We start from the raw sequence: 72089 nt of genomic DNA on the forward strand, positions 1-72089 counted from the left end.
GTCTTATGAGACGGACCTCAACTCTGCATGCGTGTGTACAGAGGTGAGAGGGAGGATGACATCACTGGGAGCACAACTCTGCAAGCATGAAGGGAGGTGGGAGGGGGGTTGGTATTACTCGGGGTACAACTCTGCAGGCATGAAGGGAGGTGGGAGGTGAAAGGGGGGTTCGTATTACTGGGGGCAAAACTGTGCGTACGTGCAGGGAGGTAGGCAGGGGGTTAGTATTACCAGGGGCACAACTCTGCCGGCATGAAGGGAGGTTGAGGGATGGTATTACCGGGACACAACACTGCAAATGTGTAGGGAGGTGGGAGGGGAGCTGGTATTAACAGGGGCACAACTCTGCAGGCATGAAGGGACGTGGGAGGGGAGCTGGTATTAATAGGGGCACAACTCTACAGGCATGAAGGGATCAACTGTGAAACCCGCCCTCTGTAAAGGGGGACACCCTGTGCCATTGAATGTTTATATGAGCGTAGGAGAAATGGTACTCTGGGAACCCTGTGCGTGGGGAGGGTGCCATAACTGGTAGAGGTGTAAAGGATGTGGCTGCTGGTCCAATCGATGCAGCTGCTTTTATCTGAATGTGGTCAGCTAAGATGGGTGATGCTATGAAACGTCACATAATTGATGCAAAAAAGCACCTGATCTATCTGTCAACATCAATCTCTGCACTGTTAGGTACCTTTGAAGAAGTGAAGGGACGGAGTTGAATTGCAACTTAAAGATGGGGATGGTACACCCTAAATTCATTGATTCGTTTGTCGTGAGGAGCCAAATATGCCACAGGCAAAACCAAGAGGCAGGTGCAGCGAACATAGAAGCCTCCAGCTGTGAGCAGCAGCCTCCCCTAATGTCAACTCAGCACTATAGGGCATCGCTCATCTACAGATCCCACATGACAGACCTTCAGATGTCAGAGCGCCAGTGTCAGAGGCAACTGCGGATGTCGAGAGAGGCAAGGTCACATCTCTGTGCCCTGCTCAATGATGACCTGCAGCCGATGGGCTTCGACGGACATCCTCTGCCTGTGGCCCTCAAAGTGACAGTGAGTCTTAACTTTTACGCTTCTGCATCATTTCAGGGACCCACCAGAGACCCTTGTGGGGTGACACAGTCAGCAGTGAACCACTGAATCATGGAGGTCACCGATGCCCTCTACCGGAGGGTTGGTGACTATGTCCACTTCAGGATGGACCCTGAGAGCCAGGCCCAGAAGGTCATCAGAAACGGCTCTATCGCATGATTCCCACGGGTGTGAAGGGTCATAAACTGCACCCATGTGGCCATCAAGGCTCACACCAAGCCACCAGATGCATAGGTAAACCAAAAGGGCTTCCACTCCCTCAGTGTGCAGCTAGTACATCATCACTGTAAGCGCTTTATAAATTGGTTCACCTGTTGTGCAGTAGTCCGCATCTGCAACATTTTGTCTCCATTACTGGCGGCAGCAGACTGAGCCATTGTCAATGTTACTGCATCTGTGGAGACACACGTGAGTAATACTGACATGGCAATGATGTTATTCCATACATTGGCAGTGCTGAAAGGTCAATGTTGTAAAGGGAGGAGACATGATCGATACATACTGGCACACTTCATTCACACAGTAAAAACAACACACTTTTTAGTGAATAACATTTAGAGATAACGTTTTACTGTGTAGTGGCACTCGTGCATGCCCGTTTGTGTCACGGTGTTTTTTTTCAATGTTTGCGAGTGCTCCTTCGTGGTGCCACCTCAGCGTTAGCAGCCTGACTGGAGGAAGGCTGCTGATCTGATTTCCCTTTGGCTGTGGATGACTTTGGCGATCGTCCTCTGTGTGCACGAGGCCTGGAGGACCCAGGTTGTCTGGGGAAATCCTGCGACAGTGCAGAACTTCCCTCAGACATCGTGGCTGCTGGAGCTTGACTCACCGGCGGAGAGGCAAGCGCCCACATTGGAATCACCTGGAGGGACAACTCCAGATATGACGCGCTATCTCCATCTCAGGGTTCCTTTGAATCCCTCTGTTCTCCTGAGAAGGACCAGGGGCAGGGACAGTCTCCATGTCACTGGTCCCTCTCTCGTCTTGCCACTGATTTGAGGATCTGATGTCCTCGGTAAGGGATTGCAGGTCAGCCTGAATTAATGAAATCTGGCTCTCCAAGGTGGCCACTGTCCTCACCATGGATGACCCCATGCACTCAAAAGCCTAGTACATGGCAGCTGTCATGGCCTGGATGGACTCCCCATCATCTGTTCAAGACTGTGCACGGCCTGTGGCATCTCCACCAGATGTTGCCAGGACTGCTGCTGCAGCTCCAGCATGCCCTGCACTGTCGACCAATAGAAGGTCATCAGTAGCCTGGGGCTCAGTATTGGCCTGGCCACCCACAGGCCTCCGACTGTCAGGGGCCTCGGCTTTCTCAGTCTCAATCAGCTGATTGGGTGAGTGGGCAGTGCTCTGACCAGCTTGTGACCCAGACTCTAAGGCCAAGCAGATACCCACTGAGGTGCCAGTATCTGCACTGGCGGAAGGTGTGTTAGTGTCATGGGACGCTGCTTCCTCTGAGGATGTCCCTTCCTGCGAGGTGGAGGAGATGTCGTGGGCCGCAGGGGTCAATTCAAAGTGTTGACCTGGCAAATACAATGAGAAGAACACACTGTCAGTCTTGATGTTGCACAGGTCACGATTATGACAGCATTGTCTCAAACAATAACATCTTTACAGTGATCATTGTGAATATCAAATGTCTGCAGTTGACCTAGGACCCCGAGCTGTACATCACCGAATGAACGGTCGACATGGATCAAAGATGTCTCCTGGGCCTCCTCCTCAGCGTCGGTGAGCCTTCTGATATCTGGCACTCCTCCACCGGCGCGGCTCACCTCCCTTACATTGTGGGCCCTCTTAGTCAGGAGGAGCAAGGAGGCAGATATTAAACATGGCAGATCAACAACACGACACATGTCACAAGAGGGATCCTGGGCCCAAAGGTGGGGAATGGTAGGTCTGCACTACTGAGTGAGACACTCATGTCGGTGCCATGCTCTGAGCAGCAGACAAGGGTGAGTGCTTTCTTACATTCATTCGTTTATGTCACATCATTCCTCCATGTCTTTGGCATGGCAGTGGCACACATGTGCCACTCTGTGTGGGGACACCCAGTTCAGTGGAGCCCTGATATAAAGTGTCACTTAATTTAGTGGAGTGGAAAAGATCATTCATCGTCTTTTGACACTGAACCCAGTCACGCCAGATGGCCCCCTGGCTACTGACCTCCTCTGCAGTCTCCAGCCAGGCTGCCTTGGTCAGGTGGGAGGGCCTCTTCTTGCCATCACTGGGGAAGGGGACCTCCTGCCTTGCCCGGATAGCCTGGCAGAGACTGAGCAAGGAGGCATCACTGAATTATGGCGCCACCATGGAGCGCCCCTCTGAGATCTTCTGAATTTGGGGTTGTCAAAGTTTAGCAGAATCTTCTGCAGCACAAAACCTCAGTGCCTTGTCTCTCCTTTTGAAACATTAATGCTGTACTGGCTGCCCTTTAAATAGGGCCCCAGCACCTGATGCGCACCTGACCCGGCGACGATACCAGCACCGGAAATCCCGCCACTTCCATATCATTTGGGGGCGGGGTGTTGCGTAAATTATAATGAGCCGCCACGTTAAATATTTCGGTGGTTCCACGATGGGCAGTGCCCACAGGCAGACCCCTAGTTTTAAAGCACGCCACCGTCAGCCCATTATTATCATGCCCAAAATAACAATTAAGTGTAAGTTTTTGTGCTGTGCATTGTTTATCATATCAAATTTAACTAATAGTTATTTCCTTCACTTTTTGCTGATTCATATGCCCATTTTTATAATTTACTGCAATGATTTTTACCTGTGTACTAATTATCATATCCAATTTAAACATTGGGCATCAAATGAACTTGTTATGACCATTTAAAAAGTAACAAACTTTATTATCTAGTGTTCTTGTTAGATGCAATTGAACTGAAATTTTTTTCTGAGGCATGTAGTTTATCTGGTCAAATTTAAAAATATCTGTTAATTTATAGTCCTGTGCAAGAGTTCTCAGGCTCAATTTCACAATTAACTGTAACCTTATTCCCCTGCATGTTGTTATCAAATCCAATATAACAATTTACTGTAACCATATTCCTTGTGCAATAGTTATCAAGCACAATTAACAACTAATTGTAAATGTATCCCTTGTCCATGAGTTATGAAGCTCAATTTATAACTAAAGGTAACATTATTCTCGTGTGTATTGTCATCAAACCCAATATTACAATTAACTGTAACTTTACTCCCCAGTCTATTGGATCTTATGCCCAATTAAACAATTAACAGTATTTTTATTTCCCTGTGAATTGGTTCATAAGGTCAATTATCAATTGACTCTATTTTTGTACCTTTGTGCATTTATCAGGAAAAAATTAATAACTCATTTTATTCACAAATGTATTCATTATACTCAAATAAACATTAATTAACTGTGAATTTATTTCCTATGGATTATTTATCATCGTTCAATATAACTATTAACTGTAATTTTGTGTGGGGTATTATTCATCAGATCACTCCTTACTAACATCTGGGGGCTTGTGCCAAAATTGGGAGTAATGTCCCAGAGAGTAATCAAGCAAAAGTCCGACATCGTCATACTCATGAAATCATACTTTACATCCACTGTCCCGGACACCACACTCACCATTCCTGGGTATGTCCTGTCCCACAAACAGGACAGACTCACCAGTGTTAGCGACACAGTGGTATACAGTTGTGAGAGAGTTACCCTGGGAGTCCTCAACTTTGACTCTGGACCCCAGGAAGTCTCATAGCATCAGGTCAAGCACGTGCAAGCAAACCTCCTGATGATTACCACCTATGCCCTCTCTCAGCTGTTGAACACCACTTGGAAAAGGCATAAGGGTGGCAAGGACACAGAACAAACTATGGGTGAGGGACTTCAATGTCCATCACCAAGAGTAGCTCAGTAGCACTACTACTGACCAAGCTGGCTGAAGCCTGAAGGACATATCTGTCAGGCTAGCACTGCAGCACGTGGTGAGGCAACCAACAAGAGGGAAAAACTAGCAGACTTTGTCCTCACCAATCTACCTGTTGCAGATGCATCTGTCCATTGGTGGAAGTGATCACTGCACAGTACTTGTGGGGAAGAAGTCCCATCTTCACATTGAGGGTACCCACCATTCTGTTATGTGGCACTAAAATCATGCTAAATGGGATAGATTCAGAATGGATCTGGCAGTTCAAAACTGGGTATCCGTGGGGTGCTGTGGACCATCGGCATCAACAGAATTGTATTCAACTACAATCTGTAATCTCATGACACGACATACTCCCACTCTACCATTATTATTGTTAGCGGGAATGAATCTAGAAGAATCACTCGACACTCAGGTCTGCTCCAATGTCAAGCAGTTTATTTACGCCAGCGGGGAACAGGTCATTGGGCTGTCCAGATGCCTCTCCACTGAACAAAGGAAAATCATCCATACTTATACATTTTCAAACAGTTACTCAGCCCATCCCAGCTGGACATGGTCCAATCACAATGATTATCGATTATATACATTGATTATTAGAGCCAATAGAAGCGGTTACTAGGCATAGAGGGGCTGCATGACCGGCCTATACACAGATAGGGGATTACTCATGATGTTTTCCATACCCCCTTATCTTCACCTCATGACCGGCCCATACGCAGATAGAGGATTACTCATGATGTTTTCACCTCATTACAGGCTAGCACCTTTGTCAGCATTTCACAAGGGTGTCTGCTTTTCATTTTAATTAGCCTTTTGTTTGAGATTGGATTACTCAGCTCCTGTGGAATGTGGTCAAGTTAACTGAGCCCCATGGTGCTTTGCAACCTCCTCACTGTTCACTAATATTATATGTCACAGGTTACTCAAATAATATTTAAACATTATGATATTTATGGCAGGTGCCTCTGCGCTTGGGAATACCCTACAACAATCCCCCCTTTCGGTAGGAGAATAACCCTAGTTTTCCCAACCGACACTATTTTTTTTAACCCTTTAAACTCGCCCGGTATTCCCTGCCTCGGACGTGCTGGCCAGTCACGTGATTTCAGGAATTCCGGTCGTACTATATCACATTAATGTGATCCAAATGACTTATTCCCCTGGATAGACAAATTGTCTCCCTTGCCTTTGCTCTAGTATTCACCCTCCTTCGCTGCCCATATCGCCTGCATGATCGGTAGGCCAGCATGCCCCATGTTATGGCCAGTATCAACTGTACTCCGACTAGCGCATGAGAAACTACCCGAATCCAGGGGTGGATATTCACATTCGTCCCCCAATTCCAAATCTTCTCCTACCAACTCCGGTCCTGCAATTCTGTGTCCGTATCTTTCTCTAGCTTTTTGATTTTTGTCTGCAGTTGGTGGTAGAGTTTTACGGATTGGCCCACCCGAGCCTTAATTCCCTTAGTACTTCGGCCAGGTGTGGGATGGGGACTGGTTCTGGTTCCTTGTAATCCTGTAGGTGGTCATGGAGATAATCAGTGACGTTATGATCTTGGTACCTCTACGCCGAACCTGGATAATTCGGGCTTGCCCTGTAGTGACTGGTCGTAAGGGCGTAAAGGAAAAATTAGAAAATGGGATAGGGCATTGTAGATTATTGTAGCGGTAGGAACTTTCTGTGGTGGAAGCGCAGTATTTCCCTTTACCTCCGTAGCCTGTTCTTGCAAAATGCTTTGGGGCAGGTATGATCTCTACGACACAACCGTCGGTTCGATTGAACCCACATTCATCCAGTTCTCCCTGTCCCACTGGGTGAGGACATACTGTAAGTCCCCCCTTTGCTTGCATCCCATGAGGGAGGTTTCATATAGTGTATTGTTTCTGAGTATGGCAGAGGTTTCAGTTAAATAGTAGCGGAGGGAGGTACTACCCCGTACGACCCCAATATTTTCCAACTGGAAATGGGGAAATGGCTCTGAGTCCCTACAGTGACTATTGGGATCATCAGGACTATTGCCGCTCCTGTAGCTTTGCCCATTTCACAATCTGGGATCACTGGGTACACTCTGGTGAGTCCTTTCGGAGTACAATTGTCCAGTATCCCTTTTCTCTTGGCCAGCCGAGCCAGATGTGGGCTGTCTGTCCAATCGGGCACCTCCCCCCTTTGGATCTGATCGAGGTTGTGTCGTGTCTGTCCCACCATCCACAAGCCATAAGCGTGACCGAGTTGTCCCTGCCTTAGCTTTGCGGCATCTTACCGTTCTCTATCTATGAGGTGGTTGACGGTTCTGGCATGTGCCTCTAATATCGTAATTCCGTCTAATTGTATCTCTGTGCCCTCTTCTCCCAGATTGGTCGGATCCTCCTGATTTTTCTCTGCTCTCTTTAAGAGTCCCTTCATTACTCCTTTAAGGTGTTCCATCTTTTCATTCAGACCTTGTATATCTAATGAGGTTACTATGGAGGCACCGGTATTGAATCTGGTAGCAACATTAACTATCCCCCTCTTTGTTCTATAAAGCTGATCCTGGCCTCTAAATCTAGTGGCACCCATGGCATTGGCAGCCTGCTGCATTACAATCTTACTAAATACACTATACATATTTCTTGCCTGTTCCGTACAATATCCTGGCATTTGCATCCCTGAGATATTGACCAGGACAGGCACAATCTCATGTTTAACATTATCATACAACGCTTCCCCTGGGCTCGATGTACCCACACACATCCATGTTCCTTTCAACTTTCCTTATCATCTGTTGCCCAATGGGAGGGGCACAAACAATTCTAAAGACACAGCTCTCAGTTACCCCTTCCCCTTTCTGTCTGGTCACGCAGTTAGCACGGTCATCTGTGGAACACCGTACACATACTGCATCTTTGCCCGGATTCACCGTAAGCCATGCAGTCAAGTAGGTTTACTCGCCGTTATACACTTCCCATCCAACATGTTGTCCAATGCCCCGTAGTTCATATAGTCCATATTAATACTCCTTTCATTAATCCGTTGTGCATCCATTACCGGGTCTTTGTTCTTCCTCTCCGGATATTAGCATCAGGCCCCACAGCCACTGCAGTCCAGTTCTTTCCCATTCACCACTAGTGGTTATATCTGTAATATAAACACACTGCCCCGGTGGTCACCAGGTGTTAGTACTTGTCCATGTTGTGAGTATCCCCTGACGAGGGATACATGTCTACCTGTGGGGACCGAACATGTCCTGGGGAATCCAGGAGCTAATTTATATTCTTATCATCTCTACTCTTTCGAAATTATCTATATGGTCCCATCACGCTCGGGCTTCGTTCCCCACAATCCTTGCCCAGTTAGTAGCCCATCTAATAATAATCCAAATGCCTATCAACACTACCATTATTCCCAGCCCCCCGAGTAGTCCATTCTCAAGTGTATTCTACCATTCCCGGTATCTCTTTGCGTACCAGGTGGTGTTTATTTCGGAGTCTATCATTTGCTGTTGTCTTTATATACCTTCAGTTGGGACCAATGTTTCCATCGGCCCTTCCCTTTACCATTACTTTGTCTCCCACAACAGGCACCTTTGTCTGTTCCTCTATCATGTTTCTATAGAACCTCCTGCCTCACCTTGTGCAGTTGTCTGCACAACTCCTTCAAAAATCTTTCAACCCTTTCTCTTCCGGGTCCTATTTCCTCACTACCTGCTCTGACATCTCCTGGCAACCTCATTGTCCCTCCTGTCATTATTAAAGTGTTTAATTTATCCTAATTATTATAAAGTCATTTTCTCTATGTGAGTTGTCTCACTGCACTGGCTGCATTGAACATTACATGCCATGCTGTTTCTCAAGTCAGTAAACATGTTTGAGACCCGTTCGTCAGGTGATCTTATCAAAAGATCAAAAATGGCCAGACTTTCAAATGTAGCTCTCCTAAAAACTCATATCTCCAAGAGAAAACTAACAATTGCCAGTCTTATCTACACTTTCCTGACTTTCATTGGAAAATTCTAGACTTCTTGGAAATTTCACACGATATTATTTTAGCTGTTTGAATTCTAATTTCACCATTTGTTTATACCCAGAATTCCTTTATTAGCTCTTGCATCAGCCAGATCTAATTGCCAATTCCTATTAATTATAATTCTATTTCATTTTGAGCCCTGGAGAGCCTTTACATCAATATTCATAATTCCTTAAAACAGAAATCAAACATTTCCATTTGATTCCAGGCATTACTATATATTGTTTTTTTTTTTACCTTAGATGACATTTTAATTCTTTGAGTAACTTGCCAAATTAAACTGGATTTTCGACATCTCAGATTATTCCAAATTCAAATAACAGGAAATTTCCCTTTGAATGCTTTAAATAACCACTCATAACAATTTAATTTTGTTTATTGATTCCAATTTCTTATGCCCAGACTTGGTGATATTGCATTTTTTTTCGTAAAGACAGAAGTGCTTGCAACTATTTCTCCTTCTCAAGCACTTTGTCTCATTGATAAAGATAGTTGCAGCAAGGTTAATTTCTTGCTTGTCTCCAAATGGGCGGAGCAAAGCATTCTCCGCTGCGACGCTTTACGTAACCTTTTTTTAAATGGAAAAGAACTAAACTCCATTTTAAATGTTTTTTGGTATCCTTAGGATTTTCAAACAACAAAATCTTTAGTAACATTATCAACTTCAAAGGAAACCATCTCCATCAGGAAAGACAACATTTTAGATTAAATTCCAATTGTTTCCAAACTTTTAGCATCTTTTGTAAGAGGTTTCTAATCCAAGGATTTTTTTTATAACAAAGATGATTCCAAATTCCAATTCACTGCAATAAATATTTAAAAATCAAAACTGCCGATGTTATATGAGTGAGTCCTCTGTCCGGAACTTAAGACTCCCCCAAAACTCGACATGCTAAACTTGAAAGTTCATTGTGGTTGCAAATGACATTTCCAGTTTTTTTTTCAACTAAACAGGTCAATTAACCTTAACAGTATTAATTTAATTCAGACTTATTAACTTATAATACTTATTAACTACACGCAGAACAGAATAGCACGTGCTTTTTTTTCAAAGATAGGTAAGTTAACATCTTCAGACCTTCAAGGCTGAAGCTTATCTCTTAGAAAATTGTTCATTGCCTTTTCACAGTTGCAAAACCAACCTTTAAAATAATAAAACTTTAACTTAAAATATAATTCAAGTTTATATCCCATTCCTGGGTACACAATCTTAAATCGAAATGAACACGCTCAACAATCACTTTTCACACTCATTCAATTCCAAACAACTTAATAGACTCATGCTTTCAACATTAAAGCCAGACAACAAAGAGTTAACGACAGTCAGTTCTCCAGAACACAAGTTCCACAGAACACAAGCTGTACATCCCAGCAATTCAATTCATTCGTGGACGCTTCCAACATTCTCACAGTCGAATCAAAGACATTAACTTGTTTTTACTCTAAAACATAGTCTTTTATGTCGCTCTGCCATAAACTTAGTGAATGCTTTTCTTCTTTTTGTCACCACTCCCTTTGTTTTGCGGCGGGATCGTGGGGATTCCAATTAGATTTAATCATCTTATCGATCAACTTTTTATGTTTCTCTGCCAGGTGGCAGGTAAGGGACCCCTCTGGTCCCCGCTCGAGCTCTATCTTTTCACTGGCCAGGCTTGGGTAGGATTAGAACCGTTAGAATCTACTCTCAGAGGTCTGCTTTTAACCTAGCGCAACTTGTAGTAGACCGTCTCCTGGCTAACTGTCGGGTCACAAGTCTGTCCGTATTTCATACAACAAGCTTATGATATATATATGCATACATATATTCCAAACCCTCCTTGACAATGCCTAAGTCTCTTAACGAACTGCCTACCACCGTTTGACCATTATTCAGATCCTGTTAACAAACTTGGCATTCGTCGGTCGCGAAACACCACCCGGCCCCGGGATAAGCTTTAAAGATACTCACCCGGTATTCCTGATGGCATTAACGACCGCCGAATCCTGTTCTCAAGTTCGGGATCAGGCTTCAGCCAACTTCCCCTTGCCCCTTCATGTTCCCTTCGCCCACTTAATTCCCCGCCTTCATGTGGGACTCAGTCCTCTTAATTTCCGGCTCAGGCTGGGTGATTGGGATATCAGGGTCGCAGAAGAGTTGACTTACACCTGATCCTGCCGACTACGCCAATTGTTAGCGGGAATGAATCCAGAAGAATCACTCGACACTCAGGTCTGCTCCAATGTCAAACAGTTTATTTAGTTCCGCCAGCGGGGAGCAGGTCACTGGGCTGTCCAGATGCCTCTCCACTGAACAAAGGAAAATCATCCATACTTATACATTTTCAAACAGTTACTCAGCCCATCCCGGCCGGACATGGTCCAATCACAATGATTATCGATGATATACATTGATTATTAGAGCCAATAGAAGAGGTTACTAGGTATAGAGGGGCTGCATGACCGACCCATACACAGATAGGGGATTACTCATGATGTTTTCACCTTGTTACAGGCTCGCACCTTTGTCAGCATTCCACAAGGGTGTCTGCTTTTCATTTTAATTAGCCTTTTGTTTGAGATTGGATTACTCAGCTCCTGGGGAATGTGGTCAAGTTAACTGAGCCCCATGGTGTTTTGCAACCTCCTCACTGTTCACAAATATTAATATGTTACTGGTTACTCAAATAATATTTAAACATTATGATATTTACGACAGGGGCGGCACAGTGGCGCAGTGGTTAGCACTGCAGCCTCACAGCTCCAGGGACCCAGGTTCGATTCCGGGTACTGCCTGTGTGGAGTTTGCAAGTTCTCCCTGTGTCTGCGTGAGTTTTCTCCGGGTGCTCCGGTTTCCTCCCACAAGCCAAAAGACTTGCAGGTTGATAGGTAAATTGGCCATTATAAATTGTCACTAGTATAGGTAGGTGGTAGGGAAATATAGGGGCAGGTGGGGATGTTTGGTAGGAATATGGGATTAGTGTAGGATTAGTATAAATGGGTGGTTGATGTTCGGCACAGACTCGGTGGGCCGAAGGGCCTGTTTCAGTGCTGTATCTCTAATCTAAAAAAAAGTGCCTCTGTGCTTGGGAATACCCTACAACACAGCCATCAAGCTCCTATCTATTCTAATACCATTTTCCAGCACTTGGCCCGTCACCTTGTATGCCATGGCATTTCAAGTGCTCAACTAAATACTTCTTAAATGTTGTGAGGGTTCCTGCTTCCACCACCCCTTCATGCAGTGTGTTCCAGATTCCAGCCACCCTCTGGGTGAAAACATTTTTCCTCAAATCCCCTCTCAACCTCCTGCCCCTTACCTTAAATCTATGCCCTCTGATTATTGATACCTTCACTAAGGGAAAATGTTTCTTCCTATCTACCCGATCTAAGACCCTCATAATTTTGTATACCTCAATCAGGTCACCCCTCAGCTTTCCCTGCTATAAGGAAAACAACCCTAGCCTATCTAGTCTCTCTTTATAGCTGAAATGCTCCAGCCCAGGCAACATCCAGGTGAATCTCCTCTGCACCCTCTCCAGTGCAATCACGTCCTTCCTATCGTGTGGTAACCAGAACTGTACACAGTACTCCGGATGTGGCCTAACTCGTGATTTATACAGCTCCATCATAACCTCCCTGCTCTTATATTCTATGCCTCGGGCTGATAAAGGCACGTATGCCTTCCTAACCACCTTATCTCCCTGTGCTGCTGCCTTCAGTGATCGATGGACAAGTACACTAAAGTCCCTCTGACCCTCTGTACTTCCTAGGGTCCTACCACCCTAGGGGCTGCTTTGCTGCCAGAGGTGCTGTCCTCACCCAGCGGTGCGAAGCCAAGGCCCCTCTCCCCTCATTCTCCCCACTCCAGTAATTAAAATCACACTGTTCCCCCCTGAAGTGAAGCTAAACCTTTATAAAATACTAGTCTGGTCCCAGCTGGAGAATTGTGTCCAATTCTGGGCCCCACATTTCAGAAAGGACAGAAAGGATTTGGTGAATGTACAGAAGAGATTTACTAGAATGGTTCCAGACAGACTGGAGAAGCTGGGTTGTTCTCCTTAGAGAAGCCTAAAAACAGATTTGATCCGGGTGTTTAAAATCCTGAAAAAAGTAAATCAGGAGAAACTATTTCCAACGGATGAAGGATCAATAACAGATGCCACAGATTTAAAGGTGATTGGCAAAAGAACTACAGATGACAGGAGAAAATAAAAACTTTTTACACGAGAGCTCAGGATTTGAAATGCACTGCCTGATAGGACGGTCGTTATAGATTCAACAGTCGCCTTCAAAAGGGAATTGGATAAGTAATTGATGGAGGGAAAATTGCAGGAATGGGGGAAGGAGCAGGGGAGCAGGACCAACTGGATTGCTCTTCGAAAGAGCTAGCACAGACTCGATGGGCAGAAAAGTCTCCTATTGTGCTGGACGGTGTTATAATTCTCAACCAAAAGCAATCAGTCCTCATTCATCTCATTGCTGGTCACAAAATGCTGCCATGTTCAGCACACTGGATGCAGCTGGTCTCCCAGAGTGCTGCGCGGCCCGAGCGATGGGGCCTTTTCTCGGGCGCGCTGCATTGTGGGAAGGCGGAGCCGCCATCGCCGCTTCCGGGAATTGAGTGAATGACAGAGCTGAGGGACAGTCGGCAGCTCCGCATTCTGGCAGAACGAGTTACCCGACCACCGGAGGCGGGAAGGACAGCAGGAGGAGCCAAGCTGGACCAGCAGCTCTGTTACCTGCTCCTGTTCCCCTTTTTAAACCCTTCAAAAAAAAATCAGTAAAGGCGAGACGGAAGAAGGAAACTACTGGTGACTGTTGAGGCTCGGAAGGAGGGAACAGGTTAGAGGAGAGAAGTTCGTGATATAGTGGATGGCATTTAGAGATGGATCAGAATTTATTCAAGGTAAATTATGACAGACAAAGGGACACAGGTTAAACCGGTTGAAGTTAAATTTCGGATGGTCAGGAAGTTTTTCACTCAAAGAGTGAAAATCCATTCCATCCATGGAATGGATTTCCAGACAGACAGATGGGTGAAGGGAACAGCCAGGAACTATTAAACAGACAAAAATCAGAGCATTGTGAATAACTGTAGATTCTGCAGCTGGGATGGTTCAAATGACTTCCCCTCCCTCACCCATCAGCTCAGAGAGTTCAGATGGATTTACTCTTCTATTATCGGTTTAAAAAAAGATGCAGGTTTAGGATATCTTGATAAAGTACCAGATAACTGACTGGCTAAGAAATGTAAAGCCCATTGGATTAATCGGGACAGTGGGTGCATGGATATAAAATTGGCTCAGAGACAGAAAGCAGATTGGTGACTGGTTGTTTTTCAGTCTGGAGCGAGGTTATACAGTGGTGTCCCCTAGGGGTCAATAGTAGGAACTTGTTCTTTCTGATTTAGTTGAGTCGACAGGACATTGTTTCAAAGTTTACAAATGGCATGAAATTCAAATTTATCAGACAGTGAGGGGGATAGTAACAGGGCATGGACTGGTAAAATGGGTGGGCACATGGCTGATTAAATTTAACACAAAGGTAAAACAATGCATTTTCAGAGGAAGAGTGAGGTGTGATAATATGAACTAAGTGAAACCAATGGATGTCTGCTACAGAAACCCTGGCTTTGGCTTCCCTTTGTTGTCAAGCAACTTGGAAGCCAAGTTACAGATGTCAACCAGCGCCATGGCAGAGGAAAAGAGCGCAGTGTGTACATTCAGAGAGGTCAATTCACTTTGATTCTGTTTGGCCTCAATGTTAGTGATGTCCAGCTCAGTGGAGAAGAGTATTGTGTGCATTTTTGTCAGGTTGCTTTCCATTCCTGTCAAGTTACTTTCCACTAGCTTTTACATTAATTGTTGTTCTTGGTCATTGAGGAACTGGTGCAGGTCAGCAAACTGCTGTGCAACATGGCAGATCACATTACACCCCATTTTCTTAAGGAAAGAGGATCAAATATACACATGAACTTTAGTTTCTCTTAGTGTTTCTGGCACAGACACCTCTCCTCCTCAGTCACCTCCTGCGGACCGGTCAGCCTACAATTCTTGTCTGCCACATTCCTCAACACATGGTTGGGCTGCAGGGTCAGCTGTACAGCATCCTCACCACACTGGGGGGCAACAAACAGACCCTCCCTGCACCTTCCTGTAGGAAACAATACAGGAGCAGCAGAAATTACACTCACAGTCCACTAGGACAGCATCAACAAATAACCTGAAGCAAAGGGACAGATGAGGACTTCTCCATAACTCCCATTCTCTGCACTGCAAGCCATGAAACAATCAATCCAGAGACTGGACAGTTACTAATATTAATCCAACAGCTCTTCTGCTTTAAACAAACTGTGCACTTACAGCAGAGGAATGAAGCAAGTACTTTCCTTCCATCTAAATGTGTTTTACTGTCTCCCTTTCCATCTAATTGAGTTTAATTCATTTCCCAAATGCTGAAAAGTTGGGTTACCTGGTAAAGTGGATCTAGGAACTCAGCTCCAAAGATGATTGACAGATATAGCAACTTCCCCATTAACCCTGTCAGTACCTGTGACTGGAACCCTTTTGAAGGGGCCCATCGTCCCAATCTCTCCAGCACAGAAGCAATACATTCTACAAGTGCCCTTCCTGAGATACAATTGGACCTGACAAACTAAAATGATATTGTGATATGAAATGAGGATTTCATTCGCACAATGACACCGCCTGTATCCAGAAGAGTTATTGGTTATGGAGTATCTTGGATTGGGGAATGAAGTTGCTGACATTGGTATCAACAAGCTGGATCTCTGGCAGTTACAAAATGGTGAGGTTTCTGTGTTCCCAGTTAACAGCCTGCAGGACTGTAATAACAGAGTGGCATTCACTGTAGAGGAAGTTTAAATCCTCTCCTCAGCTGTAGGTGCATCTCAATCTGAAATGTGATGCCCTGATACCTATTACATATAATGTATTGAATTTGCTCCAAATGAATATGCCTCCTGTAGGATTTCATACTGATGTGACCCCGAATGATTGTGTCCTGTATATATGCATGGCCTTTACTTGAGCTATCCAATTCATCCCACTCCCCTGCTCTTTCCCTGTCGCTCTGTATTTTTTCCCGTCAAGAATTTATCCAATTCTCTTTTGAATGTTGCCACCGAACCTGTTTCCACTGCTCTTTTTGGGCAGTGCATTCCAGATCATAACAACTCACTGTAAAAAATATTTCCTCATATCACCTCTTTCTTTTACCAATCACCTTCAATCTGTGTCCTCTGGTTACCAGAGCTTTTGCCAATAGAAATAGTTTCTCTTCTGTGCTGTGGTGACTCTGTGACTGGAGCAGAGCTTGGTCATGTGACCCTGTAGCACCATGAGTGGGAGGGACTCGGGCTGCTTTGTGACATCATCTGACTACAGTGTGATTGGCTCCTGGCTCCTTTGTGATGTCAGTTGGAGGCGGGTTTACAGCCCTGATTCCACATCAGTGGAGTAACTGAGGGAGGGGCTGGAGTCGGCAGCTGACACTATGAGTGACTTTAGACCATATCAATTGGGAAATGGAAAGAAAAGAACAATTTCATATTAAAGGAAGTAATTCAAACAAATGTCAATAATTACAAATGTATTCAAATTAAATATAATCATAGTCAGACACATAGTCTCACTGTATTGAAGTTACAGATTCTAGAAGTAATATTCATCACTTTAATATTGAAAGATTCTTGGAGTGAACAGTATCTCAGGAAGCTGGAGAGAGAAGTTGAGTCATCACCACACTAACTGGGACTGGAGAAAGGTCTCTGGGTTCACAGAGCAGATCTGGTGGCTCCAAGACCCTCAGTATTGAGGATGGGATGAAACAGCAGCTTCAATGATTGTAAAGGTGAGGAACTTTACTGAGATTCCCATCAGTCCAGGATTCTGCCGAGGTGACAGTCTAACCATGCGGCTTTGACTTTGATACAACAAGTTGACTGTATCTTAACCAGTGTGTAAAGTGAGTCTATAGGTCACCTGGGAGGACCTGACAATGACATGTAGAGGGATTTTTAATCTGTCTGTTTACCATGCTGTACCTGAGCTGGTGTGTGTTGTTGGTTAGTGTCAGAGAGTTTGTACGCTGTGTTTAACACAGGCTGTTACTGAGTCGGCTGTGCTTTGTGAACCAATTTAGAGAGGGTTTTACACTGTATCTAACTGGGCTGTACCCGCCCTGGGAGTGTTTGCTGCAACAGTGTAGAGGGAGATTTACTCTATCTAACTCATTCACATACCAGTGTAAGATGATTCCTGGACAGTCAGCTCCCGAGGGACCTCCTCACTCGGCACGTCCATCTGTGGCCGTCTGTTGTTCTTTTTCCCTCCTAAACCCTCTCTCGTGCTGTTTAAGGTCCCCTGATTCTAACAGCTCTCTACCTCTCCACCTCGCTTTCCTCCTTTACGACACTCCTTAAAATCGACTTCTTTGACCAGGCTTTTGGTCATCTGACCTAATATCTCCTTTTGTGGCTCGGTATCATGCTTTGTTTTAAAATGCTCCTGTGAAGCACGTTGGGACATTTTATAAAGTTGAAGGTGCTGTACAGATATAAGTTGTTGTTGTATCCAGCACTGACCTGAAATCAGACACATTCTGCACACTCACAGAGATCGGCACAAGACCACGAAACATTCCATTCACAGGAGCTGCCCCTGGGATGGTGCAGCACTCACTCTACAGGTACATTGGAAACCTTTGGAGATGAGCCCTTGTCCACTCCCATTCTACTTTATCCTTTTCTTCTGCTTACAGTTGGAATATTGTGTGTGTGTGACATTCAGTCTGAGAAAGTTCCCACTTTGATCTCTTCAGTTCTTTGAGTTTAGCTCATCATTGAAGACCAGGACTGTCCTTCAGATGCCCTGCATTTCCTGACATTGCATTTCCAGGACTGTCCAAGGGACAAGAGAGTGAAATCAAAGAGGTAGGAAATGTGCAGTCACACTCAGCAACATCCATCCTGCCCACACCTGTTGCTGTGTTGTGGCAGATGGAGAAATGCTGGAATTCCCCTGCGGAGGGAGATAACGGCAGCTCTGCTGTAAAAGACAGTCAGTCACTCGACCCAAGAGATGGTGAAGGAAAGACTCAGAAAATGTAAAGCTTTGAGGAACTGGATTCTGAACAAAGTAAAGATCCTCAGATCATGGTATGTTCATACCAGATACATGTGTTTGAAATGTTTATTTGCAATTAATCCAGATTGGCTGCAGATCAAGAGGAGTAACAGTCAATACCAGGTTAACACATATGAGGCCTGTTACAAAGGGATTAGAAACCAAACCGGACACAGATAAATAACATTGAAGTATTGATCATTGGGAAGATCGGAATTGGATGAAATTTGACCCAGCAGGAAGGAAGGAGGAAAAGAAGGAAGGAAGGTGCTAATCTGGAATAACCAGGACACTGAAGCACTAATGTGCTGGGCCATGGACTGAGCAGGTGAATCAACATTTCCCACTTACATTTCCTTTCCCACTGCTGCTTCTGGTGTGGGTTTGGCCCCATTCCATGGGATGACAGTGAATTTCACTCTTTGTTTCTAACATCCAATTTGTTTCAGTTCTGTTTATTGTGATGTTTCCTTTCCAGAGGCTGATGGTACAGAGCTGACCAATGTACAGACACTGGCCAACACTGGATCAAAGGTGAAATTTATACAGATCATTTTCTCCTCTTTTACATCACCGATAACTCTTCGGAGACACAAGTGGTAAACTCCAGCTCCCTTAGTCACCATTCCTGTTAATGCTGGGTCAGATTGGGGACACAAGGCCCAGTCCATCTGAAGTACTGAGATGACATCTCCTTATCCATGGAAAGCTTCATCTGACTGATAGAGAATCCAGTCTCTGGCACTTCATGAGTGGGAGGAGGATTCTCTCTAATGGCACCAACACTGCCCTTGGGTCTGTTTCATCCATCAGCAGCAGAACATCCCTTTACCAGCTCCTGTATCAAAAAACCAGCTTGACCTTACTGGTCTTCCTTTGATTCCTTTTCTTAGACTGCAGGGAATCCTGAAAACTATTTTTTTTCTAATTATGATTCCAGGTGCACGGCCCAGACTCAGGAGAAGCAGAATTTAATTGAAGGTGATGTTGGACCAATCTCTGGGGCCGAGGAATAGAATGACTATGGGTAATTTTGGGAGATTGGTTCATGAAGAAATTTACAAGAGTATCTTTGGTTCTGGAGGAAATGCCCACCTGAGAGGTAGTGATATTAGTCCCACTGCATGAGGGGGAATTTTTTTTAAAATTCATTCACGGGATGTGGGCGTCGCTGGCCAGGCCAGCATTTATTGCCCATCCCTAATTACCCTTGAGAAGGTGGTGGTGAGCTGCCTTCTTGTTCCGCTGCAGTCCATGTGGGGTAGGTATACCCACAGTGCTGTTAGGAAGGGCGTTCCAGGATTTTGACCCAGCGACGGTGAAGGAACAGCGATATAGTTCCAAGTCAGGGTGGTGTATGACTTGGAGGGGAACTTGCAGGTGGTAGTGTTCCCATGCATTTGCTGCCCTTGTCCTTCTAGTTGGTAGAGGTCGCGGGTTTGGAAGCTGCTGTCGAAGGAGACTTGGTGCATTGCGGCAGTGCATCTTGTAGATGGTGCACACTGCTGCCACTGTGCGTCAGTGATGGAGGGAGTGAATGTTTGTAGATGGGGTGCCAATCAAGTGGGCCGCTTTGTCCTGGATGGTGTCGAGCTTCTTGAGTGTTGTTGGAGCTGCACCCATCCAGGCAAGTGGAGAGTATTCCATCACACTCCTGACTTGTGCCTTGTGGATGGTGGACAGGCTTTGGGGAGTCAGGAGGTGAGTTACTCGCCTCAGGATTCCTAGCCTCTGACCTGCTTGTGTAGCCACGGTATTTACATGGCTGCTCCAGTTCAGTTTTCGGTCAATGGTATCCCCTAGGATGTTGATAGTGGGGGATTCAGCGATGGTAATGCCGTTGAATGTCAAGGGGAGATGGTTAGATTCTGTTTTGTTGGAGATGGTCATTGCCTGGCACTTGTGTGGCGCGAATGTTACTCGCCACTTATCAGCCCAAGCCTGGATATTGTCCAGGTCTTGCTGCATTTCTACACAGACTGCTTCAGTATCTGAGGAGTTGCGAATGGGGCTGAACATTGTGCAATCATCAGCGAACATCCCCACTTCTGACTTTATGATTGAAGGAAGGTCATTGATGAAGCAGCTGCAGATGGTTGGGCCTAGGACACTACCCTGAGGTACTCCTGCAGCGATGTCCTGGAGCTCAGATGATTGACCTCCAACAACCACAGCCATCTTCCTTTGCGCTAGGTATGACTGCAGCCAGCGGAGAGTTTTCCCCCTGATTCCCATTGACCTCAGTTTTGCTAGGGCTCCTTGATGCCATACTCGGTCAAGTGCTGCCTTGATGTCAAGGGCAGTCACTCTCACCTCACCTCTTGAGTTCAGCTCTTTTGTCCATGGTTGAGCCAAGGCTGGAATGAGGTCAGGAGCTGAGTGGCCCTGGCGGAACCCAAACTGAGCATCACTGAGCAGGTTGTTGCTAAGCTAGTGCCGCTTGATGGCACTGTTGATGACACCTTCCATCACTTTACTGATGATTGAGAGTAGGCTAATGGGGCGGTAATTGACCGGGTTGGATTTGTCCTGCTTTTTGTGTACAGGACATACCTGGGCAATTTTCCACATTGCAGGGTAGATGCCAGTGTTGTAGCTGTACTGGAACAGCTTGGCTAGGGGCGCGGCAAGTTCTGGAGCACAGGTCTTCAGTACTATTACCGGATTATTGTCAGGGCCCATAGCTTTTGCAGTATCCAGTGCCTTCAGTCGTTTCTTGATATCACGTGGAGTGAATCGAATTGGCTGAAGTTTGGCATCTGTGATGCTGGGGACTTCAGGAGGAGGCCGAGATGGATCATCAACTCGGCACTTCTGGCTGAAGATTGTTGCAAATGCTTCAGCCTCATCTTTCGCACTGATTTGCTGGGCTTCCCCATCATTGAGGATGGGGATAGTTGTGGAGCCACCTCCTCCAGTTAGTTGTTTAATTGTCCACCACCATTCACGGCTGGATGTGGCAGGACTGCAGAGCTTAGATCTGATCCGTTAGTTATGGGATCGCTTAGCTCTGTCTATCGCATGCTGCTTACGCAGTTTGGCATGCAAGTAGTTCTGGGCTGTAGCTTCACCAGGTTGACACCTCATTTTGAGGAATGCCTGGTGCTGCTCCTGGCATGCCCTCCTACACACTTCATTGAACCAGGGTTGGTCTCCTGGCTTGATGGTAATGGTAGAGTGGGGGATATGCCGGGCCATGAGGTTACAGATTGTGGTTGTGTACAATTCTGCTGCTGCTGATGGCCCACAGCTCCTCATGGATGCCCAGTTTTGCATTGCTAAATCTGTTCAAAATCTATCCCATTTAGCATGGTGGTAGTGCCACATACCACGAAGGAGGGTATCCTCAATGTGAAGGCGGGACTTCGTCTCCACAATGACTCTGCGCTGGTCACTCCTACCAAAACTGTCATGGACAGATGCATCTGCGGCAGGCAGATTGATGAGGATGAGGTCAAGTATGTTTTCCCCTCTTGTTGGTTCCCACACAACCTGCCACATACCCAGTCTAGCAGATATGTCTTTTAGGACTCGGCCAGCTCGGTCAGTAGTGGTGCTACCAAGCAACTCATGGTAATGGACATTGAAGTCCCCCACTCAGAGTACATTCTGTGCCCTTTCCACCCTCAGTGCTTCCTCCAAGTGATGTTCAACATGGAGGAGCACTGACTCATCAGCTGACGGAAGGCGGTTGGTGGTAATCATTGGGAGATTACCTTGTCCATACTGGACCTGATGCCATGAGACTTCATGGGGTCCAGAGTCGATGCTAAGGACTCCCAGGGCAACTCCCTCCCTACTATATACCACTGTGCCGCCACCTCTGCTGGGTCTGTCCTGCCAGTGGGACAGGACATACCCGGGGATGGTGATGGCAGAGTGTGGGACGTTGTCTGTCAGGTATGATTCCATGGGTGTGTACTATGTCAGGCTGTTGCTTGACTAGTCTGTGGGACAGCTCTCCCAACTTTGGCACAAGCCCCCAGATGCTAGTTAGGAGGACTTTGCAGGGTCGACAGGTCTGGGTTTGCCATTGTCGTTTCCAGTGCCAAGGTCGATGCTTGGTGGTCTGTCCAGTTTCATTCCTTTTTATTGACTTCGTAGCGGTTAGATACAACTGAGTGGCTTGCTAGGCCATTTCATCGGCCATGTAAGAGTCAACCACATTGCTGTGGGTCTGGAGTCACATGTAGGCCAGACCAGGTAAGGACATTAGTGAACCAGATGAGTTTTTACAACAATCGACAATGATATCATGGCCATCATTAAACTAACTTTCTTTTTTTGAATTGCTGCATGGACACAGTTGAGTGAAGGTCATCACTGAAACAACATGAGATCTCGAGATGGGACTGATGGTGTTTGAAAGAACAACCTCATTGCTGGGAGAATACAGCTTCCAATTTTCATTAGTTAATTAATGTGATCAGAATTGTCCAGTCTTTGGAGTTTTCCAATTCAATCTCAGAAATAAATATATTCTATCACAACACAGACTTGATGCAATATCGTAATCTGTTTGCTCAAATTGAAAAAAAAAGTTTGAACAATGTTGCAACCTCAATATCCCCGGGGTGATCCCAGAGGGTATAAATTACAGGCTCTGGCAATGTGTCACCTCAGAGTTTAATACAGAGAGATTGCCTGCAGCACAAAGGGACACATCCCTTCACACAGAAAATGCGCCAAACAATTGACAGTATCGGGAAAATATATTATCCTATCATCGCTGTCATTGGTGTTCCTGGTAAGTGACTATAACCACTGAAGTTGTGTAAATCTGTGTGTGAGCTGGTCTCTGGTTTTACTCTGTGACTGAAAATGTTAAATGCTGATCTAGTGGTCACCGTTATACAGACACCCGATCAGTGATATCATTTCCTTATGTCAAATATCCTGAATTATCTCTGCAGTTTTATTCCATTGTCTCGGCTGATAATAAATCTCTGTCTGTAATTGACAGGCTCTCTGAATTATCAAGTTATTGCATTTAGTGGAATATCGTGTAATGCTGAATTAGACCTCAGCGAAGGCAACTCTCTGAGTGAAGATATTAGTGGAAGCATCAGTCAGTGTAAAATCAAAATGAGTGTGGGTCACTAACTGGAGTGGAACACCTGATCCCAGTGACCAGGTATTACGAGGAGTATCTGTCACTGTGGAACTGTACTGAGTGTGGGTCACTAACTGGAGTGGAACACCTTATCCCTGTGACCATGTCTTACTGGGAGTATCTGTCACTGTAGAACTGCACTGAGTATGAGTCACGAACTGGAGTGGAACACCTGATCCCTGTGACCATGTATTACTGGGAGTATCTGTCACTGTGGAATTGTACTGAGTACAATTGTATAACCCGGTTCTATTTTGAAATCATTGTTTCTGGTATCTGATCTCTCCATTCCATGAAGCTCCTCTGTGTTTTAACAATGTAATTAATTGAAAGTGTTTTTTGCTTATGTTTAGTAATAAGTGTATAAAGTGAAATGTATTGATATTGCTCTGTCTCCCATTCAATTGCTCCAACAGAAACAACTTTCTGATAGTTAAACAGCAGGACCAATTTTTTACAATACTCTAATCCTCTTGTTAATGACTTATTCTTATTCTGCCTATAGTTACGTGAAAACTTCAGATGTTTTGGTGTCGATTATGCCCCTTCCCCCAATGTCGTCCTGAGAATCTGTGGGTCATGACTTGTGAATTTTATTATGTTACACAGGATGAATATTGGGCTGTGTTTATTGAATCGTCCACTTCTGTAACTGATGATGTTTTGACAGATCAGTTCTTATCTATGATCCAGAGTCTCGACACATGTAACCTGTACCAACCTCTGCCCTTAGCTCAATAAAGTGTGTCCCTGAGAGGAGAGGCACCTATAACTGAGGAAGAGACATATTGGGTTTTCATAATACATAGATCAGACCGAGGGCAGTAAATAATATTAGTAAACTGTTAATGATGAAATAAATAGTACACTTCTCTCAGTTCTGGTATCATTCTAATTAAAATAATTGCACCTTCTCCAGTGCATCAATACTCTTTTTGCAATATGGAGAGCAGAACTGTACACAGTACACTAAGTGTTGTATAACCAAGGTTCTATATTAGTTTAATATCAGCTCTTTGCTTTTTCAATTCCATTCCTCTGGAAACGAACTCCAGTGCTTTGTATGTATTTTTATGATCCTGTTAATCTGTGTTACTACTTGAAATGATTTGTGAATCTGTTCACCTGAACCCCTTTCCCCCTTGAACCCATTCAGCTGCTTATTTTCCAAGGTTTATGAGGGAACCTTATTTTTCTGATTAAAATTCAGCATCTCACACTTAGCTCGACTGAAATTCATTTTCCATTTAAACGTCCATTGTGCACGTTCATTCACTATTAATAATATCTTCAGGTATTTTGTTGCATTCCTCCTCTGTATCAACTGTACTCTCAACTTGGATTTGTCTGCAAATCTTGAAATTGTGATTCTGCTTCCCAAGTCCATATTGTTTATGTAAATGCTGAACGACAATGTTCCTAGCGCTGATCCTTGTGGAACACCACTTCCCACCTTCCACCAATCTGAGGAAATGCCTTTAACCCCTACTCCCTGTTTTCTGTTTCTGTAGCCAGCTCACTGTCCATTCTGCTGCTTGTCCCCGAACTCCACTTGATCTGAGATTAGTCATAAGTCTGCTGCGTGTTCCCTTATCAAAGACCTTTAGAAAATCAATGTATATTACATCATCTATATTAGTCTTATCCACTCTTTCTGATATTATTCAAAGAATTCAAGTTTGACCTGCTTTTTGGAATATGTGCTGACTACTCTTTATTATATTCTGTGTTTCGAGATGTTTTTTCCACACCCTGGGGTGTGGTGGTTCAGACCCTGGGGTGTGGTGAGATGCAATCACAGGGTGAAGGGGGTCCATTCCCAATGTGATGCGTGGTTGGGGGGTGGTGGATGGTGTATGAAGGTGGGTTGGAGCCGAGGGTTGAGATGTTTAAATTTTAACCTCTGACCCGCCCCTACCTTCCCTGTTTTTGGTGCTAAAATCCTGTCCTTACTCTCTGGGTCAGACACGGAGAATGTTTGATCAGTAATTTTCCGTCTCTTTTCCCTTCTCTCCCTTACAGTTAATTTACTGACGATTATGATCCTGTCCCGGGGAAAGTGCGGCCTCTCCACCTGCACCACTCGCTACCTGGTGGCCATGGCAACTGCGGATCTACTGCTCATTATCATTGAGGTCATACTGGGGATGATCCATTATTATTATTTCCCGGTGTCTTTCCTGGACATCACCCCTGTGTGTAGTGTTATCCTTGTCCTGAATCATACATTCACTGAGTGTTCTGTCTGGTTCACGATCACTTTCACCTTTGATCGATTTGTGGCCATTTGTTGCCAGAAGCTGAAAACAAAATATTGCACTGAGAAAACTGCGACTGTGGTTCTAGCAACAACCAGCATTCTGCTTTGTTTAAAAAACATCCCCATCTTCTTTAAATATGAACCTGGAGAGATAAATGACAATTTACCGTGGTTCTGTGTCGCAAAGCCAAGCTATTTTACTGATCCTGGATGGGTGGGATTTGCCAGGTTTGATACAGTTTTAACTCCATTGATCCCATTTGCTTTAATCCTGTTGCTCAACGTTCTGACAGTCAGACACATTTTAGTGGCCAGTCGAGTCCGTAAGGGACTGAGGGGTCAGAACAAGGGAGAGAATCACAGTGACCCAGAGATGGAGAGCAGAAGAAAGTCTGTGATTTTACTCTTCACCATATCTGGCAACTTCATATTTCTGTGGTTGGTATATGTTTTATATTACTTAAACATCACATATCACTTTGATGATGATTCTTCTTATCTATTTGGAGAGGTTGGATTTATGCTGCAGAATTTAAGTTGCTGCACAAACACATTTATTTATGTGGTGACTCAGTCCAAGTTCAGAGAGCAGGTCAAGAGTGCGGTGAAATATCCAGTTACATCAATTATTCAATTAATGAATAAACAAAACAACTGAGAGCAGCCCAGAGGCAGGTCCCAGTGTTTCCAGTCCATGAATGGAATATTTATCCCCAGACTTCCATCAACTGAATGGAATTGTTGGCAACTGTCTGAGGTGCAACCAACTTCCGAGCTCATATTCACTCCATCACTAAGACCACCTATTTCAACCTCTGTAACATCTCCCGACTCCAATCCTGCCTCAGCTCGTCTGCTGCTGAAACCCTCATCCATTCCTTTGTTGCCTCCACACTCGACTATTCTAATGTGTTCCTGCCTGGTCACCCACATTCTGCCCTCCAAAACTCTGCCGCCCATGTCTTAATTCGCACCAAACACCGTTCACCCATCACCCTCTGTGCTCGCTACCTTACATTGATTCCTGGTTCTGTAACACCTTGATTTTAAAATTCTCACCTTGCTTTCAGATCCCTCCATTACCTGAACACTCCCTATCTCTGTAACCTCCTCCAGCCCTACACCCCTCTATGTCTCTGTAACCTCCACCAGCCCCTACACCGCTCCCTATTTCTATAACCTCCTCCAGCCCCTTCACTCCTCCCTATCTCTGTAACATCCCCCGGTTCCTACACCCCTCCTTATCTCTGTAACTTCCTCCAGCCCCTACACCCCTCCCTATCTCTTCTGCTCCAAACAGGAGAGAAATAACAATCTGGTTAAACACTGAGATTCCCATCTCTCAGGGACAGAACGAGCAGCAGAGATGATGGTCCTGATAGATTCAGTTTCTGCTCCAGGTTCCGTTTGTTAGTCAGTGAGAACTCGTTCCCCAACACTGAGTCACTTGATATCAATTAGCGAGGCTGATTGACAGATTACTGACTCCAATTGTGTCATTAATATCCCGGCCTGTCCTGGGTTTAATCACATCGACTGATCCCCAGAAATATCAGGCAGGAGGAGAATGTCAGAAGGAGGCAGTAATAAGGGGTTAAATTTCTGTGGAGTTTAATGTTCTCTCAGATGTTTGTGTTCACACACTGAGCTGTCTTTGAGGATCTGACGTATCGGTGAGTGTTGCATTAAATCCCATGGTTTGTGGGACCCAGGTTAGCAGAACTGAACATCAAAGAGAGAGAGAAAAGCCCAAGAGTTATGGGCTGTTTGGGAATTGAGGTTTTGATTAGCCAGAGACAGAAATCTTTTAGAAAGAGCACACTTAAAGAAAATGTTAACATGTTCTATGTTGATCTGTTTAACCAGAAGCTTTAAACAGATTATTGAGGGTCAGCTGGGGTCAGATTAAAACAATATAATAACATTGAACTGTCTCGAAGCTGTGATATATCAGCTGGTGAACACTGGGCTGTATAACTTAAATGGAGGGATGGATACACTGGGATCAGGAGATCGGATTGTGACCAGAAACGGGTGTGAATGGATTTAATCCCTGATCTCCCTGCAGCCAGTTCCACACTGCTGCTGTTCTGTATGTTAGTCCCCCGACAGCATCTCGCCAAGACTCCTTCAACAGCACCTCCCAAACCCACTCCCTCCACCACCTAGAAGGACAAAGGCAGCAAGTACATGGGAACACCATCACCTCCAAGATCCCTTCGAGTCCCACACCATCCTGATTTGGAAATATATCGGCCGTTCCTTCATTGTCATTGGGTCACAATTCTGGAACTCCTTTCCTAACTGCACTGTGGGAGCACCTTCACCACAAGGACTGCAGTGGTTCAGGAAGAAGGCCCAGCACCACCCTTTCAGGGGAACTAGGGATGGGTAGTCAATGTCGGCCTTGTCAGCAATGCCCACATCCCGAGAATGAATTAAATGAGAACACATTGGAATTTGTATCAAAAGAAAATAACGAATTGCATTTCTGTAGCACCTTTCACAAACTCATGATGTCTCAAAATCCTTTACATTCATTTATTTGGAACTGTAATATACACAATTCCAAATTGTGCACAGCAAGCTCCCACAAACAGCAATATAATAATAACCAGATGATCTGTTTTTCTCATGTTGCTTGCGTGATAAATATTGACCTGGATACCAGGAGGAAATCACATGCATGTCTTGGAATAGGGCCATGTAATCCTTCACATCAACCTGTCAGAGCCTCAGTTTAATATCACATTTGCAAGCTATCACCTCAGACAGTGCAGCACTCTCTCACCACTCACCCTCCAACAGTGAAGCACTCCCTCAGTACTGCCCCTCTGACAGTGCAGCACTCTCTCACAACTCACCCTCCAAGAGTGCAGCACTCCCTGCAGGGGCTCTGACACAAATTTTCAAATCCCCTCTGGCCACAGGAGAGGTGCCAGAGGACTGGAGGACAGCGAATGTGGTACCATTATTCAAGAAGGCTAACAGGGATAAACCAGGTAATTACAAGCCGGTGAGTCTAACATCAGTGGTAGGGAAACTATTGGAAAAAATTCTGAGGGACAGGATTAATCTCCACTTAGAGTCATAGAGTCGTACAGCATAGAAACAGGCCCTTCAGCCCACCGTGCCCATGCTTACCATAATGCTTATCTATACTAATCCCACTTGCCTGCATTAATTCCATATCCCTCTATGCCTTGCTCATTCAAGTACCTGTCCAGATGCCTCTTAAATGTTGCTACTGTTCCTGCCTCCACCACCTCCTCTGGCAGCTCATTCCAGATACCCACTATTCTTCGTGTGAAAAACTTATCCCTTTGATCCCCTTTAAACCTCCTCCCTCTCACCTTAAATCTATGCCCTCTAGTTTTAGTCACCCCTACCATGGGAAACAGACTCTGGCTATCTACCCTATCTATGCCTCTCATAATTTTATATACCTCTATCATATCCCCTCTCAGCCTCCTTCGCTCCAGGGAAAACAGACCCAGCCTGTCCGATCTCTCTTTATAACTCAAGCCCTCCAAACCAGGCAACATTCTTGTGAATCTTTTCTGCACCCTCTCAATGCTTAAACACATCTTGCTTGTAGTGCGGCGCCAGAACGGCACACAGTACTCCAAATGTAGCCGCACCAATGTTATGTACAATTGTGACATGATGTCCCAACTCTTATACTCAATGCCTCGGCCGATGAAGACAAGCATGCCATATGCCTTCTTCACTACCCTGTCTACCTGTGTTGCCACTTTCAGGGAACTGTGTACTTGCACCCCAAGGTCTCTCTGCTCAACAACACTCCCCAGGGCCCTAACATTCACTGTACATGTCCTGCCCTGGTTTAACTTCCCAAAATGCATCACTTCGCACTTGTCTGCATTAAATTCCATTTGCCAATCCCTTGTCCACTTTCCCAGTTGATCTATATCCTTAGATCTATATCCTGTAACCTTAGACAGCCTTCTTCACTGTCCGCTATACCACCAATTTTGGTGTCATCTGCAAACTTACTAATCATGTACCCTACATTCACATCCAAGTCATTAATATATATGACAAACAACAGAGGGCCCAGCACCGATTCCTGCGGCACACCACTGGTCACCGGCCTCCAATCTGAAAAACAACCCTCCACTACCACCCTCTCCCTCCTATCACCAAGCCAATTTTGTATCCAATTGGCTAGCTCACCCTGGATCCCATGTGTTCGAACCTTCTGGACCAGCCTACCATGCGGGACCTTGTCAAAAGCCTTGCTAAAGTCCATGTAGACAATGTCCATCACCCTGCCCTCGTCAATCTTCTTGGTCACCTCCTCAGAAAATTCAATCAAATTCGTGTCGCACAAATGCATATAAATCCTGTCTCTTAGAATCCCTTCCAATAACTTTCCCACCACTGATGAAAGGCTCACCGGCCTGTAGTTCCCTGGCTTATCCGTTGGAGAGGCAGGGATTAATCAAGGATAGTCATCATGGCGTGTCAGATGGAGATGATGTCTAACAAATTAGATTGAATTTTTCGAGGAGGTGACGAGGTGTGTGGATGAGGGGAAAGCAGTTGTCCCGCATGGGAGATTGGTTAAGAAGGCAAGAGCCCATGGGATCCAGGGCAATTTGGCAAATTGGATCCAAAATTGGCTTAGTGGCAGGAGACAGAGGGTGATGGTCGAGGGTTGTTTTTGCGATTGGAAGCCTGTGACCAGTGGTGCACCACAGAGATCGGTGCTGGGATCCTCGCTCTTTGTAGTGTACATAAATGATTTGGACGTGAATCTAGGAGGTATGATCAGTAAGTTCGTAGATGACATGAAAATTGGTGGTGTCATAGATAGTGAGGAGGAAAGCCTTTGAATAGAGGACAATATAGATGGGCTGGTAAGATGGGTGGAGCAGTGGAAAATGGAATTTAATCCTGAGAAGTGTGAGGTGGTGCATTTTGGGAGGACTAATAAGGCAAGGGATTATACAATGGATGGTAGGACCCGAGGAAGTACAGAAGGTCAGAGGGACCTTGGTGTACTTGTCCACAGATCTTTGAAGGCAGCAGCACAGGTAGATAAGGTGGTTAGGAAGGCATATGGGATACTTGCCTTTATTAGCTGAGGCATAGAATATAAGAGCAGGGAGGTTATGGTGGAGCTGTATAAAATGCTAGTTAGGCCACAGCTGGAGTACTGTGTACAGTTCTGGTCACCACACTATGGGAAGGATTTGATTGCACTGGAGAGGGTGCAGAGGATATTCACCCGGATGTTACTTGGGCTGGAGCATTTCAGCTATGAAGAGAGACTGGATAGGCTAGGGTTGTTTTCCTTAGAGCAAAAAGGACTGAGAGAGGACCTGATTGAGGTGTACAAAATTGTGAGGGGCATAGATAGGGTAGATAGGAATACACCTTTTTCCTTAGTGGAGGGGTCAATAACCAGGGGGCTTAGATTTAAGGTAATGAGCAGGAGGTTTAGAGGGGATTTGAGGAAAGATTTTTTTCATCCAGAGTGTGTTTGGAATCTGGAACTCACTGCCTGAAGTGGTGGTAGAGGCAGGAACCCTCATAACATTTAAGAAGTATTTAGATGAGCACTTGAAACGCCATAGCATACGAGGTTACGGGCCAAGTGCTGGAAAATGGGATTAGAGCAGGAAAGGTGCTTGATGGCCAGCATGGATACAATGGGCTGAAGGCCCTGTTTCTTTGCTGTATAACTCTATGACTCAATGACGCTACTCAGATTCCAACAGTTCAACCCCCCTCTCAGCACTGCCCCTACAACAGCACGGCACTGCCTCACTACTGACCTCCAACAACATAGCACAGTCAACAACACAGCATGGGGAGGCGGTGGCATACTGGTATTGTCACTGGACTAGTAACCCAGAGACCCAGGTATTGCTCTGGGGACATGGGTTCGAATCCCACCACAGCAGAAGGTGGAATTTGAATTCAATTAATAAAATCTGGAATTTAAAGCTAGTCGAATGATGGCCATGAAACCATTGTCGATTGTTGTAAAAACCCATCTGGTTCACTAATGTCCTTTAGGGAAAGAAATGTGGTTGACTCTTACATGCCCTCGAAATGGCCTCGCAAGCCACTCAGTTCATGGGCAATTAGGGATGGGCAATAAATGCTGGCCTGGCCTGCGATGCCCACATCCCATGAAAGAATAAAAAAAAAGCACTCCCTCAGTAATGCCCCTTCAACAGTGCAGCACTCCCTCAATACTCACCCTCGGACAGTGCAGCACTCCCTCAGTACTGACCCTCTGACAGTGCAGCACTCCCTCAGTACTGACCCTCTGACAGTGCAGCACTCCCTCAGTACTACCCCTCTGACAGTGCAGCACTCCCTCAGTACTACTCCTCTGACAGTGCAGCACTCTTTCAATGTGAAATACAACCCATGATACAAGCAACTTATCTGGTGACATGAATATTAATTTCATTTTAAAAATTCCCTCCCTCTCGACTCTTCCCAATGTCCTTGAGATTGGAATCAGAGAGCAGGTGGATTCTGGTCCACAGTAAATCCGACCCTTTGAATGTGGACAAGGGTCCAATATTTTCCCTGAAATAAAAGAAAAATACTGCAAATGCTGGAAATCTGAAACAAAAACAAAATGTGCTGGAAATTCTCAGCAGGTCTGGCAGCATCTGTGGAGAACGAAGCAAAGTTAATGTTTCAGGTCTGTGAACTTTCAGCAGAACTGGCAGAGGTTAGAAAAGAATTAGGTTTTAAGCAAGTGAAGTGGAGGGGGGTGGGGAAGAGAACAAAGGGGAAGGTGTTAGATAGGGCAGAGGGCAGGAGAGATTAAATAACAAAGCAGTCCTGTGACAAAGGCAAAGCGAGTGTTAATGCTTGTGGTGAAAGACAAATCATTAGTCCAGAGAGAGTGTTCATGTCAGAGCTGCTCATTATTCTGCTGACATGAAAAGCAGGCACATGGTTAAAAAATAAAATATTAATAAAAGGCCAGTCATGCTCTGAAGTTATTGAACTCAATGTTCAGTCTGCAAGGCTGGAGAGTGCCTAATTGAAAGATCAGGTGCTGCTCCTCGAGCATGAGAGCATGGGGGAGATGGCAAGTAACCGGAAGCTCAGGGTCATGCTTTCGGACTAACAAAACAGTCACCCAATCTGTGTTTTGTCCCCCCAATATAGAGGAGACCACATTGTGAGCAGCGAATATAATATACTAAATTGAAAGAAGTACAAGTAAATCACAGCTTCACATGAAAGGAGTGTTTGGGGCGTTGGATGGTGTTTCGATTAGGGCTCTGTAACATCGCCTGACTCCACCCCTGCCTCAGTACATCTGCTGCTGAAAACTTCATCCGTGCCTTTGTTACCTCCAGACTCGATTATTCCAATTCCCTCCTGGCCGGCCTCCCACCTTCCACCCTCCGTAAACTTCAGTTCATCTAAAACTCTGCTGCCCATATCCTAACTCACACCCAGTCCCGTTCACCCATCACCCCCTGTGATCACTGACCTACACTGGTTCCCGGTCGGGCAACACCTCGATTTTAAAATTCTCATCCTCATGTTCAAATCCCTCAATGGCCTTTCCCCTCCCTATCTCTGTAATCTCCTTCAGCCCCACAACCCTCCGAGATCTCTGCACTCCTCCAATTCTGGCTTCTTGAGCATCCCCGATTGACATCTCTTCACGATCGGTGGCCGTGCCTTCAGCTACCGAGGACTAAACTCTGGAATTCCCTCCCTAAACCTCTCCATCTCTCTAATTCTCTCTCCTCCTTTAAGATGCTCTTTAAACCTCCCTCTTTGACCAAGCTTCTGGTCACCTGTCCTAATATCTCCTAATGTGGCTCAGTGTCAGTTTTTACCCAATAAAGCTCCTGTGAAGCACCTTGTGACATTTTACTGTTAAAGGCGCTATATAAATGCAGATTATTGAAATAACACTCACTGCAGCTCTCGGTTCATCTCTGGTTCAAACACCAATGCCCAGTTTCACACTCCAGCTCTCAGAACACACTCAGTCACCATGGAAACCAGGAGTCCAGATGACTTTTATTGGGCGATAGTGGTAATGGGATCATTTGTTTTCTGTGAACTGATGTTAATTGTAAAGATGAAGGACAGTGAGATTCCCATCAGTGTCCCGGACAATATTTATCCTCAAACAACACCTAGAACAGATTGTCTGGTCATTATCACATCGCTGTTTGTGGGATCTTGCTGTGCACAAATCGGCTGCCGTGTTTCCTACATTATAACAGTTACTACACTTCGGTAGTATTTCATTGTCTGTGAAGCACTTTGGGATGTCCTGATGTTGTGAAAGGCGCTATAGAAATCCTGTCGAATAAATATCCTGTCCTTTCAGTCTCTCCCTTTCGAGGCTGAAAAGCTCAAGTTTCTCCAGTCCTTCCTCCCAACTCTGACCCTAAAGATCAGCCTCGTTCCTCATCTCTGAACTGATCAAACCCCGTGGCTGGAGAAAGCTGTCTGAGGTGGAAGGAGTCACGTGGAGATTGGGGGAAGTGTGAATGTTTATAATCCTGATATTGGAAAGGATTAGATACTGGAGGAGGGATTAGATCAGTAATTTTGATAAGGAATAAAATTAATTTTCAGGAAATGATGGATATTTATTCAGAGTGAAGATGATTTAATTATTTTGAGAGGATTAATTTTCTCGGACTATGTCTCTTGTATTGATGATCCACAGACAGTTTTCAATATTGTTTCCTGTCCAACTCATTGCTCTTTTACACTGCAGTTCTGCTGTGATGCTGATTAAATTTACATCATGTCGATGTAATGTAAAACTAGTGTGATTCTAACATTATAATCGAGTTGTACAAGATCTTTAACAAATAAGAGACATTTGGAAACAATCTTTAGCAGAATGTTCTCATCCCTGAAAAACATTCAGTGATTTTAAAATCCTATCCTCTGACATCACGATGAATTATCAGATCAGAGATTAATATTTCGGGAAGCTTGTTTTTAAACTTTGCCTGAGGATTAAACATATATCTGTGTGTGTGAAAGGGAATGGCTTTCAATTAAGTTAAACCTTGTCTCTTTACAAAGTGGAGTCAGTGTTGATCGTTCAAACCTGTTCTCTGATTTTGTGATCAAGTCTCTGGATTAGGATGTAAACTCACAACCTTCCAGACACAGAGGAAACAAATAAAAGCCAAATACTGCGGATGCTGGAAATCTGAAATAAAAACAAGAAATGCTGGAACCACTCAGCAGGTCTGGCAGCATCAGTGAAAAGAGAAGCAGAGTTAACGTTTCGGGTCAGTGACCCTTCTTCAGAAGAAGGGTCACTGACCCAAAACGTTAACAGAGGAGACAGAGCTACCCACTGAGCCAAGACTGACACCTCAGGTAATACATCCTCTGAAGTGCCATCTAATGCTGAGTGTGAATCTGTCCATTCATGGAGAGGTCAGGACATTCAGACGTCAAACGTTTACCATCTCCTTCTGTGAGACTCTGACAGGCAGAGTCCGCTATAAAATGACACTTTGTCTCTCAGGCCAAGTCCTGAACTCGAGGCTGCGACTCTCAGTGATGGAAATGTGTGAAGATCTTTCTTTGGTTTTATAAACAGTCTGAGACTTGTTAGATTAAGTCCGTGGACTAAACTGGATCATTCTTTAGGGTTTCATAGAGCTGGTCCAGGACTGGTGTGTGTAGTCTGAGCTCCCTCTTCATTAAACCTCACTCCCAGAGTGTCCCAGAGACAGAGGGACTGAATCATAGAACTGGTCCAGGACTGGGGCCGGGACACAAAGTGAGGATGCAGGAGCTGAGCCTTTTATAACACTCCACATGGAACGATATAATGGCTGAATTTAAAGTAAGGAGATGGTCCACATTCCATACAAACAGTTCACAAAGCCGGACTGTATCTCCCGAGAGGGGCTGTGAGATTCCCCCTCATCATCTCATCAATTATCATGGAATTACAGAATCTTACAGCACAGGAGGAGGCCATTCAGCCCATCGTGCTTGTGCTGGCTCTTTGAAAGATCTATCCAATTAGTCCCACTTTCCTGCTCTGCCCTCACATTCCTGCAAATTGTTCTTTTTCAAATATTTATTCAATTCTCTTTTGAAATTTATTGAATCTGCTTCTACCGCCCTTTCAGACAGAACATTCCAGATCACAACAACTCGCTCTGTAAAAATACTCACCTCATTTCTCCTCTGTTTCTTTTACCGATTACCTTCAATCTGTGTCTCTCTAGTTACCGACCCTCCTGACACTGAAAACAGTTTCAAATTAAAAGGCACTTTTTCATTAACTGGATACTTTGTAGAAAATTGATTTTATCCTCAAGGGATTCATGGATTTTAATTTATTTTCTCCCATGCCAGAGATTGACAGAACAGGGAGTGACTGGTTAGTGTGGGGGCAGGGCAGATTCTGGTCAGACAGTGTCCATGAGAACAGGAACACCAGGAATAATCATTCATAAAAACACCTTACTCATTGCTGCGACCTTTCAATCCCATCTTTACAGAAAACATCCTCCCCTCAACACACTGACCTCCTGACAGTTCCTGTAATTACCGTAACCATCTTCAGCCAGAAGTGCCGAGTGGATGATCCATCTCAGCCTCCTCCTGAGGTCCCCAGTATCACAGATGGCAACCTTAAGCCAATTCGATTCACTCCACATGTTATCAAGAAATGGCTGAAGGCACTGAATACTGCAAAGGCTCTAGGCCCTGACAACATCCCGGCTGTAATACTGAAGACCTGTGCTCCAGAACCAGCCACATCCCAAGCCAAGCTGTTCCAGTACAGCAACAACACTAGCATCTACCCGACAATGTGGAAAATTGCCCAGGGATGGCCTGTCCACAAAATGCAGGACAAATCCAACCCGGCCAGTTACCGCCCCATCAGTCTACACTCAATCATCAGTAAAGTGTTGGAAGGTGTCATTGATGTGCTCTCAAGTGAAAATAATCGCCTTCTCACTGATGCTCAGTTTGAGTTCTGCCAGGACCACTCAGCTCCAGACCTCATTACAGCCTCAGTCTCAACATGGACAAAAATGAGCTGAATTCCAGAGGTGAGAGTCACTGCCCTTGATATCACGGCAGTATTAGACTGATTGTAGCAACAAGGAACTCCAATAAAATAAAGTCAATAGAAACTAGGGGGGGGGTGGAATCTCTTCACTGGTTGGAGTCATAACTCGCACAAAGGAAGATGGTTGAGGTTGTTGGAAGTCAATCATCTTAGCTCCGGGACATCACTGCAGGAGTTCCTCAGGGTAGTGTCCTAGGCCTAACCTTCTTCAGCTGCTTCATCAATGTCCTTCCCGTAAGGTCAGAAGTGAGGATGTTCACTGATGATTACACAATTTTCAGCACCGTTCATGACTTTCAGTTACTGAAGCAGCCCGTGTCCATATACAGCAAGACTTGAACAACATTCAGGCTTGGACTGATAAGTGCAAGTAATATTTATGCCACACAAGTGCCAGGCAATGACCATATCCAACAAGTGGGACTCTAACCATCTCCCCTTCACATTCGACAGCATTACCATCGTTGAATCCCCCACAATCAACATCCTGAGGGCTACCATTGACCAGAAACTGAACGGGAGCAGCCACATAAATACTGTGACGACAAGAGCAGGTCAGAGACTGGGAATTCTGCAGTGAGTAATTCACCTCCTGACTGCCCATAACCTGTCCAAGGCACAAGTCAGGAATGTGATGAAATACTGTCCACAACAACCTCAGGAAGTTCGACACCCTCCAGGACAAAGCAGCCCGCTTGACTGATACCTCATCCACCACCTTCAACATTCACTCCCTCCATCACTGATGCTCAGTGGCAGCAGTGTGTACCATCTACAAGATGAACTGCAGCAACTCACTGTGCCTCCTTCGACAGTGCTTTGCAAACCCACAACCTTTACCACCTCGAAGGACAAGGGCAGCAGATGCATGGGAATACCACCAACTGCTATTTCCCCTCCAAGCCACACACCATCCTGACTTGGAACTATATCACCATTCCTTAACTGTGGCTGGGTCGAAACTCTGGAACTCCCTCCCTAACAGCACTCTGGGTGTAGAGGTGTGGAAAGGAAACCCGACGTGAGCCCGAATTTCAGACCCCGACGTCCGACCCCACCCAACCCAAACTCGACATGTCGTCGGGACCCGTCGGGGTTGGGTCGGGTGGCGGGCCTTTACATCACTACATGGGTAAAGGCCTGCTACCCGACCTGACCCCGACGGGATCCGACGGCATGTGTCGGGTTCAGGTTGGGTCGGGTTTCCGGATCCAACATTCGGACTTGGGTTGGGTTTTGTTTGCACACCTCTATTTGGGTGCACCTACACTACATGGACTGCAGTGGTTCAAGCAGGCAACTCACCACCACCTTCACAGGGACAATTAGGGATGGGCAACAAATACTGCCTTGCCAGCGACACCCACATCACATAAACAAGTGATAAAATAAAACTCCCCGATACCAAGAAATGAGTCAAAGCACTGGATACAGCAAAGACTATGGGTTCCCGCCATTTCCTGGCTGCAGTGCTGAAGGCTTGTGCTCCAGAACTAGCCGTGATTCTAGCAAAACTGTACAAGTACAACACTGGCACCTAACCAATGAAGTGTAAAATTGCCCAGGTGGCTACAAGAACAGTTCAGAGGCTGGGTGTTCTTCAGTAACTGAATCACCTCCTGACTCCACAAAACCTGTTCACCACCTACATGGCACAAGTCAGGATAGTGATGGAATAATCTCCACTTGCCTGGATGGCGACAGCAACACTCAAAAAGCTCAACACCAATGCAGTCCACCTGATCAGCATTCCATCCACCACTTCAAACATTCACTGTCTCGACCACCAGTGTACTGTACCTGCAGTGTGTGCAGTCCACCAGACACACTGCTGCAACTCGCAATTGCTTGTTTGACAGCACCTCTCAAATCCATGTCCTCTATCACACTGAAAGACAAGGGCTGCATAGGAACAGCACCACCTCCAATTTCCTCTCCAATTTACCCACCATTCTGAATTGGAAATATATCACCGTTCCTGCATCATCACAGTCAAAATCCTGGAACACATTCCTTACCAGCAGCATTGGGAGAATATCTTTCCCACACAGATTGCAGCAGTTCAAGACAGCGGCTCACCACCACCTTCTCCAGGGGAATTAGGGATGGGTAATAAATGCTGGTTTTTCCAGTGAAATCCACATCCAGAGAATGAAGAAAGAAAAAATAAAAACTTGTTTTTCTTAATATATTGTGCTTCTTGTTTTTAATTGTAAATTAATTTTGCATTAACCTTTTCTTATTCTTTCTCCTTTTTCAACTGACTTTATTAAGCTTCTGCCTTTCATTTTCTATCTCCATTCTTTACTACTTTCTATCCATCTCATTTTGTACTGAACATTTCTCCCATTGTCTCTCTTATTTTCTCTTCATTGATGAATTATTATTTCTGCCTTTCCTTTTCCTCTTCTCATCTTCATTCTACTGATCTTTGGACTGGTTTCTTTCTTTCTCCCTCTGAGACCTTTATAGCTGATTCTTTCTTACTAACCTTTTCTACCCACAATTTTCCCTTTTCTTTTATTTCCCTATTTAACTCTGCATCTCTCTCATTTTCTACAGATTTTTGGTCTCTCAGTGAATAAAGGGATACGGTGAGTGGGTGGGAATGTAGAGTTGAAGCCTAAGATCAGCCCTGATGATTTTGAATGGTGGAGCAGGTTCGACTGGCCATATAGTTTATTCCTGCTCCTATTTCTTGTGTTCTTGTGTGTACCATAATTCCTCATCTCTCATTTTGTACTTACCACATTTCATCTCCTCAATTCCAATCTCTCCTCTCCATATAATCTCTTCAGTTGGTTTTAATTGTCATTTAATTTTACTTTTGCTTATTTCCCATTTTACTCCTTCCCGTTTCTCTCATTTTCTCCAGAACTTTTACTGTCCTGAACTGATTTATTTGTTTCTATTTATCTTTTCTTTGCTCAATTCCTTTCCCTATTTTATATCTCAATCGTTTTTTCTCTTTTTTATATTCTCCCTCATTTTTCTATTTCCTTTTCCTCATATTTATTCTATTTCCCTTTCATTCCCTCTTCATTTGCTCATTTTTCTGTTAACCTTTGTCTATTCTCATCTCCCACACTTTCCTCTGTACTTTCTGTCTCCATCACAGTATTCTTGTTTCTCTGTTTCTCTCTTCCTCACATCTCACTTTTCTATTTACCTTTATTAATTCCTGCATAACCTTTCCTCTTCTCATCTCCCTCATTTATCTACTAACTTTTTCTCTCCTTCATATCTCTCATTTTTACCTCAAACAGATGCACAGAGTGCCAATCCCACCACGATCAGCATTTACACACTCCTTAATCTGACACAATTGGGAGCTTTCTGAAATGTTCACCATGATTGGGACATTACCAGACTAGAACAACTCCTTAGTGAAGAGCAGACAGTGTCCGTCCAAAAATTGTCAGCAAATTCCCCCTCATGCAGTGGGACTAATATCACTACCTTTCAGGTGGGCATTTCCTCCAGAAACCAAAGATACTCTTGTAAATTTCTCCATGAACCAACTTCTCAAAATTACCCACAGTCATTCTATTCCTGGACCCCAGAGATTGGTCCCAACCTGAGTCTGGGCCATGCACCTGGGTTCACAATTAGAAAAAAATAGTTTGCAGGATTCCCTGCAGTCTAAGAAAAGGAATCAAAGGAAGACCAGTAATGTCAAGCAGGTTTTTTGATGTCGGAGCTGGTAAAGGGATGTTCTGCTGCTGATGGGTGAAACAGATCCAAGGGCAGTGTTGGTGCCATTAGAGGGAATCCTCCTCCCAGTCATGAAGTGCCAGAGACTGGATTCTCCATCAGTCAGATGAAGCTTTCCATGCATATGGAGATGTCATCTCAGTACTTCAGAGGGACTGGACCTTGTGTCCCCAATCTGACCCACATTAACAGGAATGGTGACTAAGGGAGCCAGAAGTTACCACTTGTGTCTCCAAAGAGTTATGGGTGATGTAAAAGAGGAGAAAATGATCTGTATAAATTTCTCCTCTGATCCAGTGTTAGCCAGTGTCTGTACATTGGTCAGCTCTGTACCATCAGCCTCTGGAGAGGAAGCTTCACAATAAATGGAATTGAAACAAATCGGATGTTAGAAACAAAGAGTGAGATTCACTGTCAGTCCATCGAATGGGGCCAAACCGACTCCAGAAGCAGCAGTGGGAAAGGAAATGTAAGTGGGAAATGTTGATCCTCCTGCTCAGTCCATGGCCCAGCACATTAGTGCTTCACTGTCCTGGTTATTCCAGATTAGCACCTTCCTTCCTTCTTTTCCTCCTTCCTTCCTGCTGGGTCAAATGTCATCCAATTCCAATCTTCCCAATCCTCAATACTTCAATGCTATTTATTTGTGTCCGGTTTGGTTTCCAATCCCTTGTAACAGGCCTCATACGTGTTAAATCTAATATTGACTGTTAATCCTCTTGATCCATAGACAATCTGGATTAATTGGAAACAACAAGCATATCAAACACATGTATCTGGTATGAACACACCATGATCTGAAGATCCATATTTTGTTCAGAATCCAGTTCCTCAGAACTTTACATTTTCTGAGTCTTTCCTTCACCATCTCTTGGGTCGAGTGACTTTTAGTGTCTTTTATAGCAGAGCTGCCGTTATCTCCCTCCGCAGGGAAATTCCAACATTTCTCCATCTGCCACAGCACAGCAACAGGTGTGGGCAGGATGGATGTTGCTAAGTGTCACTGCACATGTCCTATCTCTTTGACGTCACTCTCTTGTCCCTTGGACAGTCCTGGAAATGCGCTGTCTGGAAATGCGGGATATCTGAAGGACAGTCCTGGTCTTCAAGGATGAGCTGAACTCAAGGAATTGAAGGGCTCAAAATTGGGAAATGCCTCAGGTTGGATTTTACACACACACAATATGCCAACTGTAACCAGTAGAAAAGGATAAAGTAGAATGGGAGTGGACAAGGGCTCATCTCTAGAGGTTTATAACGTACCCGTCCTGCACCATCCCAGGGGCAGCTCCTGTGAATGGAATATTTTGTGCTCTTGTGCTGATCTCTGTGAGTGTACAGAATGTGCCTGATTTCAGGCCAGTGCTGGATACAACAATAACAATTTATATCTGTATAGCACCTTCACTTCATAAAATGTCCCAAGGTTCTTGGGACGAAAAGCGAAAAGCTTGGTCAAAGAGGTACATTTGAAGGAGTGCCTTAAAGGAGGAAAGTGAGGTGGAAAGATAGAGAGGTGTTAGACTCTGGAGACCTTAAATAGCAGAAGAGAGGGTTTAGGACGGAAAAGGAGTGATGGATCAGAGCAGATGTTCATGGATGGACATGCACAGTGAGGAGCTCCCTTGGGAGCCGACTGTCCAGGAGCATCTTGCACTGGTATGTGAATGAGTTAGATAAAGAGTAAATCTCCCTCCACACTGTCACAGCAACTGCTCCCAGGGCAAGAGTTGGATACAGTGTAAAACCCTCTCTAAATTGGTTCACCAAGCACAGCCAACTCAGTTACAGCCTCTTTGACATGAACTAATGACACACACCAGCTCAGCTACAGCGTGATAAATAGACAAATTAAAAATCCCTCTACATGTCAGTGTCAAGTTCCCCCAGGTGAAGTATAGACTCACTTTACACACAGGTTAAGATACAGTCAATTTGTTGCATCAAAGTCCGAGCCTCATGGTTAGACTGTCACCTCAGCAAAATCCTGGACTGATGGGAATCTCAGTAACGTTCCTCACTTTTACAATTATTGAAGCTGCTGTTTCATCCCATCCTCAATACTGAGGGTCTTTATTTATTTATTTAGAGATACAGCACTGAAACAGGCCTTTCAGCCCACCGAGTCTGTGCCGACCATGAACCACCCATTTATACTAACCCTACAGTAATCCCATATTCACTACCACCTACCTACACTAGGGGCAATTTACAATGGCCAATTTGCCTATCACCTGCAAGTCTTGGAGCCACCAGATCTGCTCTGTGAACCCAGAGACCTTTCTCCAGTCCCAGTTAGTGTGGTGATGATTCAACTTCACTCTCCAGCTTCCTGAGATACTGTTCACTCCAAGAATCTTTCAATATTAAAGTGATGACTATTAATTCTAGAATCTGTAACTTCAATACAGTGAGACTGTGTGTGTGACTATGATTATATTTAATTTGAACATATTTGTAATTAGTGACATTTGGTTGAATTACTTACTTTAATATGAAATTGTTCTTTTCTCTCCATTTCCCTATTGATATGGTCTAAAGTCACTCACAGTGTCAGCTGCCGACTTCAGCTCCTCCCTTAGCAACTCCATTGATATGGAACCAGGGCCGTAAACCCGTCTCCAGCTGACATCACAAAGGAGTCAGGAGCCAATCACACAGCAGACAGGATGGTGTCAAAAAAGCAGCCCTTGCCCCTCCCACTCAAGATATTACAGGATCACATGACCAGACTCTGCTCCAGTCATCCAGGCATTACAGCACAGAAGGAAGCCATTCAGCCCATCGACTTCCTTTTCCCATCTCCTGATTTTGAAAGAGTAAATGCGGAGAAACTGTTTCTATTGGAAAAATCTCTGGTAACCAGAGGAGACAGATTGAAGGTGATTGGCAAAAGAACCAGAGGTGATATGAGGAAATATTCTTTTACACAGTGAGTTATGATGATCTGGAATGCATTGTCCAAATAAAGCAGTGGAAGCCGATTCAATAGCAAAGTTCAAAAGAGAATTGGATAAATACTTGATTGGCAAAAGGACATAACAGGGAAAGAGCAGGGGAGTGCGATTAATTGAATAGCTCAAGTTAAGCGCTAACATCAGCACAATGGCGGAATGGCCTCCTTCTGTGTTGTTTGATTCTATGATCCTCCATTTTTTCATTCATTGCCTCGAAGTGAAATCCCAGCATATCACAATGTGGGAATGTTGTGGAGCCATGCATGTATGGGACACAAACGTTCAGGGTCACATCAGTACCAAATCATACAGGGGACACATTCTTTAGGTGTAAATTCAATACATAACATTCAACAGGTATCAGAACATCACATTTCAGATTGAGATGCACCTAAAGCTGAGGAGAGGATTTAAACATCCACCACAGTGATTATCACCCTGTTATTACAGTCCTGCAGACTGTTAACTGGGAACACAGACACTTCACCACTTTGTAACTGCAGGAGATCCAGCTTGTTGGCACCAATGTCAGCAGCTTCATTCCCCAGTCCAAGAGACTCCATGACCAGTGGGCTCTGCTGGATACAGGCGATGTCATTGAGCGGCAGAATCCAATCCTCATTTAACATCACAATATCATTTTAGTTTGTCAGGTCCAATTGGGAGGGCACTTGTAGAATGTCCTGCTTCTGTGCTGGACAGATTGGAATGATTGGTCCCTTCAAAAGGGTTCCAGTCAAAGGTCCTGACAGGGTTAATGAGGAAGTTGCTACATCTCTCAACCATCATTGGAGCTGAGTTCCTAGATCCACTTTACCAGGGTACCCAACTTTGCAGCATTGGGGAATGAATTAAACTCAATTAGATGGAAAGGGACCCAATAAAACACATTCAGGTGGAAGGAATGTACCTGATGCATTCCTCTGCTGTGAGTGCACAGTTTGTTAAAAGGAGAAGAGCTGTTAGATTAATAATAGTAACTGTTCTGCCTCAGAATTAATTGTTTCATGGCTTGTAGTGCAGAGAATGGGAGTTCTGGAGAAGCCCACATATGTCCCCTTTGCCTCGGGTTATTTGTTGATCCTGGCCTAGTGGACTGTGAGTGTAATTTCTGCCACTTCTATATTGTGTCTTACAGGAAGTTGCAGGGAAGGTCTATCTGTTGCCCCCAGTGTAGTGAGGATGCTGCAGAGCTGACCCTGCAGCCCAACAGTGTATTGAGGCATGTGATGGATAACATTTGCAGACTGACCGGTCTGCAGGATGTGACTGAGGAGGAGAGGCGTCTGTGCCCGGAACATCAAGAGAAACTGACTTTGATCTGTGCAGGGACTCAACTTCACAAGCAGCAGAAACTTAGAGAGAGAATTGAATTCATCACAACTTGCAAGGTATGGGATCTCTTCTCAAAAGGTGAGAATTGAGAATGGTGGAAATGTATAACTTAGTCAGTACATGAAGGTGGACTGGGGTCTCCTGTATACTTTATCATAGGGTAATTCTGGCTTCTCTTCTACTTAGTAACTTTGCAGAACTAGTCTGGTATCCAGGTATCACAGCTCATTGCACTTCCTTCCTGTCTCCACTGCAGAATAAAGGAGTTGCTTTCTCAATCACTAAACCAGAAGGTGGTCTCTTTTGAAAGATGCGTTGCAGTAACAAGGACTTGAGATTGCACACTCTAAAGTAAGTTGGTCTGATTTTACCGTGTCCAGAAAGGATTGTAATCTGCAGTCACTTTGTGTGTGTTGTGGATGCTACACAGGCGACATGACAACAGTGACGACACTTGATGCTTTGGGAAGTTCAAAGGTTGTAAATAGTGTAATATCAATGCAAGTTTTCTTTCAATGTGGCAGCCATTTTACATGTGTTAGTGAAGTAAATGAATTCCTAGTTAAACTGTTTGAGGCAGTGTTGAAGGCAGGATGTCACTTCAGGCATTGAGAGGACTCGCTGCTCTTTTCAATAGTGCCAAGGGATCTTTAACATGCAGACAGGGCTTCAGTTCAGTTTCTTATCTAAAAAGCTGCAGCTACACCAGGTTCCTCGGTACCGCCCCCCGATAGTGCCGTTCTCCCTCAGCACTGCACTGAAGGTCTCTGCCTAGATTATGTGCTCAAGTCTTGTGTCATGGGTTCAAGATCCATTCTGTTCATAGAGGCTACCAACTGGGCCAAGGCTGCAGGCTGTGGATTTCACAATTGCTTAGTTTGAAGAAGGTTGAGGACGTTGTCGGACATTTTTTTATTTGACCAGAATCAAGTGGTCTCCCTCAATTCTGTAGAATTCTAAAGTTTGTGTGGATATTTGATCATCTTTCCTTAAGGAAATGGGGTGTAATCTGATCTTCCATGTTACACAGCAGTTTGCTGACCTGCACCAGTTCCTCAATGGCCAAGTGCAATGGTTGATGGAAATGCTGGAAGCTCAGGTGGAAAATAACTAGTCAGGAATGGAACGAAACCTGACAAAAATGCACAGGATACTCTTCTCCACTGAGCTGGACATCACTAACATTGAGGCCAAACTGGATCGAAATGACTTGACATCTCTGAAAGTCCACACTATTCTCTTCTCCTCTCCCTCCCCACCTCCCCTTGATTCTGGTGAAAGGTATCTGTTCCCTCCCTGATTCATTGCCATGGCGATGGTGGACATCTGTAACTTGGCATTCAAGTTGCTTAACAACAAAGGGAAACCTAAACCAGGTTTTCTGTCACTGACGTCCATTGGTTTCACATAGTTTATATTATCGCACCTCATTCTTCCTACCAAAATGCATTGTTTTACATACAGAACATAGAACAGTACAGGCCCTTCAGCCCACGATGTTGTGCCGACCCTTTACCTACTCTAAGATCAAACTACCTGCATACCCTTCATTCTACTATCATCCATGTACCTATCCAAGAGTCGCTTAAATGTCCCTAATGTATCTGCTTCTACTACCACCGCTGGCAGTGCATTAAACGCACCCACCACTCTCTGTGTAAAGAACTTACCTCTGACATCTCCCCTAAACCATCCTCCAATCACCTTAAAATTATGCCCCCTGGTGATAGCCCTTTCCGCCCTGGGAAAAAGTCTCTGACTATCCACTCTATCTATGCCTCTCATCATCTTGTACATCTCTATCAAGTCACCGCTCATCCTTCTTCGCTCAAATGAGAAAAGCCCTAGCTCCCTCAATCTTTCTTCATAAGACATGCCCTCCAGTCCAGGCAGCATCCTGGTAAATCTCCTCTGCACCCTCTCTAAAGCTTCCACATCCTTCCTATAATGAGGCGACCAGAACTGAACACAATATTCCAAGTGTGATCTAACCAGGGCTTTATAGAGCTGCAGCATAACCTCACGGCTCTTAAACTCAATCCCCCTGTTTATGAAAGCCAACACACCATACGCCTTCTTACAAACCCTATCAACTTGGGTGGCAACTTTGAGGGATTTATGGACGTGGACCCCAAGATCCCTCTGTTCTTCCACACTGCCAAGAATCCTGTCTTTAAGCCTGTATTCCGCATTCAAATTCGACCTTCCAAAATGAATCACTTCACACTTTTCCAGGTTGAAATCCATCTGCCACTTCTCAGCCCAGCTCTGCATCCTGTCAATATCCCGTTGCAACCTACAACAGCCCTCCACACTATCCACAACTCCAGCAACCTTTGTGTCATCGGCAAACTTACTAACCCAGCCTTCCACTTCCTCATCCAAGTCATTTATAAAAATCACAAAGAGCAGAGGTCCCAGAACAGATCCCTGCGGAACACCACTGGTCACTGAGCTCCAGGCTGAATAGTTTCCATCTACTACCACCCTCTGTCTTCTATGGGCCAGCCAATTCTGTATCCAGACAGCCAAATTTCCCTGTATCCCATGCCTCCTTACTTTCTGAATAAGCCTACCATGAGGAACCTTATCAAATGCCTTGCTAAAATCCATATACACCACATCCACTGCTCTTCCTTCATCAATGTATTTTGTCACATCCTCAATTAATTCAATAAGGCTTGTGAGGCATGACCTGACCCTCACAAAGCCATGCTGACTATCTCTAATCAAACTATGCTTTTCCAAATAATCATAAATTCTGTCTCTCAGAAACCTCTCCAATAATTTGCCACCACCGATGTAAGACTGACTGGTCTGTAATTCCCAGGGTTATCCCTATTCCCTTTCTTGAACAAGGGAATAACATTTGCCACCCTCCAATCATCTGGTACTACTCCAGTGGACAGTGAGGACGCAAAGATCATCGCCAAAGGCGCAGCAATCTCTTCCCTTGCTTCCTGTAATATCCTTGGGTATATCCCGTCTGGCCCCAGGGACTTATCTATCCTCATGTCTTTCAAAATTTCCAGCATATCCTCCTTCTTAACATCAACCTGTTTGAGATTATCAGCCTGTTTCACGCTGTCCTCGCAAACGACAAGGTCCCTCTCACTAGTGAATACTGAAGCAAAGTATTCATTAAGGACCTCCCCTACCTCCTCCGACTCCAGGCACAAGTACCCTCTACTATCCATGATCGGCCCTACCCTCACCCTCACTTGTTCCTCACATAAGTGTAGAATGCCTTGGGATTTTCCTTAATCCTACCCGCCAAGACTTTTTCAAGTCCCCTTCTAGCTCTCCTAAGTCCATTCTTCAGTTCCTTCCTGGCTACCTTGTAACCCTCTAGAGCCCTGTCTGATCCTTGCTTCCTCAACCTTAAGTAAGCTTCCTTCTTCCTCTTGACTAGCTGTTCCACATCTCTTGTCATCCAAGGTTCTTTCACCCTGCTATCCCTTCCTTGCCTCATCGGGACAAACCTATCCAGCAATCGCAGCAAGTGCTCCCTAAACAACCTCCACATTTCTGTCATGCATTTCCCTGAGAACATCTGCTCCCAATTTAAGCTCCCCAGTTTCTGCCTAATAGCATTGTAATTCCCCTCCCCCAATTAAATATTTTCCCATCCCGTCTGCTCCTGTCCCTCTCCATGACTAGAGTAATGGTCAGGGAGTTGTGATCACTATCACCGAAATGCTCTCCCACCGAGAGATCTGCCACCTGGCCTGGTCCGTTGCCAAGCACCAAATCCAATATAGCCTCCCCTCTAGTCGGCCTATCTACATATTGTCAGGAAACCTTCCTGGACACACCTGACAAAAACTGCTCCATCCAAACTATTTGCACAAAGGAGGTTCCAATCAATATTAGGGAAGTTGAAGTCACCCATGACAACAACCCTGTTACTTCTGCACCTTTCCAAAATCTGCCTCCCAATCTGTTCCTCCATGTCTCTGTTGCTATTGGGGGGTCTATAGAAAACTGCCAACAAAGTGACTGCTGCTTTCCTGTTTCTGACTTCCACCTATACTGACTCAGTAGACAAACCCTCCTCGACGACCTCCCTTTCTGCAGCTGTGATACTATCCCTGATTAGCAATGCCACTCACCCACCTCTTTTACCTCCCCCCCCCCCCCCACTCCCCCCCTATTCCTTTTGAAACATCTAAACCCCGGAACATCCAACATCCATTCCTGCCCCTGTGATCTCCAAGTCTCCGTAATGGCCACAACATCGTAGCTCCAAGTACTGATCCATGCTCTAAGTTCATCACCCTTATTCCTGACACTTCTTGCGTTAAAATAGACACACTTCAACCCATCATACTGGCTGCAACTTTGCCCTGTCAACTGTCTAACCTTCCTTGCAGACTCTCTGCGCTCTGTATCTGCCTATTCAACAGCTACCCCATCCACTGATCCGTCGCTCCGGTTCTCATCCTCCTGCCAAACTAGTTTAAACCCTCCCGAAGAGCTCTAGCAAACCTCCCGCCCAGGATATTGGTGCCCCTCCAGTTCAGATGCAACCCATCCTTCTTGTACAGGTCCCACCTTCCCCTGAAGGTATCCCAATGATCCACATATCTGAAGCCCTCCCTCCTACACCAGCTCTGTAGCCACGTGTTGAGCTGCACTCGCTCTCTGTTTCTAGCCTCACTAGCACATGGCACCGGTATCAATCCTGAGATTACTACCCTGCTCGTCCTGCCTTTTAGCTTTCAACCTAACTCACTATATTCGCTTTTCAGGTCCTCATCCCTTTTCCTAGCTATGTCATTGGTACCGATGTGTACCATGACTTCTAGCTGCTCCTCCTCCCCCTTAAGAATCCTATCGACTCGATCCGAGACATCCCTGACCCTGGCACCCGGGAGGCAACATACCATCTGGGAGTCTCTGTGTTAAATTTCATCAGCCATTTTTCTGCCCATTTTACTTGTCTATGTCCTGTCACTGTCCCCCTCACTGTTCACTACATTTGAATTTAATGTCTTCTGTAAACTTTGAAACGATGTCCTGTCAACCCAACTCCAAGTCTTTAATATCTGAAAAAGAGTGGGTTCCTAATACTGAACACCACTGTATAACTTCCCTCCAGACTGAAGAAGAACAACCATTTGGGCGGCACATTGGCTCAGTGGTTAGCACCGCAGCCTCACAGCTCCAGCGAATCTGTATTCACCGCCCTATCAGGCAGTGCATTTCAAATCCTGAACACTCTTTGGGAAAAACATTTTTATTCTCCTGTCAACCTCTGGGTCTTTTGCCAATCACCTTTAAATCTGTGTCCTCTGCTTATTGATCCTTCAGTCATTGGAAACAGTTTCTCCTGATTTTAGTTTTTGTGATTTTAAACACCTCGATCAAATCTCCTTTTGGACTTCTCTTCTGGGTACTGCCTGTGTAGAGTTTGCAAGTTCTCCCTGTGTCTGCGTGGGTTTTCTCCGGGTGCTCCGGTTTCCTCCCACAAGCCAAAAGACTTGCAGGTTGGTAGGTAAATTGGCCATTATAAATTGCCCCTAGTATAGGTAGGTAGTTGGGAAATATAGGGACAGGTGGGGATGTGGTAAGAATATGGGATTAGTGTAGGATTAGTATAAATGGGTGGTTGATGGTCGGCACAGACTCGGTCGGCCAAAGGGCCTGTTTCAGTGCTGTATCACTAAACTAAAACCATTACACTCTGCTTTCTGTCTGTTAGTCAATGTTATATCCATGCATCTACTGTCACTATTTCTTATCCAGTTAATTATATTTGTGAAAATATTCTAAACCCGCATCTTTGTTTTTAACCTCTGTCTGGAAATCCATGCACCTGTCCTCTTTGAGTGAAGAAATTCCTGGCCATCCTAAATTTAAGTTCCCCCGGTTTAACGTGTCCCTTTGTCTGTCATAATTTACCTTGAATAAATCCTGATCCATCTCTAAATGTCACCCACTATATCACGAACTGTTCTACTCTCTCCTGCTCCTTCCTTTCGAGCCTCAACAATCACCAGTAGTTTCCTTCTTCCGTCTCGCCTTTACTGATTTTTTTGAAGGGCTAAATGGGTTTTAAAAGGGAACAGGAGCAGGTAACAGAGCTGTCGGCCGAGTTTGGCTCTTCCTGCTGCCCTTCCCCCTCCTAGTCGTCAGGTAACTGGTTCTGTCAGAGTACGGAGCTGCCGACTGTCCCTCGGCTCCGTCATTCACTCGATTCCCGAAGGCGGCAATGGCAACTCTGTTTTCCCACAGTGCAGCGCGGCCGAGAAAAGGCCCCATCGCTCAGGCCGCGGTGCATTCTGGAGACCAGCTGGATCCAGTGTGGTGAACATGTCAGCATTTTGTGATCAGCAGTGAGATGAATGAGGACTAATTGATTCTCAACCAAAAGCAATAAAAAATATTCAGCACAGTAGGAGGCTATTCGACCCATCGGGTCTGTGCTGGCTCTTTTGAAGAGCAATCCAGTTCGTGCCTCTCTCCTGCTCCTTCCCCCATTCCTGTAATTTTCCCTCCATCAATTTTTTATCCAATTCCTTTTTGAAGATATCTGTTGAATCTGTATTCACCGCCCTATCAGGCAGTGCATTTCAAATCCTCAGCACTCTTTGGGAAAAACATTTTTATTCTCCTGTCAACCTCTGGGTCTTTTGCCAATCACCTTTAAATCTGTGTCCTCTGCTTATTGATCCTTCAGCCATTGGAAACAGTTTCTCCTGATTTTAGTTTATGTGATTTTAAACACCTCGATCAAATCTCCTTTTAGGCTTCTCTTCTCGCAGGAGAAGAACCCCAGCTGCCCCAGTAAAATAAAAGCAAAATACAGCGGATGCTGGAAATCTGAAATAAAAACAAGAAATGCTGGAAATAATCATCAGGTGCTGCCAGACCTGTGGAGAGAGAAGCAGAGTTAACGTTTCAAGTCAGTGACCCCTCATCAGAACTCTAACTTTAACTCTGCTTCTCTCTCCACAGATCCTGCCAGACCTGCTGAGTATTTCCAGCATTTCTTATTATCCCAGCTTCTCCAGTCTGTCTGTGTAACTGTAATAACCTAGTCCCTGGAACCATTCTAGTAAATCTCTTCTGTACATTCACCAAATCCTTCATATTCCTAAATTGTGAGGCCTAGAATTGGTCACAATTCTCCAGCTGCGGCCAATCTCGTAGTTTATAAAGGTTTAGCATCAATTCAGGTGGGAGTGGTGTGATAGAATCTTAAACATCTGATTTTAATTCCCAGAATGAGGGCAGAGGGGCCTTGGCTTAGCATCGCTGGATGAGGACAGCACCTCTGGCAGCAAAGCAGCCCCTCAGCACTGGGCTGCAGAGCATCTTATCCTGATTTCTCGTCTTGAGCTCCACAACCTTCTGACTTGGAGCTCAGCTGTCAACCTGACATTCCTGAGCAAAAACCAGCTTTGTGTTGGTCCTGGAAATCTAACCAGATCCTGCGGCCTTTACCATCCAGAAGGACAAAGGCAGCAGACACATGGGAATACCACCACTGCAAGTTCCCCTCCAAGACACACACCATCCTGACTTGGAACTATATCGTAGTTGGATCAAAGTCCCGCACTCCCTCCCTAACAGGAGTGTATGTGTAGCTGCAACACACAGACTCCAGTGGTTCAAGAAAGCAACTTCTTAAGGGCAATGAGGGACGGGCTTTAAAAGCTGGCCTAGGTAGTGATGCCCATATCCCATGAACCAATAAAAAAGCCAGAGCCTGATTCTTCATTGTCCGTATTAATTCTTACATTATTACAGTAACTGTTCCAAGAGGACTTGATCTAAAATGGAATAATATTGGACCAAACCAAAGTGAATCTTCAGTGAAATGATGAACTCTGTTGGGAATGTGTGTCCAAGGTACATTGAGTGTGGAATTGATGAGAATGTACTGTCCCAAGTTGGTTTTCACCTCATCCAGTTTAATTCACTTCAGCTTGCTTTTGTGTTCCATGAAGCTGCAACAACAAACTAACATTGTTTCTGTTTTCTCTTCAAGGAGGTTAGTTCTTGGAGGGACAGGTATGTATTGTCAATAATGAACTATTGCTGATGTAGCAGTTCCACATCCCAATGTGTTTTTCAGTCTGAATCCTGTCGTGTTAACTCACTTCATACAAAATTAGCCTTTATTGCTGGGGCTTAGAGTACAAGAGTAAGGAGGTCTTGCTGCAATTGTCCAGGGCTTTGGTGAGACCACACAAAGAGTGATGTGTACAGTTTTAGTCTCTCTACCAAAGGAGCTATTTGCCTTGGACAAGGTGGAACAAAAGTTCACAGAATTTAATTTCTGGCATGAGCGGGTCGTCCTCTGAGGAGACCTTGAGTATTTTGGGCCTAAACTCTCCGGAGTTTAGAAAAATGAGAGCTGATCTCAGATATTATGTTGCAAAGACAGGATGTGACAGGGTGGAGACAGAGAAGCTGTTTTTCCCCTGGTTGGAAAGTCTAGAACTAGGGCCATAGTCTCAGGATAAAGGAGCATCCATTTAGGACAGAGACAAAGAGAAATTTCTTTACTCAGAGGGTTGTGAATCTTTGGAATTCTCTGTGCCTGAGGACTGTGGATGCCCATTTGCTGAGTATATTCAAGGCTGAGTCGATTACATTTTGGGATTCTAAGAAATTGAGAGATATGGGGATGGGGTGGGAAAGTGGAGTTGAGGTTCAGCCATGGTCTTATTGAATGGTGGTGCAGACTCAAGGGGGTGTATAGCCTCCTCCTGCTCCTAGTTCTTGATGATCTTCTGTCCTTGTGTTCTCTGACAGATATTAATGTTATTGGCATGTTTTCTGAGGAGACGCCCACTGCTATGTCTGGGAATGTGTGCCTGGGGACATACAAATGTCCTTTACAGTACAAACTATTGAGGGAAATGAAGGAAATCATCCATCCAGGTAAATGAATGAATGACATTGCCTCCACCAGTAATCCTGTATCCAGGTCAACAGGGGTGATCTAACTCCCAGCCTGTGTTCAATTGTAAATGATTATTTCCCGAGTTGTGTCTGTAGAATTCACTTGCAGGGTTAGTGGCTCAACACAGAAACTGTCGACATTCGAGGTTTGGTTGGAGAGGTGGATGAAGGGATGTGTGATTCGTACAATTCCCCGGTGGAGGGGTGGACAGTGGGGTAAATACCAATATGGACTGGCTGGCAGACTGTAACCTGTGTGTGGGAGGGTGACAGGAATTTTACTTAACCCATTACACTTGATAGCAGTGAGGACTGTATTTAAATGCTTACAGTTTGTGCTAACGCAGTTTGCCCACTATACACAGGGAGCAGGTTGTTCAATCTTGCCCGTCTAACAGCGAAGTCCAAAATACGGAAAGCCCTCATCAGGGAACTCCTCTTTGCTGACGATGCTGCTTTAACATCTCACACTGAAGAGTGCCTGCAGAGTCTCATCGACAGGTTTGCGGCTGCCTGCAATGAATTTGGCCGAACCATCAGCCTCAAGAAAACGAACATCATGGGGCAGGACTTCAGAAATGCTCCATCCATCAATATTGTCGACCACGCTCTGGAAGTGGTTCAAGAGTTCACCTACCTAGGCTCAACTATCACCAGTAACCTGTCTCTGGATGCAGAAATCAACAAGCGCATGGGAAAGGCTTCCACTGCTATGTCCAGACTGGCCAAGAGAGTGTGGGAAAATGGCGCACTGACACGGAACACAAAAGTCCGAGTGTATCAGGCCTGTGTCCTCAGTACCTTGCTCTATGGCAGTGAGGCCTGGACAACGTATGTCAGCCAAGAGCAACGTCTCAATTCATTCCATCTTCACTGCCTCCGGAGAATCCTTGGCATCAGGTGGCAGGACCTTATCTCCAACACAGAAGTCCTCGAGGCGGCCAACATCCCCAGCTTATACACACTACTGAGTCAGCGGCGCTTGAGATGGCTTGGCCATGTGAGCCGCATGGAAGATGGCAGGATCCCCAAAGACATATTGTACAGCGAGCTCGCCACTGGTATCAGACCCACCGGCCGTCCATGTCTCAGCTTTAAAGACGTCTGCAAATGTGACATGAAGTCCTGTGACATTGATCACAAATCGTGGGAGTCAGTTGCCAGCGTTCGCCAGAGCTGACGGGCAACCATAAAGGCGGGGCTAAAGTGTGGCGAGTCGCAGAGACTTAGCAGTTGGCAGGAAAAAAGACAAAAGCGCAAGGAGAGAGCCAACTGTGTAACAGCCCCCGACAAACAAATTTTTCTGCAGCACCTGTGTAAGAGCCTGTCACTCTAGAATTGGCCTTTATAGCCACTCCAGGCACTGCTCCACACACAACTGACCACCTCCAGGCGCTTACCCATTGTCTCTCGAGATAAGGAGGCCAAAGCAGACACAGTGGATGGATTGTCCCAAAGTTGTGACTCTAATAAATCTAAAAATGGACAAACACATTCCTTCGAGGGAACCTGTGTGTAGAACCATTAGTACTTCACATAGAAAAGGCACACTCTGATTGTGTCACCTGTTTGTCGCAACTTTATCACAACAATTTTATTTTATTTTAGAGATACAGCACTAAACAGGCCCTTCGACCCACCAAGTCTGTCCTGACCATCAACCACCCATTTATACTAGTTCTACATTAATCCCATGTTCCTACCTTCCCTTATTTATACTCGGGGCAATTTCCAATGGCCAATTTACCTATCAACCTGCAAGTCTTTGGCTGTGGGAGGAAACCGGAGCACCCGATGAAAACCCACGCGATCACTGGGAGAACTTGCAAACTCCACACAGGCAGTACCCAGAATTGAACCCGGGTCACTGGAGCTGTGAGGCTGCCACTGTGCCACCCTAACTATCCTGATTAAGGACAGCAGAGGACCCTGATCTCCACAGAAGCTTGGCAGGAGGAGCAGATGACAAGACAAATAGCAAAGATTAAAAATAGTCTATTTTGAAACAAAGAAAGCTGGTTGGATTATGTGGAGCTGAACTGATTGAGCTGGTGTAGTGTAATTTACTGAGACACTCACTGTAAGCAGGTGCAGCCTCCACACTGAACATCCTGTTTCTGCACTGAAAGAGCTGGTGTGTGGAACACATTAAGCAGTGACTTTGTAATTGACGATAGCAGCAATGGAAATTGATCAGTGCTCTTTGCCCAGTTGAAGTGGTGCGGACTGTGTGTCTTTTACTGAGGTCGGTGGGGCTGCTGTTCTTCTACCAGGGCCAGTTTGTGGGCAACTGGGTCACAGCAGTTGGGTGGAAATGCTTGGTGATTTCTGACCCCTCCCCATGCTCAGATTTCTGAGGAACTCTTCCTTTTTATTGATCGGAAATGAAATCTGTTTTACAATGTGGTGATCTTTTAAAATATGCTTAACATTTCTCACATTGGACAGTGTCCTCTCTCTGAAGGGAGGAAAATGGTGTAATATTTTACCTGCAGTCCATTCCACACACACTCCCAGTTAAAGTGGCACTCACTCCACTCCAGTAAAGGAACAATTGGCTCATTCCCCCTCCCCCAAGAGTCAATCACTGTCCTTCCTTGGTTATCCACCAATGAGAGGGAACTCCAGTCACCCATGGACTTTATTCTGCAGTTGTGCTTGCCCTGACTCTGGACCCTCGAACAGCAAACACTTGGCTGCTGCTGTCTGCCCGACTTGACCAGTGTGACTGTCATTGATACCAAGCAGCTGCTTCCCGACAGTCCGGCCAGGTTCGGTGTGTGTGTCTCTGTCCTGGCCACTGAGGGCTTCACGGTGGGGACGCACTACTGGGAGGTGAAAGTGAGTGGCAAGTCCAAATGGGACCTGGTGTGGCCAGACTCCATTAACAGGAAGGGAGACATTGCTTTGAAGCCTGAGAATGGATACCTGGCACTGTCCCTGAGCAATAGAGAGCGGTACTGTGCTCTAACCTCACCGACAGTCACCCTGCTAGCTCTGAGTGGGAAGCCCAGCCACATTGGAGTTTACCTGGTCTATGAGGGAGGCCAAGTGTCCTTTCACAGTGCTGCTGACTTGTCTCATCTCGACACTTTCACAGAGACATTTCTCAAGAGAATGTTCCCTTTCTTTTGCCCCTGTTTGAATGACAATAGTGCTCCTCTCTCTTGTAGTTTACTTTAGGTGACTGTGTCTTTAAAGATCTGTTCAGCTCTGGCTGCTCATGGCTCAGTTGGTGTCTGATTCAAAACACTTTACTGAAAATGTGTAACTGTGGGTGTGAGACTGGGAGGAATGGACTATTAGAATTGTCTTTCTAACCTAATCTGCATTGCCCAATCTCTACTGTGAGAGCCTTGTGGGACAGGGAATGTGTATTGACCAAACTCTACTGTCCATCCAATACACATTCCCTGTCCCACTCAGCTTATACTCATGATGTTTCAGTGTACCTGTGTCAGAGGAATCCACATCTCTGCTCCAATGAAATAGAAGCTTCATAAATATTTATCCTTGACAAATATACAAATTGCTTCTGGTCTCTTTTCTTTACTCTACCCCACCCCCTGCCCTGTCCCCTGGTGTCCCAGTCTTTATGACCAACTATCCCAGTCCAGTTTCTCTATCCAGTCACAAGTAGGCCAGTTACAGAGAACAATGAATCAACAGGCAGTAACCAAGGAGAATGTCTCACTTCCCAGTGAAACAGCATCTGCAATCCCACTCAATTGGCGCGAACTGCACGATATACTGTTTTACACATAATCTAATATTCACACAGTGATGTTTGTTTATATTTGATTCTTCTATAAAAATAGCTTATGGGCATGTGTCCTTCTGACACACAGACCTCTGCAACCTTCCTCAATCTCATTGTAACAGGTACTTGGCCAGGTTAAGGGAGTCCTTGTATTGGAGGACAACATCCTTAACACTTAAAATTAACCTCATTATGTTTGTGATGTTAAAAAATGCCCAACGTTGCCCCCACCCTGATGGCCACCTTTTGTGTGTGGCTGACTCAGGGCTGTGCGGAGACCCCTGGCGTACAAATACCCAAGTGTCGATATGTGCTGAGGTTCTATCTGTCCCCAGTGTTAAGAAGGGTGGGTCTGGCCACGTTGCCGCAGAACGCTCCATTCAGTTGGACTGTGCAGTTCCAACTTTCCCTTGTGGAAATGTTTGTGCAGGAAAACATGTTTCACCACACATCCATCATGCTGTGGTCTGCACATAATGTCCTCGACACCCTGTGGAAAAAGGATTTGGTGGATCCTGTCAGATGGTTCCATGAGCAGACTTTCAAAGTCATGTGGCAGCATGTCTCATCACCAGAACTTTCAAACAAACAGCAAGCTGTAGCTTGCCTGGTGATGAGAAGGGCCCTCCCTGTCAGATCCTTCCTGCACACCCGGAGACTATCCGCCTCCACACGCTGTCCTCGAGGAGGCTGCGGTGGGGAAGAGACCATCGCCCACCTCGTTCTGGAATGTGCTTTCACAAAGCATACCTGGAACGAGATGCAGTGGTTTTTGTTGAGGTTCATCCTGAGCAGCTGTGTAATACAGGACTCCGTCCTCTACGGGCTGTTCCCATAGGCGCACACTGAGATAAACATCAACTGCTGCTGGAGGAACATCAACTCGGCAAAAGATGCTCTTTGGTCTGCCTGAAACTTGCTGGTCTTCCAGTGCAAAGAGTTGTCCATGACCGAGTGTTGCAGACTGGTGCATTCCAAGGTCCAGGACTATGTGCTGAGGGACACATTAAATCTTGAGGCTGCCGCTGCAAAGGCTCGATGGGGAAAATTCCTTTCACCATAGTGAACTGAGGGACAGGAACCTGGGTAAAACCCCTTGGGCTGTTTGCACCAAAGACTGTTTGACATGAAAGGTAAATGCACATTGTAAATATAACCTATAACGGTAAATGTAATGAGGCACCTCATGTACTGTATTGAAAGAAACTGATCTGTATTGCTCTCTCTGTAATGTCCAGAATTGAACCAGTGACCTAAGGAGAACTTTAATTTGCTTTTGTTTTTCCCTGTGTACCTGCTAACACCACAGCTGTGCAGGATGTGAGCTGCCATTCACCACTCACTGCTTGGGCTAATGGCGCAATGAAACCGTATCTGACTACTGTTATGACGGCTCAGGACAAAGCCCTCAATCAAATTAAGTTATGATTCTGATTGCAGTGGGAGCAATGCACTGTCAAGTCAGTCCCGTCGCTCCATAGGTCACATCATATTTCTTTAAGCTTTCCAAATCAAAGAAAGCAGCAGCCAAATTGAAACAGTCTAATAACCCCCAAAAGAGGTGAACTAAACCAGGCATCTTTTAGATATCAACAAATTAACTGTTTATTTACAAAAACTAAATATATCTTAAACGCTGCTAAGATAAAACAATATCTAAAGACTTTTATAACTTTTTTTAAAACTAACTCCGGCATTCACATACATATCCTCAAACTAACAGTAGTTTGGTTTTTAATTAGCTGCCCGGAAAAAATAGAAAAAAACAATCAAGTCTTTGCAGATTACGCTTCCGATGAAGGGTCATCTGATACACCATGGCCAAAGTTGACTTGCAGTCTTCCAAGATCCGATGAAAAAAGGATCTTTCCAGAGATAGGAATTCAGCAGTTTAGTTCAGCAGTTGAAGTATTAAACTCTTTTTATTTCAGCAATGAACAAAGCAGACTAATAATGTGTTTTTTTTAAGGAATTTATCTACTTGAAGCTTCTTTAGAAGGTTGAGAGTACAATAAATATGTTTCAAATAGACTGAGAGAGACCTCTCTTATTTCTTCACATGCTGGAACAATCTGTTATCTCTCTATTTCTACTAGTCAGTTTCAAAGTCTAAATGGATACATTGAATGTCTATTCTCTGTCTCTGTGTGGCTGTAATTTAGCAACTAGAATGCTAAATGCTTGCTTCAATGAGCTTCTGAAGTGATCTCTTAAAGATGCATTGATCTCTTTACACTTTTAAAGGTGCACTGCAATATTTCCCGAGGAGAAAGAAAACACTGGATCGTGACGCTACTGATCAGAAGATTGCAGGTTTGACTCCTACCTGGCTCGATGATTTTTGTAAACTTTGCATTCTGACTTCACACAGTTGGCAAGCTGATCTACCTGGTTGTGCTGTCTGACCACTTGCAGGGTAAGTGCCTTCTTAGTGCTGTAGGCAGCGTTTCTGTCTCAAAATGTGAAGGTCCTGAATAAAACTCCTCAGTAAAGTATCCAGTGTTGTAAAACAATCTTTCCCTTCTCTCTCCTCAGATCTCCATATTTGCTACAGATAGAAAGAAAGAATCCTTGTTTACTATAACACCAAAGGATCTGATGCCTCTCGACCTCTTTGTACCTCAGCACGTGGAAACGCTTCGGAAAGAAGTACGTGCGCTACTGTTCACTGACACCTGACACCACTGCTGTGTCTGATCAATTACCACAAGGTAAAAGCACAATGGAGAATGCAGATATTGATCCCACTACCCCTCTCAGGCAAACTCACTGGTCTCTGCTGACACTTCACCCTCACTTGTTTCACAGGAGCCCCTCAGCATCCACCTCCATGTTGCTCTGTGACCAGTAGTGAAATCATGCTTCGGGTTGACACGCTGCCTGAACACATTAAATACTTTGCTCGGTCTGAGCAGCAGCAGGCGAGCACCAGCCAGACGGAAAGACATAATAACAATGGTAGAAGCCGAGAAGAGTCCGAGCTTGTGGTAGGGAAGTGAGGTGACTGGAAACTAGCAGCTGCCCTGAGTGTGAGGGAGCAGTCGTGAGCCCTGTCTGACTGACAGAGACTTCTTTTGCTTTCAAGTGAGTGCTGAGTGTTTGGATGTGTTGCTGCTCAAAGGAGCTCCCTGCTGGCCAGCAGATGTAACTGCAGAAGTGAACCAGCCTTGTGCAGGCTGTTTTCAGACAGGAAAGGAGGGCCCCTGCACCTTGGCCGTAACATGTTAAAACGCAATCTACTTGTCAAGTTAAGAGCGCTGGCTTCAGCTAATTGTTGCTTATACACACTTACTCCAAAAAGACACATATTAACACAAGAAATAGGAGCAGTAGTGGACCATATGGCCCAGCGAGCCTGCTCTGCCATTCAATCCAATCATAGCTGATCTTGGGCTTCAATTCCACTTTCCCGTCCACTCCCCATATCCCTTGATTCCCTGAGAGACCAAAAATCTATATCCCATCCTTAAATATATTCAACAATGGAGCATCCACAACCCTCTGGGGTTAGAACATAGAACATTACAGCGCAGTACAGGCCCTTCGGCCCTCGATGTTGCGCCGACCTGTGAAACCATCTGACCTACACTATTCCATTTTCATCCATATGTCTATCCAATGACCACTTAAATGCCCTTAAAGTTGGCGAGTCCACTACTGTTGCAGGCAGGGCGTTCCACGCCCCTACTACTCTCTGAGTAATGAAACTACCTCTGACATCTGTACTATATCTATCACCCCTCAACTGAAAGCTATGTCCCCTCGTGTTTGTCATCACCATCCGGGGAAATAGACTCTCACTATCCACCCTATCTAACCCTCTGATTATCTTATATGTCTCTATTAAGTCACCTCTCCTCCTCCTTCTCTCTAACGAAAACAACCTCAAGTCCCTCAGCCTTTCCTCATAACACCTTCCCTCCATACCAGGCAACATCCTAGTAAATCTCCTCTGCACCCTTTCCAAAGCTTCCAAAGATTCACAACTCTTTGAGTGAAGTAATTTATCCTCCTCTCAGTCCTAAATGATCAGTCCCTTATCCTGTATTAGATTCCTCAACTAGTGAAAACACTGGGTCTACCCTATCCAACCCCTTCAGAATCTTGTATGTTTCAATGAGATCATCTCTCATTCCTCTAAACTCCAGAGAATATAGGCCCAATTTACTCTGCCTCTCATCATAGGACAACCCCCTCATCCCAGGGTCCAATTTAGTGAACCTTCACTGTACTGCCTCCATTGCAAGTATATCTTTTCTTAACTGTGGAGACCAAAACTACATACAGTACTCCAGATGTGGTCTCAGCAAAACCTTGTACAATTGTAGCAAGACTTTTCTATTCCTGTACTCCAATCCCCTTGCAATAAAGGACAACACTCCATATGGCTTCCGAACTGCTTGTTGTAGTTGGCTGCTAACTTTCTGATACATTACTCTTTGTCTCTGCACCTAAGTCATTAACATAGGTTGGAAATAGCTGAGTCCCCAGCACTGATCCTTACAGCACCCAACTATTTACTGCCCGCCAACTTGAAAATGCTTCGTTTATGCCCACTCTTTGCTTCCTATCCATTAACATATCCTCTATCCACGCTATTATTCTCAACCCCATGAGACCTTATTTTGCCTATTAACATTTTGTGTGGCACCTTATCGAATTACTTTAGGTAATCCAGGTAGACTACATCTACTGGTTCCCCTTGACATGCACTTTCAAGCCAGAATTGAACCAGAGACCTCAGGATAACTCTGGTTTGTTTTACAGTGCAGTTCACCACTTTTCAAACTCAACCATTAAAGGGGAGCAGTGAAAACAATTATCTTTCCTGATTGTTCGCCACATGACTTTCAAAGTGTTGTGTATTCACAGAGTAAAACGACATGAGGTCTTCACTGGGAGCAGCCATGCTGGAACACCTCCCAACAGAGAGGGCAGCAGAGACATAGTATTGTAATTGCAATACAATCAGCCAGTTTAATATTGTATATGACACTCCCTCCCAACTTATTTTTTTTCATTAAATATAAAATGGTACTTGTATATAATTTCCCATATTACAATAACAATACTCTGAAATTTAACAAGTTAAGTTACATACCTGTTACTACTGTAATCACAATGAAAACTTATGTAACTAATATTTCCAGAGTCATTTACATGTAAAAAAAAATGTTTTTCTTTAACACCTGTCTGTCTTTCACAAAAAATATCATCATTGACAAGAAGTAATGAAAAGAACAACTTGCATCTTCCTTCCTACATACTTTCAATGAATCTTTCTGGCTTCTTTCTCTTTCTGTTTGGATATCTTCTTCCATTTCCATTAGCTTGACTCTGCTCTCCCAACATCTCAGACTGTGTCGACCCTGAACTTTGACTTTGACTATTAACTCCACTTAATAGTTGGGACTGTGAAATTGATTGATTCATCTTGATCAAAGACCCTGACTCACTTTGCTCTACTGGTGGATTCTGTGATACTGACAAACTTTCAGTTCCTTTCTGACTTGCACTTTCATTCTGACTTTCACTTGGGACTGTTGGAATTTGGACGATGGGAGGTTTCTCATGCTCTCCTTTTGTCAGATTTCCTCTTTCATGATGTTGACAGAGTCTCTCTCCAATCTACACTAGATATCTGAATGCACCTAGTCTTTTCACAACAACTCCAAACACATACTTCTCCTTATCACTGTGGTGGTTTTTCACCATGACCTTCTGACCTGCAGTGAACTCTCTAAGTTTCATGCCTCATGTATCATGACTCATTTTCACTCTGTCTTGCTTTTCGCTTATTTTGTTATTGATGTCAGGCTGAAGCAAACTAAACCTTGTCCTCTGGGAACCCATAAATTGCAAACCAACTTCTCAAAACCTCAATAGTTTTGGTACTTGTGGTATTGGGCATAGACTCGTCATTTATCCACTTGCTGTAGTTCTCGACCAAAACAAAATACTTTCCCTTCCACTTCGAGGAAATCGACATATATGTGTTTCCACAGTCTTTTTGTGTTTGACCATTGTTATGGCATGACTGTGCAGGACAAAGCCCCCAATCAAAAATATATGATTCTGACTGCGGTGGGAGCAATGCACAGTCAATTCAGTCCCACCACCCCACAGGTCACATCGTATATATCTTAAAGCTTTCCAAATCAAAGAAAACAGCAGCCGAATTGAAACAATCTAATAATCCCCAAATGAGACGAAGCAAACCAGGCATCCTTAGATATCAACAAATTAACTATTTATTTCAAAAAACTAAAATCTTAAACACTACTAAGATAAACCAATATCTGAAGACCTTACAACTTATTTAAAAAAATCAAACTCCTGCATTCACATACATATACCCAAACTAATGGTAGTTTGATGTTGAATTAACTGCCGTAAAAATAGGAATGACAATAAAGTCTTGGCAGATTTACATTCCTGACGAAATGGAATCTTCAATGTAGAAACAGTCCTCGGATGCTTGAAGTCTTTGCAGTTGTACGATGGAAAGAAAAGACAGATTCTTCAATGATAGGAAATTCAGCAGTCCAGTTCAGCAGTTGAAGTGTTACTCTTCTTTTTCCAGCGATGAACACAGATCAATAATAAGTATTTTTTTAAAATAATTAATCTGGCTTAACTTTTTAGAATTTTGAGAGATAATAAACTATCTTTTCCTTCAGTTTAAACTGGTCTACCAGCTCTCCTTTCAGGTGCTAACACAAAGCTGTGTCTGTCTGTCTCTGAACAAAACAGTGATTTGCCAGCCAGTTTCAAAATCAAATGGTGACATTGTACTTCCTGTTCCCCCTCTCTGTATGGTTGTATCCAGGCAACCAAGATTCACTTTCACTTGGTAACTTCTGATGCTGGCTGCCTTGAAGTCCTGATCTTTTGCTGCCTTAAAGACACTCCGCAATATTTCCTGAGGAGAGAAAAAAAACAGGATCGTGGCACCATGGAATGAAAGGAACCTTGTTTGGATCATTTCTCATTCTGAGACACATTTCACAACTTTTCACTAACTCTTCAATATCTCTCTCTACCTTTGGAGATCAAAAATAGCTTCTTGCTACTGTTTTCATACAGACTATCCCTGTGTGCTCTTGATGAAGTTCCTCTAACAATCTTTCTCTAAATCTTGTGGAATAATGACTTTTAAACCCCATAGGAGACAGCCTTGATCTACACTCAGTTCATTTCTACATGTGAAATATTCCAGCAATTTCTCATCACACTCTTTAGACCAGACATTCATGACATGATTGAGCACTTTACTGAGCACCACATCCTTGTGAGGTTTTTCACTAATTTCTCTGGCAGACACTGGCAGGGTGTTGCAATCTTTTTTTTCCAAAAATATATTTTATTCATAAAAATCTGTAAAAAAAAATACATTACCAAACAGTGCAAACTTGACATTTTAGAAAGTGCAATAGAGATCAGATTCCTTCAATACAGAACGTGAGTTTCCTCACAACTCTTCCCATTCCATCTTTCATGCAATGAACATATGCATTACACAGCAAAAACATATTTTGGCGTATACGGCCTGAGGGGTTTACACTGTCGGCTGTGCATTGTCCTTTATCTTGACCTCAGCCTTGTGATGTCTAATTTTATCATTTGGTCCTTCTTGCTGAAAGACCATTTTAATGTCAGACGCACTCTTACTGATCCTTACTGTAAATAACTCGGCTCAGTTTACCATATTTTCTTAAGGCAATTCTTTCCCATCAGGGAGACTTTGTTCACTCCTTCTACAACCAATGATCAGTAATAGGATGCATCATCAGATTCCACCCTAACACTAACTTCACCTACCACTGGAATACTATTATTGGAATAACTAGTCAGTTTCACACCAGTTTTGCGTAAGGGAATGTGACTTAGGGACTCCTTGTACTCTCCTTCCAAGCAGCAGTTGGCAACCTGTCCGTACACAGGTGCCAGTGCCTGTGCTAATAATGTTGAGGATCTTGGTAATTTTGAATGTCTTGCTCCAAGCTTTTAAACTTATGTCCAATCAGAGCATGAGGGAGACGGGACTCGCTTGGAAGACTGGAGCCGTCAATGAAGTGCTCCCTGCCCATGTCTGACCTGCGGAATCAGCCATGGAGAGTGTTGGTGTGATTAGAACAGATAGGATAGTGCACAGGAAAGTAATGATAGAACTGGAAAGGGAAGACTTCATTGAGACAGAGCAAGCTGGTTTTTATCGGCAGACAGTCCACTTTCTCAGCTCTTCAAAGGTCCTGGTTTCTCTCAGAGTGCAGGGCCAGTGCCAAGAGGCAATGTGTTTCTGCTCCTAGTTGGGGGAAGGGGGTTCGGGAGAGGCGGGGGGAGAGACAAAGGGGGTGGGGAGAGGGAGGGAGAGATAGAGAGGGGGGAAAGAGAGAGGGAGACAGAAGGGGGATAGAGGGGGTAGTGGGGCAGAGGGAGGGAGTGGGGGGCACAGAGGGGGAAGAGAGAGGAGGGACATGAGGAGAGAAAGGGGAATGCGGGAGAGAGAGGGGGACACAGAGGGGTCGGTGGATCACAGAGGAAAGGGTTAGAGGGGACAGAGGGAGGGGTTAGATTGGGGAGGGACACAGCAGAGAAGGATGGGCACAGAGAGGAGAAAGGAATGCGGGAGAGGAATGGACACAGAGGAGAGAGGGAGAAGGGAGTGAGATAGACAGGGAAAGGAGAGAGAGATAGACATAGACAGGGGAGAGAGAGAAAATGATGAAAATCCCTCCTGCCAGATGGACATCTCTCCGAATTCTCCTCATCCCTACATGAAGTGTTCGGGCAGACATTGACTACATGTACAAGTCCAATCAATGCCAGGTATATCACTAAACATGGAGAAATGTGTTTAAAATCAGACTCTGTTTTGATGGTATTAAGTTGTCTGTACACATTATATACAGATTAATTACCCCCATGTCCATGACTAAGTCAATAACTTTGTCAAATGTCCGTGGTGCAACATGTTGGTGCCTATCCCTGCTTCCGAGATAATAGACACTGCTGCAGCTGTATCAACGATGAAAGTAAGTTGTCAATCTCCAACTTTCATTTTTACTGTGGGTTCTGGAATTATATCTTCAGCCCTTTTACTCTCATCTTCCATGTGCTGTTTTTCTTGCTCTCTGACCGAGTTTCACTCTTGATCTTCCTGCTCGATAACATCAACTTCTGTTCCCATATCCATCATATGTGCATCCGAGGACTTCCAGGCTCCTGAACTAGTTTTAGATCAACCACCACCTCGACCTGGTGCATTGCTGCAACCTGAAGCTTTTCCGTGATCTGGAACATTACTGTTTCCTCTACTCCTGCATGTCGTCTGGATATGACCGACTTTCCCACAGGGATAGCACTTTGACTGGAAATGGGGGCATTTAGATGGTTGGTGGTTACCATGACAACAATAGCATCTAAATATCTGACTCTGAATCTGTGAACTAGGCTGCCGTGACCTGGTTCCCACTGAAATCCGGTGGACCTCCCCTGCTGAGCTGCTCCTGCACACTCTCCACTTCCTTACCCTCGTCTGTCTCCTGGACACGACGTGGCGGTCCGTGTTACCATCTGGCAGAGAGGGGGGTCCCTGGTGGGGGGCTCACTATGCAGGAGTCCTCCCCTTTTACATCGGGGACCTGGGGTGGAGAGTGCTGCACAGGACAGTCCTGTGCAATAGACATTTAAGTAGGTTCACAGACTCCCAGGCTGCCTGTAGTTTCTGTGGCCTGGATAATTCCATGTACCAGGTTTCCAGGGAGTGTGTGAGGTTGCAGCCCCTGGTTGAATGTTTAACTGGGCTACTCCTCAAGTTTGGTTGCACTTCAGCTCCTGATCTTTGGGCACCTGGTGCGGAGTGGGGTGGACCGGGAGGAGGATATCCTCGTCAGTCTGCTCCTGGGCCTGGTCAAGATGGCGATTCACAGGTCCAGGCAGTGGGCCATCAGGGGTTCATCCACCCGGATTGCCTGCCCCTCTTCCAAGGTTGCATTCGTGCCGGGGTGTCCCTGGAAAAGAAGTACGCGGTGTCCGTCTATTCTCTTTTGACCTTCTCTGACTGGTGAGCACCACATGGGCTGGAGTGCATTATTGCTGTGGATAATCAGGTTTTAATTTAAGTTTTATTTAATTTCCCTGTTTTAATAAAGTTAATTATTATAAATATAATAATTATATTATAAAGGTCCCGTCGCCAAATAAATAAAAATTTGGTTAGCTAGAGAGACAGCTACCGGTACACTTTCTCGACAACACAGTGAGGAGGGACAGAGAGAGAGGGAGGGGTGATGAGAGTGGGAGGGGTGACAGAGGAAGGGTGACAAAGGAATGTGAGGGGGGAGAGAGAGTGAGTGGAATGGGATTGGGATGGGTAGATGGTGCGAGAGGGTAGTGATGGGGATGAGAGATGGATTGGGTAGACTGAGAGGAGGTAGAGAATGAGAAAGGGAGAAGGACTGGGTGAGGGTGGATGTAAGGGGTGAGGGCTTGAGGAGGGAATGGGGAGAGGAATGGGGAGACAGGGAGAATTTTTGTGTGGGAGAGGGGTGGAGGGCAACAGAGAGTCTGGGGAGGGGGGAGAGAGAGAGACAAATAGAGAGAAAAAGGGTGACTGAAAGAGCAAGGGAGAGAGAGTGTATGTGAGAGAGGGTGAGAAGGTGGGAGAGGGTGAGAAGGAGAGAGAGGGACAGAGAGTAGGTGGAGGGGAGAGGGAAGTGATAGAGACAGTGGGAAAAGAGAGATTGGCGCAAGAGAGAGAAGATTAACAAGCCGGAAATAGAGGAGCACAGAGATCTCCGAGGTCTGGAAGACTTGATGAGATTACAGAGACAGGGTGGGTTGTGGGGGTTGGAGGAGATTATAGAGATAGTGAGGGGTGAGGCAATGGAGGGATTTGAAAACAAGGATGTGAATTTTAAAATCGAGGCGTTGCTGGACTGGGAGGCGATGTAAGTCAGAGAGACTTCCATCAACTGAATGACAGCAGGAATCACTGGGAATGTGAAAATACCCCTAGTTCACAGATTCAGAGTCAGATATTTAGATGCTATTGTTGTCATGGTAACCACCAACCATCTAAATGCCCCCATTTCCAGTCAAAGTGCTATCCCTGTGGGAAAGTCGGTCATATCCAGACGACATGCAGGAGTAGAGGAAACAGTAATGTTCCAGATCACGGAAAAGCTTCAGGTTGCAGCAATGCACCAGGTCGAGGTGGTGGTTGATCTAAAACTAGTTCAGGAGCCTGGAAGTCCTCGGATGCACATATGATGGATATGGGAACAGAAGTTGATGTTATCGAGCAGGAAGATCAAGAGTGAAACTCGGTCAGAGAGCAAGAAAAACAGCACATGGAAGATGAGAGTAAAAGGGCTGAAGATATAATTCCAGAACCCACAGTAAAAATGAAAGTTGGAGATTGACAACTTACTTTCATCGTTGATACAGCTGCAGCAGTGTCTATTATCTCGGAAGCAGGGATAGGCACCAACATGTTGCACCACGGACATTTGACAAAGTTATTGACTTAGTCATGGACATGGGGGTAATTAATCTGTATATAATGTGTACAGACAACTTAATACCATCAAAACAGAGTCTGATTTTAAACACATTTCTCCATGTTTAGTGATATACCTGGCATTGATTGGACTTGTACATGTAGTCAATGTCTGCCCGAACACTTCATGTAGGGATGAGGAGAATTCGGAGAGATGTCCATCTGGCAGGAGGGATTTTCATCATTTTCTCTCTCTCCCCTGTCTATGTCTATCTCTCTCTCCTTTCCCTGTCTATCTCACTCCCTTCTCCCTCTCTCCTCTGTGTCCATTCCTCTCCCGCATTCCTTTCTCCTCTCTGTGCCCATCCTTCTCTGCTGTGTCCCTCCCCAATCTAACCCCTCCCTCTGTCCCCTCTAACCCTTTCCTCTGTGATCCACCGACCCCTCTGTGTCCCCCTCTCTCTCCCGCATTCCCCTTTCTCTCCTCATGTCCCTCCTCTCTCTTCCCCCTCTGTGCCCCCCACTCCCTCCCTCTGCCCCACTACCCCCTCTATCCCCCTTCTGTCTCCCTCTCTCTTTCCCCCCTCTCTATCTCTCCCTCCCTCTCCCCACCCCCTTTGTCTCTCCCCCCGCCTCTCCCGAACCCCCTTCCCCCAACTAGGAGCAGAAACACATTGCCTCTTGGCACTGGCCCTGCACTCTGAGAGAAACCAGGACCTTTGAAGAGCTGAGAAAGTGGACTGTCTGCCGATAAAAACCAGCTTGCTCTGTCTCAATGAAGTCTTCCCTTTCCAGTTCTATCATTACTTTCCTGTGCACTATCCTATCTGTTCTAATCACACCAACACTCTCCATGGCTGATTCCGCAGGTCAGACATGGGCAGGGAGCACTTCATTGACGGCTCCAGTCTTCCAAGCGAGTCCCGTCTCCCTCATGCTCTGATTGGACATAAGTTTAAAAGCTTGGAGCAAGACATTCAAAATTACCAAGATCCTCAACATTATTAGCACAGGCACTGGCACCTGTGTACGGACAGGTTGCCAACTGCTGCTTGGAAGGAGAGTACAAGGAGTCCCTAAGTCACATTCCCTTACGCAAAACTGGTGTGAAACTGACTAGTTATTCCAATAATAGTATTCCAGTGGTAGGTGAAGTTAGTGTTAGGGTGGAATCTGATGATGCATCCTATTACTGATCATTGGTTGTAGAAGGAGTGAACAAAGTCTCCCTGATGGGAAAGAATTGCCTTAAGAAAATATGGTAAACTGAGCCGAGTTATTTACAGTAAGGATCAGTAAGAGTGCGTCTGACATTAAAATGGTCTTTCAGCAAGAAGGACCAAATGATAAAATTAGACATCACAAGGCTGAGGTCAAGATAAAGGACAATGCACAGCCGACAGTGTAAACCCCTCAGGCCGTATACGCCAAAATATGTTTTTGCTGTGTAATGCATATGTTCATTGCATGAAAGATGGAATGGGAAGAGTTGTGAGGAAACTCACGTTCTGTATTGAAGGAATCTGATCTCTATTGCACTTTCTAAAATGTCAAGTTTGCACTGTTTGGTAATGTATTTTTTTTTACAGATTTTTATGAATAAAATATATTTTTGGAAAAAAAAGATTGCAACACCCTGCCAGTGTCTGCCAGAGAAATTAGTGAAAAACCTCACAAGGATGTGGTGCTCAGTAAAGTGCTCAATCATGTCATGAATGTCTGGTCTAAAGAGTGTGATGAGAAATTGCTGGAATATTTCACATGTAGAAATGAACTGAGTGTAGATCAAGGCTGTCTCCTATGGGGTTTAAAAGTCATTATTCCACAAGATTTAGAGAAAGATTGTTAGAGGAACTTCATCAAGAGCACACAGGGATAGTCTGTATGAAAACAGTAGCAAGAAGCTATTTTTGATCTCCAAAGGTAGAGAGAGATATTGAAGAGTTAGTGAAAAGTTGTGAAATGTGTCTCAGAATGAGAAATGATCCAAACAAGGTTCCTTTCATTCCATGGTGCCACGATCCTGTTTTTTTTCTCTCCTCAGGAAATATTGCGGAGTGTCTTTAAGGCAGCAAAAGATCAGGACTTCAAGGCAGCCAGCATCAGAAGTTACCAAGTGAAAGTGAATCTTGGTTGCCTGGATACAACCATACAGAGAGGGGGAACAGGAAGTACAATGTCACCATTTGATTTTGAAACTGGCTGGCAAATCACTGTTTTGTTCAGAGACAGACAGACACAGCTTTGTGTTAGCACCTGAAAGGAGAGCTGGTAGACCAGTTTAAACTGAAGGAAAAGATAGTTTATTATCTCTCAAAATTCTAAAAAGTTAAGCCAGATTAATTATTTTAAAAAAATACTTATTATTGATCTGTGTTCATCGCTGGAAAAAGAAGAGTAACACTTCAACTGCTGAACTGGACTGCTGAATTTCCTATCATTGAAGAATCTGTCTTTTCTTTCCATCGTACAACTGCAAAGACTTCAAGCATCCGAGGACTGTTTCTACATTGAAGATTCCATTTCGTCAGGAATGTAAATCTGCCAAGACTTTATTGTCATTCCTATTTTTACGGCAGTTAATTCAACATCAAACTACCATTAGTTTGGGTATATGTATGTGAATGCAGGAGTTTGATTTTTTTAAATAAGTTGTAAGGTCTTCAGATATTGGTTTATCTTAGTAGTGTTTAAGATTTTAGTTTTTTGAAATAAATAGTTAATTTGTTGATATCTAAGGATGCCTGGTTTGCTTCGTCTCATTTGGGGATTATTAGATTGTTTCAATTCGGCTGCTGTTTTCTTTGATTTGGAAAGCTTTAAGATATATACGATGTGACCTGTGGGGTGGTGGGACTGAATTGACTGTGCATTGCTCCCACCGCAGTCAGAATCATATATTTTTGATTGGGGGCTTTGTCCTGCACAGTCATGCCATAACAATGGTCAAACACAAAAAGACTGTGGAAACACATATATGTCGATTTCCTCGAAGTGGAAGGGAAAGTATTTTGTTTTGGTCGAGAACTACAGCAAGTGGATAAATGACGAGTCTATGCCCAATACCACAAGTACCAAAACTATTGAGGTTTTGAGAAGTTGGTTTGCAATTTATGGGTTCCCAGAGGACAAGGTTTAGTTTGCTTCAGCCTGACATCAATAACAAAATAAGCGAAAAGCAAGACAGAGTGAAAATGAGTCATGATACATGAGGCATGAAACTTAGAGAGTTCACTGCAGGTCAGAAGGTCATGGTGAAAAACCACCACAGTGATAAGGAGAAGTATGTGTTTGGAGTTGTT

At 44.8% G+C, this 72089-nt stretch overlaps 1 protein-coding gene and 1 pseudogene across 1 annotated transcript; both read left to right on the forward strand.

Moving 5' to 3' along the window:
* Positions 1-22814: 22814 nt before the first annotated feature.
* On the forward strand, positions 22815-40803 carry LOC137345802 (probable G-protein coupled receptor 139). The gene is made up of 5 exons (XM_068009053.1): positions 22815-22884; positions 25273-26126; positions 37602-37793; positions 39165-39196; positions 40614-40803. The coding sequence occupies exons 1-5, from the start codon at positions 22818-22820 to the stop codon at positions 40801-40803; spliced, it is 1335 nt and encodes a 444-aa protein (XP_067865154.1). The 5' UTR covers positions 22815-22817.
* Positions 40804-44280: 3477 nt separating this feature from the next.
* Positions 44281-56707, forward strand: LOC137345803 (nuclear factor 7, ovary-like; annotated as a pseudogene).
* Positions 56708-72089: the final 15382 nt, after the last annotated feature.

Source organism: Heterodontus francisci, chromosome 29 (genome assembly GCF_036365525.1).
Source record: "Heterodontus francisci isolate sHetFra1 chromosome 29, sHetFra1.hap1, whole genome shotgun sequence".
Taxonomy (NCBI): domain Eukaryota; kingdom Metazoa; phylum Chordata; class Chondrichthyes; order Heterodontiformes; family Heterodontidae; genus Heterodontus; species Heterodontus francisci.

Coding starts and splice junctions, on each gene's coding strand:
- LOC137345802 (XM_068009053.1), top strand. CDS start 22,818: ATGCGCCAAACAATTGACAGTATCGGGAAAATATATTATCCTATCATC. Junction 22,885..25,272: donor CGCTGTCATTGGTGTTCCTG/GTAAGTGACTAT, acceptor TCTCCCTTACAG/TTAATTTACTGACGATTATG. Junction 26,127..37,601: donor AGAGTGCGGTGAAATATCCA/GTTACATCAATT, acceptor CTCTGGGTGTAG/AGGTGTGGAAAGGAAACCCG.